The sequence below is a fragment of the Ornithodoros turicata genome, chromosome 1, assembly GCF_037126465.1.
Source record: "Ornithodoros turicata isolate Travis chromosome 1, ASM3712646v1, whole genome shotgun sequence".
NCBI lineage: Eukaryota > Metazoa > Arthropoda > Arachnida > Ixodida > Argasidae > Ornithodoros > Ornithodoros turicata.
The window spans coordinates 193065952-193138040 of NC_088201.1; the positions used below are offsets into that span (position 1 = coordinate 193065952).

General features: G+C 45.9%; 1 protein-coding gene across 1 annotated transcript; it reads left to right on the forward strand.

Annotated features, from left to right (window-relative positions):
* The first annotated feature begins 35230 nt into the window (after nucleotides 1–35230).
* On the forward strand, nucleotides 35231–50158 carry LOC135392742 (peptide methionine sulfoxide reductase-like). The gene is given in 3 exon segments (XM_064623467.1): nucleotides 35231–35388; nucleotides 44917–45168; nucleotides 49667–50158. Coding segments are annotated over 3 exon segments (621 nt in total). The 3' UTR covers nucleotides 49878–50158.
* Nucleotides 50159–72089: the final 21931 nt, after the last annotated feature.

Here is a 72089-nt window from a genome sequence, read left to right on the forward strand (position 1 = left end):
TCGTGCACATAATGAGGTAACATACGTTAAAAGAGTTGCAGTGCAATCCCTGTCGGATTTCGAAAATAAAAGAGTTTGAGGTGCTCGAGATAAATGTACATGGGCTAATGAAATGACATGTTTGGCAGCGTTTGTTACCACAAGGGGAACACCCAGGATTTGGTCGGGATAGACGGGATGAAACTAGTAAGTTACGAATGTTACGTGATCGACGGAATGTGATATTGGGGGGAGCAGGAAAAATTATTTTAAGTTTTTCGTCGCTGTGAAGTATGTTGAGATGGCGGGTGAAGATGGACCCTGCGCCACTCAGTGCTTTGTTATAGGCGGTAACGAAGGATAAGGGGTTTTGTTGCTGCCGCGGTTCATGTGAAAGTAATTTTTCCCGATCTAGAGATTTGCACGCGGAGAGAGCATTGTTTATAAGGTTGGGAGGGTAGTTTCGTTTTCTAAAATCGTTGGACATTTCTTCGGCGCATGCCTCAAAATCTTCTGGGTTAGAGCATATGCGTTTTAGACGTGTAAATTGACCAAAGGGGATGTTCCTCTTCTGAGTATTAGGATGGTAGCTGTTAAAATGAAGGTACTGGCGTTTGTCAGTGGGTTTCTTGTATAGATTCGTGACCAGCTTACCAGACTGTATGGAGACAGTCACGTCTAGTTTAACTCCGTACATCAGGCCATCAAGTTCACGTGTAATCTTTCCCACGCATCAGTGAATTTTCTAGACGTGACTGTCTCTATACAGTCTGGTAAGCTGGTCACGAATCTATACAAGAAACCCACTGACAAACGCCAGTACCTTCATTTTAACAGCTACCATCCTAATACTCAGAAGAGGAACATCCCCTTTGGTCAATTTACACGTCTAAAACGCATATGCTCTAACCCAGAAGATTTTGAGGCATGCGCCGAAGAAATGTCCAACGATTTTAGAAAACGAAACTACCCTCCCAACCTTATAAACAATGCTCTCTCCGCGTGCAAATCTCTAGATCGGGAAAAATTACTTTCACATGAACCGCGGCAGCAACAAAACCCCTTATCCTTCGTTACCGCCTATAACAAAGCACTGAGTGGCGCAGGGTCCATCTTCACCCGCCATCTCAACATACTTCACAGCGACGAAAAACTTAAAATAATTTTTCCTGCTCCCCCCAATATCACATTCCGTCGATCACGTAACATTCGTAACTTACTAGTTTCATCCCGTCTATCCCGACCAAATCCTGGGTGTTCCCCTTGTGGTAACAAACGCTGCCAAACATGTCATTTCATTAGCCCATGTACATTTATCTCGAGCACCTCAAACTCTTTTATTTTCGAAATCCGACAGGGATTGCACTGCAACTCTTTTAACGTATGTTACCTCATTATGTGCACGAAATGTTGTATTCAGTACATTGGAGAAACCTCGAACACCATGAGGGAAAGGTTTTACGGCCATAAATCCGATATTGTTAATAACCATCCTACACCCGTTTCTACACATTTTAACCTTCCTGGACACGATTTAGGTACAGACCTCAAAATCGTTATCCTTGAATCGGGTTATAACAGTGACATGAAGCGCAAAAATCGCGAATCCTTTTTAATTGCAAAATTCCAGTCTCTGAAGCCTCATGGTTTGAACATCCACGCAGGCCCACTACAATTATTGAACCCGTAAATATAATTTTTCAAATAAAAGAAGATAATGATAAACACACACACACTACTCTCCAACTTCCACATTTTTCTTCGTTTGTCTCTATCCTGAGACCACCTCCGTCTTCACTTTCTCACGGTCCACTGGTCACCTTTGTACTCCGCACCCGTGTCCTCATTCCGTCGCCATAACCCCCCCTTTTTATCCTTAATTCCTCGAACGTCACCAACAAGTGTTCTCGTTTCCTGTGTATAAGCCCTTGGGCTCGCGTTGTTTCGCTTCTGATACCCCTGCTTTTGTATTTATGTTCTTGTGATTTTTATCTGTTGTTTGCATCCTTTCCATCAACCTGTTACCCTCTCATGCCAGAACTCCCCCTTCAACTGTATATATGTGCCTGTACCATGCTTACATTTTTGTAACCTGAAGAAGTGCAGTCTCGTGCACGAAAGTCTTGTTTACCATGTGTAAATAAATAAGTTGTTCCTACCGTTTAATATCACTCTTAAATTTGTTTGCGCAGTTATAATACAGTGCAGAGTGAAAATATTTTACGTGGTAGCTCCTGATGGACAGCTTCGGAGAGTTTCTGGCAGGGTTGCAAGCCATGCTAAATGTCACCGCATTGCTTCTTTAAAGAACTGCCAGGTGGGCAAGACAAATCCACGATCCGCTCATGATCACAGCAAAGGTACTAATTATTATTAGTTATTTCTTTGTAGCAAAGTATCCCGCAGCTTTCGTGGCTACGGCAGGTCTCTGAACTGTACGGGAGGTTCGCACAGCTCCCCATACTTAGCTTTTTGTGGATTCTTGCGTTTGCCGTTTTCTGCACAGCTTATCTCTAGTGTGATATTACATTAATAACCGCCACTGTCTCGTGGGCGCGACTAAACTTACAACACCAAGCCACAAGAACTTTCGGGGACACACTCATAATAGGACGTTTATCACATTAACTTCTCACCTGTTTTCTCTGGCCAGGTCTTCTTCTCAAAAGGATCAAGTCCTCTCGAAAGTGTGCTCTACGTTCAGACACAACGGCGTTTATGTAACCGGCCGCATGTTGTGCACGACGCGACTGATTGAAAAAAAAAAAAAGAAAAGAAAAAAAAACCCGGAAGAATAGGCAGCAAGATATCGTATTCCCCCCCGGTGGAAAGTTCGTCGCCGTCAAGGTATTGTTTCGTGTTTAAATGTTATCTCAGCAAATGAAGCACAAAATGTGGTAAACACATTCAAATAAATTGCAACGAACGTAATTACGTGCTCAAGACAATGGAAGAAATCCCAGAATATGCTACTATGAAAGACCATGCAAGACTTTCTGGTAACGCTCACTAATTGATTATTGGGCGTTGGAGGCTTACGTGTTCGCCATTAAATGTGGCTTCGGCTAATTCCCGTTGCTCACTCATTCCTGCTTCCGCATGCAGAGCTGCAAACTAATGAGTGACCTGCTGGAGAGATATGGTTCAATTACTAAATTACTTTTTCCATTAATCATAATTGGAGTCGATTTACACGTAAGCTGACTAGGCTGCCTACACAAAATAGCTTTCAATATGCGCAACTGCAAGTGTGAGCCCGTAGCGCTGATGGTGCTGACGATTGAAGTTTTTATGGAACACGAGCAACTGAGGCTATAATGCGCCAGGGATATGGCTAGTTAAGTGTAAATGACTTAACCCTTGCTTTCAATCCGTTACATGTGTGATACATACCGTTTCCACTCTTATATCTCCATATGTAAGTGGCAGGACCCAATTTCACGAACTCTGGCATTTCTAATAGCGTCAAACAACACTGTGCAATAACGCAGCCATCTGTTGTGCTATTTGTGAAGGCAGGAACCCGAAGAAGATGAAGTAGTACTACTACGTGAGCCGTAAAAATGGACCATTTCTGGGTGCGCGCAGGCGCATGCCCAGCCTCCTCTGGCGGCGGCCGCCATGTTTGTTGGCATGAAAGCATCATGGCTGCTTGTGTACAGTGCAGGCTGTGACGCGACTTAGCGAAGCTATTTCTCACAGTGTCTGTAATGTGCTGGTGTCGTCGACTGCCGAAACATAGGCAATGTCGTTGAACAATTCTTCCGCTACCCACCGGAAAAGCACGACCAAAAGAAGTACGCCAAGGGGATGTGGTACGAGCGTCACCATGTTAGTTAGCATGAAAACATGGCGTACTATGAATATGTCGTAACAAGTTTTCGTGTTTCTTTTCTATTTATTTTTTTGATGGGGGGGGGGCTGCATCACGTGTTGTGCGCTGCCACAGGAGCGGAGTATATCATCCAGACCAAATGTTATGTTGTCATATCTTCAAAAAATGCCAACTACGCCCACGTGGTGCTAATTTGTCATCATTGCTTCGTCGTCTTCTCATCATGTCGTCTCTCACCGCCAGGAGCAACGCGTACATGGAATGGTTCATTGATTCATTGACTTTGGAAACAAATTTTTTTCGCAGTATTTGTATGTCGAATGGTCATACAGGGTGTCCCAGAAAAAAAAAAAAGAAATTTTTCAGCGCAGTCTTTGTCAGTCCGACGAAAGGAGGAGAAGGATTAGCCATTGTGTAGAGTACATCACTAGAGGGCGCTACCAGCGACGCTTCACCAGTAGGGGCCGCTGCTGTCGCATTCCGCGGATGACGTCATTGCTCCTTCGAGGAGCATGGTGAAAGATAGCAGGACGCATCGGATGGCGATGCCAAATAGTGCCCCTTGTGGAGTGGCGCTGCGAGCGATAGGACGTCCGCCCTCGGTGGCGGCTCCCACGGCGTTGTTATGGCCTCGTGACCGCGATACGCGGCGTCGGCGGCAAAGGGTTTTGGGTCCAGCGTTGTGTACCAGCTGTACAGTCCTTGAGCCTGTTTTATTGATCTCACTCTCTTTATTGTTCAACTGATGGTTGTTGTTTGAGAGCTCAATTGCTATGCTGCGAGATTGTGGTGTACGGCACGCATACGGCATACGACAATATACATAGATTAATATAAACAAAAGGACGTGCACGATAAATTACGCCACATTATTATTCCCGTGTTGCTACACTTTGTATTATAAAGGTGCTGTCGCGAACCAGTCCGTTCACAAACAGCCGTGTGCATCCCGTCGTGTATATTTTATACTTGGATACTTTCCTTTTAATTGCCTAATAATGCCTAATTGCCTAATATTTTAATTGCTTTTTTTTGCGACTCGAGCGCGTATATTAGCAGGCTCCAGAAATGCGCAATATTATTTTGGTGATGGTGCATATGTTCAGACACGAGCGGAGGAAAGTTGTTCGGCACTTCACCACTGGGGGCCGCTGCTGTCGCATTCCGCGGATGACGTCATTGCTCCTTCGGGGAGCATGGTGAGAGATAGCGGGAGGCATGATATGGCGATGCGAAATAGAGCGCCCTTGTGCAAGGCTGTGGGGGCGCTGCGAGCGATAAGACAGCCACTCTCGGTGGCGGCTCTCCACAGCGTTGTTATGGCCTCGTGACCGCGATACGCGGCGTCGGCGGCAAAGGGTTTTGGGTCCAGCGTTGTGTACCAGTCTTTGAGTGAATTTATATTAATCTCACTCCGTTTATTGTTCAACTGATGGTTATTGTTTGAGAGCTCAATCGCTATGCTGTGAGATTGATGTGTACGGCAAGCATACGACATTCGACAATATAAATAAATTAATATAAACAAAAGGACGTGCACAATAAATTACGCCACATTATTCTTCCCGTGTTGCTACACTTTATATTATAAACGCACTTTCGCGAACCAGTCCGTTCACAAACAGCCGTGTGCATCCCGTCGCGTATATCTTAGACTTAGATACTTTACTTTTAATTGTCTAATAATGCTTTTGCGACTCGAGCGCGTATATTGGAAGGCTCCAGACTTGCGCAATATTATTTTGGTGATGGTGCATATGTTCAGACAGGAGTGGAGGAAAGTTGTTCCTATTTACTTTATATATTTATTCACTTCATTATATCATTCTCACATACTAGTTTAAATTTAATTAGCGGTTAGTAATAGTGCAGTATAAGCAGTTTAGGACACTACAGTGCTGTAAGATATATTGTAAGCACTTTATGGCTGCATAATCACTGGGTGGATATCAGTAAAATTTTAGTGCCTTCCTTTCACTGTCACTAATAGGGATTCAGTTAAGTGTTGTGGCAATTCCAGTGTAGACAGTCATCTGCTATATTAGAAAGTGAGTGATTATAGTAAAAAAAGTCTCAATAAACATGATACTTTTTACAATGTGATTCCTAAATGTCAGTATGACAAGGTATGAAGAAATATAAACACAGTGCATGTTATCCAAAGCAAGTTCTTCCACATCCCCCCCATGTACACACACTCAGAAAGAAAAAAAAAAGAACGGGTCTTGGGTTTGCCTCTGGTAACATAATTTAACTACACAAATGCAGATATGTGCAATCAAACGCATTTGCAAGGAAAGCATGACGATTATTGCAGTTGCAACAGTCATGTCAGTAGTTCATGCACACCTTGGTTTTTTCGAAATTTCTCAAACATAAGGTAGATGACATGTCAACAGGTTACAAATCTCTGTTGCATCTTGCACATTTGTAATGCTCATATAGGTATTTTTGAAATTTCTTAAACATCTCCACATCTTCTATATTCAACGTTACTAGTGTGCAACACCGGATATCGAGTCTAAATCTAAGCCAGTATGGGGTCATGGACACACCGGTGTAACGTGAGCAACAATAAGGCAGATGACATGTCGACAAGTTGCAAACCGCTGTTCCATCTTGCACATTTGTCATGCTCATCCAGGTATTTTTGAAATTTCCTAAACATCTCCACATCTTTTATATTCAGCGTGCTCGACATGTTAGTGTGCAACACCAGATATCAAGTCTAAATCTGAGCCATTATGGGGTCATGAACACACCGGTGTAACATGAGCAACAATAAGGAAGACGGAATGTCAACAAGTTGCAAACTGCTGTTCTTTCTTGCACGTTTGTCATATGCTCAAATAGGTATTTTTGAAATTTCTTAAACAACCCCACATATTTTATATTCAACGTGCTGGACATCTAGTGTGCAACACCTGATATCCAATCAAAATCTGAGCCGGTATGGCCATCAGAGAAGCTATACATGCACAGAGGCAAACCAAAGACTTTTTTCTGTGTGTGTGTGGGGGGGGGGGGGGGATGTGAAAGAACTTGCTTCGGATAGCATGCACTATGTTAATATTTATTCATCCCATTCATATTCTAAATTTAAAAAAAAATATCTAGATGAGCATGACAAATTTCCAAGATAGAACAGCAGTTTGCAACTTGGTGACATTCCGTCTTCCTTATTGTTGCTCATGTTACACCGGTCTGTTCATGACCCCATAATCGCTCAGATTTTGGCTCGATATCACGTGTTGCACACCAGATGTCCAGCACGTTGCATATAAAAGAAAAGAAAAAATGGAAAGGAAGAAAAAAAGAGAAAAAAGAAAGAAAAGAAGGCACTAAAATTTTACTGATATCCACCCAGTGATTCTGCAGCCATAAGGTGCTTACAATATATCTTACAGCACTGTAGTGTGCTAAATTGCTTATACTGCAGTATTACTAGTCGCTAATTCAATTTAAACTATCTGAGAATGATATATTGAAGTGAAATACATAAAACAAATAGGAACAACTTTCCTCCGCTCTTGTCTGAGCATATGCACCATCACCAAAATAATATTGCGCATGTCTGGAGCCTGCTAATATACGCGCTCGAGTCGCAAAAAAGGCAATTAAAATATTCGGCAATTAGGCATTATTAGGCAATTAAAAGGAAAGTATCCAAGTATAATATATACACGACGGGATGCACACGGCTGTTTGTGAACGGACTGGTTTGCGACAGCACCTTTATAATGCAAAGTGTAGCAACACGGCAATAATAATGTGGCGTGATTTATCGTGCACGTCCTTTTGTTTATATTAATTTATGTATATTGTCGTATGCGTGCCGTACACCCCAATCTCGCAGCATAGCAATTGAGCTCTCAAACAACAACCATCAGTTGAACAATAAAGGGAGTGAGATTAATAAAACACGCTCAATGAATGTACAGCTGGTATACAACGCTGGACCCAAAACCCTTTGCCGCCGACGCCGCGTATCGCGGTCACGAGGCCATAACAACGCCGTGGGAGCCGCCACCGAGGGCGGCCGTCCTATCGCTCGCAGTGCCACTCCACAAGGGCGCACTATGTCGCATCGCCATCCGATGCGTCCTGCTATCTTTCACCATGCTCCTCGAAGGAGCAATGACGTCATCCGCTGAATGCGACAGCAGCGGCCCCTAGTGGTGAAGCGTCGCTGGTAGCCCCCTCTAGTGGTGTACCCTACACAATGACTAATCCTTCTATTCATCGGAAATAATCCGTCTATTGGGGGCTGGATTGGAAACAATACCCCGATTGCTCATCAATATTCGTGTCAATTACAATTAATTTGAGCAAATCTGGCGCGCTCTTCACATTGGTGGGGTAAAAAAGTGACCTTTTGCTTAGCAAATTTCCGACTTCAGTTCGCAATAATTTATTAATTAAACTTAGGTTACATGACATGCACATCTTGAGGTGGCAAAAACCTAGTAAGAACAAATGCCCGTTGACCGCATGATTCTATGTGGCGTAGTTTTTTAAATTAAAATTCAATGACACGTTTTCTGGGACACCCTATATACTTTTCTGTGTTGTTCCACATGTCATTTGGAGTGTATCAAATGATTTAGCTTCGCATTGCTTCTTCTGTTATTATCGGTCATTATTTTAGGTATGTATCACGGATGTATCTACGGTAGTGGTTGTTCGATGGAATTTCCCAAAGTCATTCAAAGTATTTTTATCGTTTATGCTTGTATCGTTTCTGTAGTATTATTTTTCATGCGGGTTAGCAGTGAAGCCGAACTGGTATTGTCCCAGATCACCAACAATAGCTGCACGTTCTCTCTTTTTTTTTTTTTGTACTAGCGATTCCACGGACAACGACACAGAGTAGAAGCAGATATAAGTGCACGACATGTTACTGTGTGCATTGCAGTTTTTGTAATATTTTCTTTTCATATCAGAAGTTTATGGGCAGACCCTGAAATGAGAAATGCGAGTCTTACAGTGCATTCTTGTTTCGGACGTGCCTCAGCCATGACCAAACATCTTTAATGCACCAGAAAAACAAATTGTTATTCAATTTTTCACTTGCTCTGATTTTCATTGCAAGTGGTATTGTTTCTACATACCTAGATGTATAAAGCATGTATAAAGATGTATGTAGCATTGAGCAAACGCAGCGCATGTTTGTTTAAGACTTAGATCCTGATATGATATAGGCATTTTTATATTAATTTGCAAATCATTCGGAAGAAGAAGTACAGTCTTTGTTCGAAATATCAACGGCTCTCCTCTTGAGGCAACTCCCTTCATATACCTCCTTACCGGTCCGGTGTATCCGTCCGTCTATATTTAAATGTCCTGTGTCTCTAAAAAGCTAGAAAGCTTCGCGGGAAAGGTTGTAGGGCCTTATAACCCAGGAATTGGAGTGAGCGGAGCGGTAAACGATGCATATTGGTAAAGCTCCCGAACGTGACGATGACGATGGGAGCCGTTCGATGGGCATGCGAATGGAATATACAGGGCGATTTCTATTTTTATTATATATGCCTGTATTATATATACCTACGTTATACCTGTGTGCCATGTTGACGCAGTTCCTTGATAAGGGCATGGTCGAGAGTAACTGGCGGCACTCAGAACGTGGAATTGGGCCTGTTGGTACTGCATTCTCAATTAAAAGCGCTAAAATCAGACGAGGACAACACACACTGAAGGCGCACTAACAACAATTTATTTGACAAGAGACGAACGTACTAAAAACGTGCTCAGAAACTCCCTCTCCTTTTCTGTTAAACCAATGGACGGACATCTGACACATCTGGCTCCCCCCCCTCTGCGATCAAAAAAGCTTCCCAAATTTCCTTCTCCCTACTACCACGGAACCTTGCCTTTATCTCCGTTCCCGTAAACACAGGATGACAACCACATTGCTGCACTTGGGCAAACAGGGTACCAGAACGCCCGGAAAGGTTGTACCTATGTTCCCGTAAACGGATGTTGACACATCTAGCTGTTTGACCCAGATACGAAGCACCACACGATAAATTCATAAATTACCTCATTGCAACACCCGACAAACTTATTCCTATGTTTAGGGAGGACAAGAACCCAGTCCAGTTCTTGGCAATGGCTCACAAGGTGGGTGATCGTCTTCCAGAGGATGAGCAATCTCAGTTTGTCTCAAGGGCTGTTGATGTTCTTAAAGGTTCACAGGCCCGCTCGGCGCCGGGAAAAGTCAAGGATGTGGTCCGGGATGTCCGCTCGGAGCGGGGGAATGTCAAGGCTGCGATCCAGGGTGTGAAGCTTCTGCAGTCTGACAAAACTGGGTCTTTCGTACTGCTTGACTTGGTGAGCTATGTGGAAAGGGAGAGGGATGCCGTCAAGAAGAACTCCGTGCTAGTCGAAGATCCTCGTCTGGGGGGGCAATAAGAAGGAATTTTCGAAGAACTGCGCTGATTGGGGCTTGACGGGGCTGTGTAAAACCATTGGGGATTCACTGGATGAGTCGCTCGAAATTTTCTTCACGGTGAAAACGCACAAGGAGGGGTTTCCGTTCAAGGTAATTGTTTCTGAGGCGTCCTCTTGGCAGGGAGCTGTTAGCCGTTTCCTTTGTAACTACCTTAACAAGCTAGCGCTGGTGGATCCCTACATGGTTCGGAATTCTATTGAAGTTGTTGATTGGCAGAAAGCGGGGGGGGGGGGGGTTAGAAGCAAAGCTCTGGTGTTGTCTTTCGACATTGCCGATCTGTTCTATTCTCTTCCGACTATGGGAATTTTGGAAGCTGTTGAGAGAGCCATTGATAAAGCGAGATTAGTGGGTTTTCAGAACACAGTGGATTGTACTGTTGATCAGTTTTTGTGGTTGTTAAAAGAGTACCTGGGGTCTGCCATGGTCCAGGTTAATGGCCAGGCGTGGACTCAGAGTACAGGTGTGTGTTGGGTCGATAATTGCGCCCGTGCTCAGTAATCTGTTCCTGGCTGATGTGGATGATAAGATCTGCCGTCTTTTAGGGGGGAAAGGGCTACCGGTAAAGCGGATTTTTAGATACGATGACGATTACTTGGTTGCAGCGGAAGCTGATAGCGGTATTGTTGGCTCAGTCCTTATAGTGTCTTTGAGTGTGCTGCTCCTGACCTTCGTTTTACGATTGAGCGGATGGCGGATGACACCTTGCAATACATGGACCTAATGTTGATCCTAAAAAGAGAACATTTAGGCTGGCGCTACAAACAGAGATGTGTCAAGCCTGTCCTGCCTTTCTCCACAAATCAGTAAACGTTGGTTAAGAGGGGCGTGGATCAGATGCGTGTGAAGTCTTCTCTCAGCAGGTCTTGCTTTCACGAAATGCAGATTAATTTTGATGCTCAGTTGCGTAGGTCGAGAGACGCCGAGTTTCCGGAGGACTTGCTGGTGGATGTGTGTACTAACGTTTTGAAGGGGTTTGGTTCGGATATCCCTCGTTTGAGGGAAGGTTTGTCTCATGTGACTGTTATCCCCTATGTTCATAGGATTTCGCACAGTTTGAAGAAATTGTCGGAGAAGCAAGGCGTTAGGGTGGTTTTTGGGAGTGGTAGAAAATTATCCTCTCTTCTAGCCATTGTCAATGCTCAACAGGAGAGTGACCGGGTGGGTTGTACTATAAAACATAACGATAAGTTTGACGGGTGTTGCAATGAAGTAATTTATGAGATTCCCTTAACGTGTGGTGCTTCGTATCTGGGTCAAACAGGTAGATGTGTCAACACCCGTTTAAGGGAACATAGGTATAACCTTTCTGCGCGTTCTGGTACCCTGTCTGCCCATGCGCAGCAATATGGTTGTCATTCTGTGTTTACGGGAACGGAGATAAAGGCAAGGTTCCGTGGTAGTAGGGAGAGGGAAATTTGGGAAGCTTTTCTGATCGCAGAGGGGGGAGCCAGATGTGTCAGCTGTCCGTCCATTGGTTTAACGGAAAAGGAGAGGGAGTTTCTAAGCTCGTTTTTAGTACGTTCGTCTCACGTCAAATAAATTGTTTCTAGCGCTTTTAATTCAGTAACTGGCGGCAGGCGAAAGTTATTCCCATTTAGCCAGCATATGCTGTAAGATCCTTATTTGAATTTATTTGGCTCTTTCTAGTCATTGAGGAAGTGATAACTTCTTCCGATATCAGCTCGGCTTTCGCAAAGGGCTCTCCTGCGAAACTCGATTAGCACACATCTCGTATGGACGATTCTTTTCGAACTGGGGCGATTTTTCTGGTCTTTTGTCGGTGCGACTCTGTGACTTTGAACTCTGGGACTCGGTTTCTCATGCTGGCCTTCTTCATAAACTCTCTCTGCTCAATCTTGACCATTGTGTCCTCCGTTAGACGTACAGTTATCTTCCTTATCAAACGAAGACCGCACTCATTAACGAAGTTATTTCTCCCGTCTTCCCCGTTCCTTCCAGTGTTCCTCAATGTTCCTCTGCTTTTCCTTCTCTTCATTAATGATCTCCATAGTTCTTTAACGTCTTCTACCAGGCTCTGTGCACTCGTTTTGTTTTATTCCGCTGCTACAACAGACTGGCATCGCGAAGCAAGGTGGCGGATGTTTGCACTAGCTGTACCGGCGTAGTTACAGTGCATGTTACAGTGGGATTTCCAGTACTTCACTGCTTCGAACAATGTGTGTCATCTGTTGTTGGATGTAGCAGCGTACTTTCTAGACGTGCGATCTTGCCGTGTTGCTTCGGCACTTGGTACATGTACCGAATACACGGGAAGCGAATACGGGGGAGGGGGGGGGGCGTAATGGGCACCATATTGCCAACACATTTTTTTTTCATATTGGCAAAACGGGTCCCATATTGGACCCGTACCACCAATGCTCAGCGAATATGGGTACAATGTTGTGTGCTGCGTGAGTTTCGACGACGCTTCAGGCGATATCAAGTGCTAGGCTTTCACCTGTTCTGGCGAGAAGTGAGCATCCCCAATAAGAACCGCTGTGAACAAACACAGTCGAACCCGGATAATATGACACTCGTTAATGCGACATCCCGTCGTGGCTGGCAGACCGCCATCTCTTTTTTTTTTCTGTCTGTCGATAAACGAAACCCCCCCCCCCCCCCCCCTGTTTATGATATTTTTCTGGGGAAAGGTTTCCGACCAATCGCCTCCTTGTTGTAACTCCTCTCTCCTATTGTAACTTCTCTGAACACCTTCCTATGCGCCTTCAGACACAACAAAATGTCATCATATGCGCAGACATTGAAGAGGTCAGCATGATGTAAGCATATATGCTGCAACGCGTCGACACGCGCCTGCGAACAGTCACCTGCAAGTCTACCACGACCCATTTGGAGGATTGGATATCATCATACTGTGTGGCGACCTCAGGCAACTGCCTCCGCTCTGTGCTACTAATGTATTTAAGCGAACTACAACACCAACAAATACATAGATGATGAATGGGAAACTTTGCCATCTGGGTTGTTGCCCACCTCCCCAATGCCGAACTAAACCTGATAGCATCTTACAGGGCATACAGAGGTAGCGTGACATCACCCCTCCTACTTTCCACCAATGCAACTTGTGTGCCAGAAAGAGGACCAATTTTCCACCATACGCACCAAGGTTGGTGACGATGCTGAATTGGAACTGATGACCCTGGTCCGCTAGAGAGTCCGTTTCCTCTCGACACCATCATCGAGTATCGCAACGACCAAGACAGGCAAAGAGCGGGGCAGCTCATTCGCAACATGTCAAATACACAGTGATGGCCGCTAACTACTTCTACAGTAGTTTAACTATAACTACTAACTACTTCGTGATGGAGTAGTTTAACTAGTAGTTCAACTACTTTTCAGGGGAGTAGTTAAAACTACTTCTTTAACTACTTCAATGTAGTTTAACTACACCTATAACTACTTAACGTTGTCCATCAACAACAATCCCTTGTAGTGTTCTTGGGGACTCCTAAATATAAATCACAAGCAATGATAAACTTTGGCTCAAGCCACTGCTACGACCGTGAAATACAAAGCTTGCGGCGGGATATTCTTTCTGTGCTTCCGCGATAAACTGAGTTGCATAATTATTTCACAGCAAATGGGGCTTCACTGGACAACGGTGTTGCGGATTTAAATCCGGGGATTTGATTTAAATCCATCAAAGGGCTCGTGGATTTGATTTGGGATTTGGTTTACGGGGAAAATATGACGACGATTTGGATTTGGATTGAATCACATTTTTGACAGATGATTTGGATTTGGATTGAATCACAATTTTGGCAGATGATTTGGATTTGGATTGAATCACGTTTTTTTGTTTTTTTTCGACGGAATTGGATGTGTATTTGGTCAAGCTTCTGAAGGGAAATGGTTGGATTTTGACTGCTACGAAATTTGACGTTGACGGGCGGGCAGATTCTTTGTCAGTCGTATCTGAGGCCGTCTCTGTAATTACGTTTTTACAAGAGATTTGACTGAATTGCATTTCACATATGTTTACACATGATGCAATGCAACTCTTAATGAGGAGAAGGTCTAAAAAGTGTTTGGATTTGAGATGGCTTGCCTTGCATCCCGCCATCTGGGTTCCCAATGTCCCGCTAAAAGTTGTGTTTCGTTTAAAAAGAAATGCCACGATTTTTTGATTGCGTGAAGCAGTCTACGGATACTGTTTGTAGACTGCTTCAAGTTTAAGAGGTGGTTTGTCTGTCAGACAGACCACCTCTGAGGCATATAGCCATCTTCCCTTCCGAGCACTAAAGGTACGTCATGCAATACTCTCACATATAATCACATGGGCAGTTCGATGTCTAATTCACAACGGTATCACAGCTTTCTATAATTTCTCAGAAATGGAACGCATTGGAGAAAGCGCATCACTGGTCCACTGAGCTCAAACAATGTACGTTCGAGAAAAGGACTACCATAGACGTATTTTGCCTGTTTTATTGGCTCTAAACTGCGACTGATGTCGCGTTCTGGTGTCCCAGATATTGCTAAAATAAGTCCCGAAATGTCCACATGAGAACCAGTCGTATGAGGTCATTGTGTCCAGGAATGTGAATGTTGGTCGCCCTTTTTCATAGAGGCTTGCTTATGGTCAACTCGGTGCCACCGCAGAACTCTTACCGCAAAAACGAACGACGAAATCCTCTATTTAAGCGAGTGTGCAGTAAAGGATGATGTTGTTTCCCCTCTCTGCTATTGGATGTCCGCAGTGGCCCGCTACCCGCTGCTTTCGGAAGTAGCGAAACATGTATTTGCAGTACCTGCAAGTTCTGGAGCAGTCGTACGAGTGCTCTCTGCAGCCAGCCTGATCAAGACCGCGAAAAGAAACAGGCTGCACCAAGCTACATTGGAGCAGCTGGTCTTTCTAAACAGGAACTTGAGAGGATAAGACTGCTTACGCGTGTTGGGCGGATGCACTACTGAGTTTGTTATAACACAACTGCGGTGTGCAGCACGCAGCCGTCACATTTAACACAACATAATTCCCGGCAGTTGGCTTTATCTTATGTGCCGAGTAAGCGTATTTGACAAATATGTTACTCCGATATCCACGTGAAAATAAATAAAATGTCAGTGTCAACCTTCGCATCGCTATGTTGGCTGTTCATGCTCTTCGCTGCAGGTGAGATTTATATGTGTGTATACCATGTCACGGGTATTATCCAGCGAATGCATGCAGTAACTGTACCTTGTAGACATGGTCAGCTGCATGCTACAGTTATTTCGGGAACTTTAGCCCCCGGATTCGTTGACGGATTTGGTGAATCCTGATTTAAAACCGGATTTGATTTAGCACACCAAAAACAAATCCGAATTTAAAATGATATTTGTCGCCTCAAGTTTAGATCCAGGCTTGATTTGGATTTGATTTGCGGTGTTCCGAAAAACATGGATTTGATTTAAATCCGATTTGACTCGTTAAATCCGCAACACTGCTGGACAAGCATTAAAAGTGAAGATTTAGTACACATGCACGACACCGTTCTCATCAAACAAGTAGCTCAAGGTAAAAGTCAGAAGCACAATCGTGCCGTAAAGCTTGCGGCCAAATCGGAAGTAGTTCGCGCCTTCAGTAACCTAACTACTGTAGTTAACTACTTAAAATAGTAGTTTAACTAGTAGTTGCCACTACATTTCTGCAAGTAGTTGATATCTACTTTTTAACTACAGTCTGGTAGTTTAACTAGTAGTTTAACTACATGTAGTTAACTACTGGCCATCACTGCAAATACATGTGTTTATCAGTCCCAAATATCGCCTCAACGAGCACTGGACAGCTGTTTCGTCCTTATTGGGCCATTCGGCCACCTGCGCTCACAAGACAGCCCTCGCAGTCCCACATTAACTTTGTGTGTTTGGTATATATAATAAAGTATTTTGATTGATCGATTAATTGATTACGTACTGCAGACCATGGCCCCATAAGGCCGAAAGTGTACACCACAGAAGTGTATGAAAGGCGCCACAGTGCACATGTGACGACGTTTGGGACTACACATGTGCTACGTGCAGCCAAAGGGCTTCGGCTATTTTTCTTCCCTAATACTTCACTGGCTTTGCACTGGGCTTTCAGAGGTGAAATTCTCATCCTGAGGGACAACCTCACCTTCTACGGGACCTTCGACGCTACTCATTCAGACGTCTCCCACCTGCGCACCTCTGACGATGGCCCAATAAGGCCGAAACAGCTGTCCAGTGCTGGTGTTGCGACGTTCAGGACTTATAAACACTTGTGCTACGTGCTGCTGCCAAAGGGCTTGGGCAATTTTTCCTCCCTAATACTTCACTGGCTTTGCACTGAGCTTTCAGAGGTGAAACCCTCATCCTCAGGAGACAACCTCACGCTCCACGGGACCTTCGACGCCACTCATTCAGACGTCTCCCACCTGCTCACTGCTGATGATGGCCCAATAAGGCCGAAACAGCTGTCCAGTGCACGTGTGGCGACGTTTGGGACTTATAAACACATGTGCTACGTGCTGCCAAAGGGCTTCGGCTATTTTTTTCCCTAATACGTCACTGGCTTTGCACTGCACTTTCAGAGGTAAGACTCTCATCCTGAGGGGACAACCTCACGTCCCATTGGACCTTCCTACGCCACGCATTGAGACGTCTCCCACCTACGCACTGCTGACGATGGCTCAATAAGGCCGAAACAGCTGTCCAGTGCACGTGTGTCGACGTTTGGGACTTATAAACAAATGTGATATCTGCTGCCAAAAGGCTTCGGCTATTTTTCTTCCCTAATACTTCACTGGCTTTGCACTGGGCTGTCAGAGGTGGATCTCTAATCCTGAGGAGACAACCTCACGTTCCACGGGACCTTCGACGCCACTCATTCAGACGTCTCCCACCTGCGCACTGCTGATGATGGCCCAATAAGGCCGAAACCGCTGTCCAGTGCACGTGTGGCGACGTTTGGGACTTATAAACACATGTGCTACGTGCAGCAAAAGGGCTTCAGCTACTTTTCTTCCATAATACTTCACTGCCTTTGCACTGGGCTATCAGGGGCGAAACTCTCATCCTGAGGGGACAACCTCACGTTCCACGAGACCTTCACGCCACTCATTCAGACGTCTCCCAGCTGCGCCCTGCTGACGATTGCCGAATAAGGCGAAACAGCTGTCCAGTGCACGTGTGGCGACGTTGGGGACTTATAAACACATGCGCTACGTGCAACCAAAGGGCTTCGGCTATTTTTCTTCACTTATACTTCACTGGCTTTGCACAGGGTTTTCAGAGGTGAGACTCTCATCCTGAGGGGACAACCTCACGTTCCACGGGACCTTCCGACGCCACTCATTCAGACGTCTCCCGCCTGCGCACTGCTGACGACGGCCCAATAAGGCCGAAACAGCTGTCCAGTGCTGGTGTGGCGATGTTCGGGACATATAAACATATGTGCTACGTGCAGCCAAAGACTTCGGCTATTTTTCTCCACTAATACTTCACTGGCTTTGCACTGGCTTTGCACTGGCTTTTCAGAGGTGAGACTCTGACCCTGAGGGGGCAACCTAACGTTCCACGGGACCTTCCGACGCCACTCACTCAGACGTCTCCCACCAGCGCACATCTGACGATGGCCCAATAACGCTGAAACGGCTGACCAGTGCTGGTGTGGCGACGGACGCGTATTGCACTGCCGAGAGGCTATCGGCGGTCCATATTTCGAAACCTTATGACTTCCCTGACTACCCGCCAACGGACCGCCGACATACTACCCTCGCCATGCTGAGCGAAGTTCAGCCAGCGCTCGCTTTGCGCATGCCAGCACATATCTCTCGTCAAGACGCAGAGTTAGTTCATCGAATCAATGAAACTCCCTACCCATTATCCAGAAATAAAGTTGTTGTTTCACATAATGTTCCACGTGTAATGGTGTAGGGTACCGCACCAGCGCGCTGAAACACCCCATTTCATCGTCATCATTTATTGTTGTTGTTGTTCGATGTAACTACGCATTCAGTAACGTATTTCAATATTAGAATTTCTTCTTATATGAAAAGCGCATTAAAGCTATGCAAAGTGCCCATGTCTGTGTCGTTTCCTGTTTGGTCTAACCATAGAGAGAGGCCCACCCGATCCCGTGGATGATTAACCCCTTTTAAGGCGAAAGTGCCACTTACACGTCCTGATTCATCAACGTGAGATGCAGTAGCAAAATTGACGTCTGGCGTCTGCTTGACAGCACGGTGAATATACACTCGCCGACGTAGTTCGTCTCAGGTACAGCCTTCGGCAAAGAAAAAGTCGGAATTTCGTTCAAAATATGGGTAAAGTAAATATCCCCCAACTCTCTTTTAGCAATCCTAGATGTGACTTATCTGTGTGCTGACATTCCCTGCGCAGGTGGAATAGCAGCAGCAGCTGGGTCTGAGTTTTAGAAACAACCGGATTAAGGGTATGATACGTCCTTCCGCACGGAACTCCTGATTATGATTCTAACATGCAATAGCTTCGAATTCGTCTATAAACTCTACACACAGGTGTATGGTACAGCAGGGTTGGTGTTGGACAGCAGGTGTACAGTAATGCGGTGGGAACAAAAATTGCCCCGAACATTTGCAAATAGCTTCATGGCATCCTCGAAAGCCTACCGACTCCCAAAAGTATCTACCGTTCTACCCGAGACACAGGAAGCTAGCTATCCGTTATACTCAAGCGCAGCGTTACCGGAGAATATCTTCTAAAGGTGATGAACTAGACAATGATCCTCAAAGCTTCGAAAAAACATTCGTAGATAGAAAATACCCCAATCAAGTTGTTAAAGACGCCGTAGCCAGAGCTAGATCGACCGATCGAGAGAAACTACTTCAAAGACAGCGCTGAGCCGATAAAAGTTCTTCAATAGACCTCACTATTAGCTTCAACGATTATGTTCCGGACGGAAACCGTGTACCTACGCGGCACTATGCAATCCTCTCCCAGTCTGATCGTATGAGACAGATATATATCCCGAACCACCCCGCGTGACTTATCGCCGAGCAAGGAACATCTAAGTGAACATTCGTTAGTAGACGGGCACGTTGGTACATAACCCGTCGATGCAGTTGCTCTTAAGAACTTCCACGTTTATTGGTAATGTCATAAACCTGGTTGAAAGTGAAGCGTGTCTTTCAGGTTGTCCTTGTTCCTATTTCGCTGCATCGACAGACTAGTGACCGCCAAGTTAAACAAGCCGTCGAAATGTAAATTAATACAGCGCTGTAAATTAACACCATAACTAAAGCCGTAAATTAATGCAAACGTCTACGATAGTAGAAAGCACAAATTCTAACTGTCGCTCAAAAATAATGGTCCATTTAACTGCAACTCCTCCAATGTTTTTGATCTCGTTCAATGCAAAAACTGCGAGGCCCATATATCGGTCAGCTACAGCTACAATCAACAGCTACATCCTTCAGAATCTGATTCAATAACCGCACGTCCGACGTCTGAAAGAAACCTAATCTGCCAGTGTCTTCAAAATTTAGGTAGCCCGGCAACTCAATCAACGACATTGCCATTTCCGCCCTGCAATCGGGTTTTCCATCATAATACCTTAGGCAACAACGAGAATCATTCGTTATTTACAAAATTGAAAGCCAGATCAAAGAGGACCCAGGTGTCCTCTGAACTTTTCAAAACGCAAATTCCTAATTTTCTCAGAATACATACACCTGTTGTATCTCTTTCAGACTCCCCAGTTGGTGATCCTAGAAGATCCTTGCCTTCCGGGAAAGAACATGACCGCCTGTCAGTGTTCTGCAGTACTTGAAGTACCAAGTACTCAAGTAGTACTTTAAGTACATTTCTGTGTACTTGTACTTTACTTTAAGTACATTTCAAATCGTGTACTTTGTACTGTACTTAAAGTACTTTTTTCCGAGTACTTTCCCATCAAGTACTCAAGTACCCTAACTTGGACTCCAGACACAAAATTATAAAGGAGTATGAAAGATGCACCCTACTAAAAGCGCTAAAATGACAAGACTACGACGAAAACACATAGATATAATAAGGGCTATATATCTCTGAGTTTTTGTCGTTTTGCCGTCATTTTAGCGCTTCTAGTAGGGGGATGCAGTACCAAGATTCCCAGTATGACATTTTACCAAAATGATTTTTGTGCATTTAAAGAGCATATTTGTTGAAGCAAAATCTATTGTTGAGAGGCTTGAAATGTTGAAAAAGTATCAATGCTTCTATGGTTATGTCAAACGACTGGAATGCAAAGACACGCACACATTATGATACTGCAACCGGCAGCACAATGACTTGGTCGATTGTCATTTCAGTTCTCCCAATGCAGGATGCTGTTTTATATTGTTTCCGTCATTGCAATTAACAATCAATTTATATCACAATGTGTGATTGCATTACACGATGAATACTCGAAAGACACACATGCTTTCATTTTTACATTTTAAGTTTTTTTTCTTCGTCACATGGATTACATTGCTGCATATCACAGTCGTATAAAAATGAAAGCTTACATCGTGTTTCATCCTTTTTGAATTTTCTTCATATTCTTTTTTAAACTTGTTGTATTTCAAAAAGCAGCAAGGAATGCCCAGAAATGTATAATCTCTGTTGGCTTGTACTCCCCCCTGAAATTATCTAGCCTCTTATACCCGAAGATTAGTACAGGAACACCAAACTAGGCGGGCGATCTTGGATCAGTCAGGCTATAATACTATTTTGCATAATCGCAGCACAGCTGACTGATTACCTCTCTACATGTAACTGCAAATTATAACATCTGATTAAGTTCATATACATGGGTTAGCACTTAACCCAGGACTTTATGGTTCTAGAGCATTTGTCAAGAATGCTCGTTAAATTTTTGCCAAAAAAGGAAGACACAGATACTAAACAGTGAAATGCAAAGTCGTACAAATTAAATTGGCGATGTACTTGATAAGTACTTGAAGTATTTTGCTTAGTACTTTGTACTTTGCTTGAAGTACATATGGAATTGGGTACTTTGTAGTGTACTTGAAGTACTAATGACACCAGGTACTGGTACTTTACTTTAAGTACAATTTTGAGGTACTTTGCCCATCACTGCCGCCTGTGACTCATTTCAGACCCATTTTCCTGAACTTGACCTTCGTTTGACAAAGCACGTGTGCTGCCCTCTCCCCTTGTACATATTCTCCTCTCATTCTTTGGGATTGTCGTGCGTCTAGAGTTGTCAGTCGGGATATCCCGAATCCCGGGATTCCGGCCAGTTTTTGACGCCCCGTGTGTGTCGCGATTTCTTCAGGAAAAATACCGGGATTTTCGTGAGAGCAAATATGAACGAAAAATCAAGCACCTAGAGGCCATCAGGCACAGACTCACCCCTTAGTAAAGAAATAGCACTTTTTATGACTGGAGGAGGCAGATGACTGCTGGATAGGCGTGGGTACAGATATTTGCTGACAGTCATTTCTTCTAGCGCAGAAGCTGACCTTCAGTTTGGCAGTCAGTATTTTCACAAAATTTCACTCTGAACTGGGAGACACCACCCTCGACGCTCTGTGCTTTCTCAGGTCGTGTGTCGATCGTTGTACAATGTTGCACACGTTGCACGCAGTGACGGTGTTGTAAACTGTTTAGTGTTTCGTTTCTTTCCATTCGTCTTTTTTGTTGTTGTTACACAGTGGAATGTTACACAGTTTGAAGAAATTATTAAGTAATATTTCCTGTGACTTCAAGTGCTGCGGAACTCGCCTTCTTCTCATCCGCAACAGTGAAATGCACATGAATAGAAAAGGAGTGGCATTGTCATAGCAGAAAATAAATAAATAAATAAAATGTAAGAGTTTCGTCGGCATCATTTTACCAATGGGGTTACACTGCGAATTTTCGAGTGTTTTCCTTCAGGAAAAGGTAGAATTGACAGAGCGCACATGAACTGTGCACAACACGCCGGTATAGTCACTTTAGGTAAATGGACTTGGTTACATAATGCCGGGTTAGATAATTCTGACCCGCGCAGTACTATACTGGAAGCACCATCTGAACTCGTCACAACCGCGAAATCCCGTCCCGGGTTCCCGGGATTCTCAGCGAAAAATCCCGAACTCCCGGGACTGCAAAAATTGCTCGGGATTGAAAACCCTTGGTGCGTCATCATAATACCCCATTCCTGTTGAAGACTGCGCTGTAACGGAAAAGTCGAATACTCCCTCTGTTTCCAATAAAGTCCCCTTTTATGTTTTTCCTGTAGCACTGTCTCCGCTTCTGATTCTTGTTGAATCTAAAGAGGGGAACAAAGCCATTAAAGAAATAAGTAAATGACGCTAGACGTGTTTGAAATTCAAACTTACATATTAAGATGGCTTCTATGCACGTAGGGGAACAGAGCTGCGCACCTACCCAGGGCTGACGAGCCGCAAACACGGCGAAACACGTGTCCTCTGGTGCTGTCGCATCGTTCAATGAGTACATATATATATATATATATATATATATATATATATAGGACAAATAGGTTAATATATCAGACGGCTACGAAGTGGAATAAAAGTGAAATATGTAGTCCACGTCTTATTATTTCACTTATATATATATACAGGGTGTCCCAGAAAACGTGTCATTGAATTATAATTAAAAAAACTACACTATCTAGAGTCATGCGGTCAATGGCATTTGTCCTTACTGGGTTTTTGCCACGTCCTCATGTGAATGTCGTGTAACGTAAGTTTAATTATGTAAATTTTTGCGAGCTTAAGTCGGAAATTTGCCTAGTAAGGGTAATTTTTTTTTACCCTACCCATGTGAAGAGCGTGTCTAATTTAGTCAAATTAATGATAATTGACAGGGATATTCAGGAGCACTAAGATGGCACCAAATTATGCGAACATTTTTATGGGAGGTATAGAGGAGGCATTTGTGTCCCAACATGGGAAAAAGCCGACGTTGTACAAGCACTTTGTGACGACGTCTTCATGGTTTTGCCATATTCGGACTCGGGACAGTGTCATTGGCAATGGGTGGGCTCAGTGCAGTATTTTCAAAAATGCATAAATTTATTGTATTTTCACTCCGCTTGAATATAACTGGGAGTGCGGCTGTCGTTGTAAGACAAAAACCCGTAGCGTCTTGCGTCTAGGAAGTTGTGTTGATGTGAACCAAGGTAACTGGTGGCCACCAAGCTCTTTTCCGCTTCCCTTCCACTTGATGCTAATTGCCGTGCTTGCAGTTCGACGGTTCGGTTCGACGTTATCGTTCCTTAGAGTAATCATTGATCTAGGGGAAGTAACTTAACTCTTGTGTAAAAAATCTCCACCTCCTCCTCCTCCTCCATGGCTTAACGCCTATCCAGATGAGGAACGCGATGATCAGTCCGACGACTAGAGCTGTAGCAACGCAACTCTGAAGGCGTTCCCTTAAGGTACGGGCTTTCCTTTGGGGTGCTTTGACTGGCTTCCGCTTCGGCACTCGCGGCGGCTCGTACTCTTGATCAGGTATTCTGTCTCGATGTAACGTGGCATCCTGTTGGAACCCTACGGCAGCTGTATGCTGTACGTTGATCCCCGCAGTCGGCCCCACCCCTTGCACATGCTGCTGATACTGGTCAATAGGATAACGAAGCGGATTTTGGTTGGGATCCTGTACAGACAGAGTCCTAGCAGGCACGCACGGCTGCATGTTAGTTCCCGTTACAGCAGGTTGCACCTCACAAGGAAATCCAGTGTTCTGAGCTCCGTACACGCCAAAAGGATGCTCGTAGCATGCTCCTGTATTATGCTGCTGTGGCATCCCTATAGGGCCCGTGGACTGTACGTAGGTCCCCGCAGTCACAGGCTGTACCTGGAAGATTCCGCCCTCCTCTTGCACACGCTGTTGATACTGGAAAGCAGGATAACCATGCGGCATTTGATTCGGATCCTGTGCAGGTACAGTCTCAGTGGGCACGTACGGCTGCATACTGGTGGAAATCTACTGTGCTCAGCTGCGTACACGGATGCCGATCCTGCTCGAGTCACAAGGTGTCCCATCTCGGTTCGCCGTACTTTGGGAATTTGAAGCTCTTCCGTCCCGATGTCGCAGGGAGTTCGCCCTGCATCTTCGCCCATGCCAGGCGTCTCTTCTTCTTCCTCCACCACCTCGGACGCTGGCCGTTATCCACCAAGGCAAGTTGGCAGGGGCAGAACTATTTGCTAAAAATGAGACTATCTTTTCCGGCTATGCTCGACGAGGATTATGATTGTGTGGGTGAAAATGGTGGACAAAAGAAGCCGCAGAGAGCAGTGCAGTGTGCGTGTGTGCCTTAAGGAAGCATGTGAAAAATGAGAAAGTACGTTACAACCAGGGATGGGCATAAATACAAATTTTGAGTATTTAAATATAAATGCAAAATACTTTGTTGAAAGGAGTACTTAAATAGTCTTCATAAATACTTTTGAACATGAGTATTTAAATACAAAATATAAATACAGTATTTAAATTCCGTAACAACTACCATAAATACTGCGAGGAAAATGTCATCTGGAAGTACAGAAATAACGATGAGCATCAGAACAAATCAGCATCGAGCCAATCGCATTTATTTGTCAGATTATCATGGTGATTTTAATACTAGAAGATTCTCGAAGACTACATCTTTAGGCATCTTCTGTTCGGCCGGATTCGTAAAGGAGAACAGCATCTCCACAGGTGCCGATGAACAAATACTTGTATCAAATTTGACGAAGATGCTTCGCGCAACAAGGTAATTGGGTAGTTGCGACCGTTGTCCGCAACAACAATGAAAAACTTGCCATCTAGAATGGTTTGTCGCATGCGCATGCTTGCGCAAACACGGCATAACTGCACCCCAAACTCGTCCTTCTTCCCGAAAGGTCAAATGCGAGGCGACTTTAAAATATGAGTCAGTATATACTATATGTTTAGGAGTATTTATACAAGAATAATACTAAAAAATGTGTATTGAAATATAATTATAAATATATTTTACAAGTCTGTTTTATATAGACAAACTATCTAGACTGTCAAATAGACAATATAAATACATCTATTTATAATTGTATTTTAATTACAATGTATTTAAATACTGCTCATCCCTGGTTACAACGACTACGTTATCAATGGGTTTCCGCATTTCCGGTATTTATTTCATTCGTCCTGTTAGAACGCCCCTGGTGCTCCAGGAATAAAAGGTGTTTAAGGGACCAGGTGTTTCTCCAGGTGTTTCAAGGGAAGATTTTTCATCGAATTAAAAGCTAGCGGCTCCGGAGGGCGCCATTCCCTGCATTACAGCCGTAAAAAGAGCTGAAGGAGAAACTAAAATATGATGTTCCTTAGGGGGAAAAAATTGTACTGGCATTTTGTGCGTATGTAGCACATGTGCAACGCGAAGTTTTTCGGAATGTGGCGAGTTTCTAAGAAAATATTAGGCTGGTGTTTTTCGGCAATTTTCGTCAAATGGTCGAAAACGGAGAATCCTAATTGTCAAATATAAACGTTGTTTGTTCTTATCGTGCACCTGATTGAATATCAGTCAAAATACGCCTCTAGTTTCGCGTGGCTTACTCGATACAGTGGACAGTGCGTCACGAGGAATATAAGTACACTAGAGCTTCGAAAATAGACTGGGATGGATCGCATCATCCCTTTCAGGGCCACGTTTATGATGGCGTCTGTGAATATCTCATTCGCATCATCAATGTTTAAGCGTTTGAACAATGACGTTAACAGCTTTACCTCCTTTCTGAAGAGAATCCATCGGCTCGTGGCAGCTTCCCTACAGAGGTGGAGTATCTAAATCTGCGCCAGGATAAGGAAATTGACGCTGCGTTGTGTATTCCAGATGTTCAACCTGGCAACACTTGTACATTATATCACTGCCTATTTCCCTTCGTTGTAGTGCATGTGAGTAGAAATAGCACAACTATCATCCAGTGAACTTTGCCACCAAGTCCGTCAGCAACAAAAGCAGATAAGCTTTGCGACAAACCAAGTGACCCCGGTGAAAAATTTTTAAAGGGAGACTTCGCAAGGATTTGAAGAAAAAAAAAAAAAAGGTGAGCATCACACCGAACACAGACCGCTCCCTTGATACCGAATGCAACATTCGCATTCATTTTGTGCGAGTAATTAATTCGCAAGTGATGACAATGCCAAACCGAAACCAAAATGCGAAGCGCACAGCTATTCATCCAGAGGAAGATACAGTGACGTCACCTAGCATTGTCGTCTGCTACGAACGCAATGATGCTTGCATTCTTCCATGCCGGATGACGTCAGCAGTGTTGCTTTCAGCGCCCTCTTGCTTCACAGAGGCGAAACGCTCACTTCGTAGTAATTCTTTTGAATAACATCTGCGCGCTTTGGAAACGCGATATTTCGAATGTATGCTCTTGATACCTCAAGGGTTACTGTTATGTCGCAATCTTTGTGGTGATTTTGTTGCGGAGTCCCACTTTAAGCTGTCGTCTGCCTTGTACGATGCAATTCGATGCAGAACACTGCATACAGATGTTCTCCTGATGCCACAAATGCACCGTTGAAGCTCAAAGAACCCTATCAAAATGGGGAAACCGAGTCTTGTTTTTCCATAGGGCGGTGTAAGATGCATATTAAAATCGACAAAAAAATACCAGTGCGAGCGGACAACTGAAAGGGCACAGTGCAGACAAACACGCCACTGTACTGCCAACCAAAGGCGTTGAAGGCGTTATGTTTGTCTGCCCTTTGTCTTTTTTGTTGTCTCCTGGCACTCTGGGCTTTTACAGCTTTTAATATGGATCACCAACCCGCACGGATTTTAACTTTATTTCATTAAGATACATATACACGGTGCTTCCTTTTATCTGCAACAAATTTTCATAAAAAGGGGAGTTGCCTTAGGATAATTTTTATTTTGTCATTTGATTATTTGACAGTGCTGCTACTAGGAAACCATCTTTTTTGCTCACTCAGGGGATTAATTAACAGATATACTTATTCAACTTTTTAATTATTGACTTTAAGGAGCATATTGCAATTGCAATATTAGAGCCTTGATCATCTGCTCGAACCACTGATGAAGCAGTAAAGTAATCTCAGCCCGTGCTAAAGACTTAACTATTTCACCTCGGCCGCCCGATGGAAACGGAAAGTCATCGGCAAAAGGGCGACGGTGACGTTGATATCTCCGCCCTCAGTAAACGTCACATAAAGACGTTATGTGCGATGTGTGCGAACCCTTGCCACGGTATGTTTCACGATCTTTGTGTTGTTTTTCTTTTTGCTTCCTTTCGTTCCATCACGTGTTCGCAGTGACTTGCCGTATCAGTCATTTCATCCTGCAAGGATGAAATGGCTGATAATATGACAGGGACCGATGATATGACTAATATGAGAAGGTTCTCTTGGCCTTCCCCGGTACGATAACCGCTTATATGTAGTGGTGATGCGCAAAGCTCTTTGCGAGCAAAAAGGAAGGACAAAAGAAAACAAAGATCGTGAAAAACATTACGTTTTTCTGTGACGCAAAGTGGGGGCGGAGATATCGACGTCACCGTCGCTCTTTTGCCGATCAGATGACAACAGACGGCAGAGCTGGCTCGCGCTGCGATTACTTTCGTACTTCCTCAGTGGTTCGAGCGCACCATGTGGAGATCAGGCTTTATTATTAGAATTGCAATGTGCTCCCTGAACTCAATAACGAAAAAAGTTGGTTAACACATCTCTGTTAATTATTCCCCTACTTGAGAATAAATACGGTTTCCTAGTATTAGCCCCGTCGAGCAATCCCACTGCGAAACTAAAATCGTCCTAAGGCAACTCCCCTTTTTATGAAAATTTGTTGCAGCTAAAAAGAAACACCATGTATATTACACCGTGGTTCACAGAAACAAATATCAAAAACACGTCACTCTACGTAAATATAGATATGCTTAGTATGCAAAACTGGGAATCCTTAAGACCCAATATTTTTGGATTACAGGAGACGACGGAACAAAGAGCCTTTGCACAAAAGGAGCAATACAGAAAAGAACAGTCTCTGTTCGAAATATCTGCGGCTCTCGTCTTCAGGCACTCTCTTCATACTTTCCATACTTTCATACCTGTTCGCTGGATTACTACCCGTCTACAGCGTATAAACGTTGCTTTAACAGTATAATGAACTAAAATTCGATGAAAGTCAGATCAGTTGTGAAAGTTATTATGAAAGCCTGTTATGAAAGTCAGTTATGTTGCTCACTTATAGGCCTCTTGGTTTGAATAAGCATCATTCGTGCTACCACCAACCAGGAACTAAGCCTGCCAAAACCATCCAACAATATATCTTCCACTATCACGCACAAATGTAATGTACTTGATCTCTCGAGCTATGGCATTTTCAACATCTGTTGTGCAAGCTCTCACCCGTGGCATGTAGCGGAAATCGACGTTGCTTCATACAGCTGACAAGGGTCTTGCAGAATGGTGAAGCTGTTTATTCAGAATTTCCAGGGAACACATAAAAAAAAGAAAACAAGAACAATTCAGTCTATAAATTATATTCAAACAAACGCAAATACAGTATTTATTTTAACAATGTACAGGCATGTTTAGCACGCTACAGGTGACGCAACAGATGCAACGAGCACCCTGGGTGAGAACACAAGTACGCAGGATAGCTATGGGTGTAAGATTTTTCATGTAGCCAGCCACTGTCCTGAACTTCTTATTTAAATTTGCCAGAAACCAATGGCCATACAGAGCATTTAAATCATACAGTGCTCCTTCCATGATTCCTTTTCTTGACACCACATTGTTTGCCATCCGGTTCACGAAAGTGACCTCTATCGTGTTTTCTTTGAGGAACATATTATTTTATGTACACTCCTGAAGGCACAGTCAGGCATTGTGCAGTTTACGGATGACACAATCTTTGCGACGATAAGCTATTGGAGACACAAACTTTTCTTCAGCGTCACTGATACCTATGGGGCTTGTTAATGGCCCCGGTATTCCAGAAATGTGCGATATGGAAGTTGGCACATGGTTACTGCTGCTCAAGAGACATACATTCATTTGTCATATAGACGAAAGATCCTTAGCGCCTGTAGTAGGCATTCAACAATTTCGGCAGTAAAATGGCACTATGGGCACTAAAATTAACTCACTTTCTAGCATTAGCAGCTCTAAGAGTACAAAAACAAGTTGATTTCGCAACAAGTTGGGCTGCAACATGCATTCCTTGTGATACATGGAGTGGGACTCTCTGTAATTATTATTATTATTTTTTACTAATGTTCATCCAAAGTCGGTGGGATACCTAGCACAGACACGATGCTTCTCTGCAGGAGCTGCAGAATCACGTTATCTCGTCATCGGTCGTGTTGGGGATTTTTTTTTAAGCGCGTATTTGTTATTGTTTGCTTCATTGTTCAAATTAGTGACGGTGGACATCGACACTAATTGATGAACTTCTTTCTTTGGCAAGTGACAAGGCTGGCAAAAGCGAACTGCGGCAATGAGGTGTGCCCGCGAGCTCTGTAGAGCCCAGTATACACTCTAAAAGCAGTGCTTTAGCGCCTAGCACTCTCCTAGCCAACCATCGTCTCGATGTGATGTTATGTGAATAAAGAAAAAAATGGGCATGTGGGTTCCAACGAAGTCAAACTGGCTACCCCAGTACACTTAATACAGAAAGTCCAAACAGATGATGAGATGATGAAAACACAAAGGGGAACAGATGATATCGTCTCGAGGGACATCTTCTTTCCCCTCATTTGCCACTATTCACCAATTTTGTCGCATTATGCAGCTCATAAATGCCACAAAAATGGCGTACACCCCCGTTTGCATCAAATCAAGGGAGATAATGTTGCCATTTGGGAAGATAGTTGGCTAGGAGCGTACTATGCGGTGTTGTTTATTTTGAAGAATTTTGCCCTGCAATGGCTGAGTCATACGGCCGATAGGAGATGGGCATTCACATGTGCAATATCGTTGTGCTCTGCTGTCAGTAAAGAATGGAGGAAGTGGAAAATTAACAAAGAATGGCACGCATAAACTTCGTGCGAGCAATACGAACGCAGTGGGGATGGGCCAACCTAATCCGCGAATCCTCAACTCCTACGCAGGCACTCGATATTCGCAAATCCGAATCACGGTGCCCAGGGCAGCGAATCGAATCTTTCGAATCCTCCAACCTAGGTTTGCCTTTATTTTTTATTTTTTTAATTGGCGCCTCCGGAGACCACCGAAATCTTGCTTGGCTGTCGGCCCCAGAGCCGCGCCAAAACCACAGTATAAAGTTCCTACATTAAACGTTTAAAAGTAACGCGATTTTGCTTTTGATCGTTTCTTAATTTTACGAAAAGAATTCAGGCTCGAGAGTTTATGTATTTGCTGTAGTCGATGAACAACATGTAGGAAGAAGTACAAAAGTACGTCGTCTCCTGGAAGTCAAATATTTAATTTAATATCATAATAATACTTAATAATTTAATATTTAATAATTTGTTTTTTCCATTTCTGTTTCATTAAGCAAATACATTAAGTTCTGCTTCAAAACACTTTTCAGGAGAAGTGCTTATTCCATGCTTCTTCAAGCTGCTTTTCTAGAAAGAATTCGAAAGGTTAGATATTCGTAAGAATCATAGATTCGCAGGACCTCCCTTGGATATCAGTTCGGATTCGGTTGCGGGAAATTCAGGATCACGACCTACTCTACACTAGAGACCTAGACAAGCGGCAATCGCCTATGGGAGAGCCAGGTCATCGTATAGTTACGCTAGGTGGCCGCTGCATGCGCCACATAGCATGATTGGGGAGAGGAAATAACATGTGCACTGGTGTCATCGTTGCCACCGTCGTTCGTCTGCTACACAGGGCTAATAGCGTTGAAGGATGAAAATCACATCTGTCCCTTCTATGTTGTTCCAGCCTCAGAACATCAGTTTCTCTCTTGTCTAATAGCGTTGCTAAGCACGTGCTACAGTCTTCGGTACCTCTTGGTCGTTGTCAAAACAGCCCACCATATATTGCTGCGGTTTCGGCAAATCACGTGGTAATGAATAGTGCCAGCTAGTGCCAAATTCCACAGAGAAGCGGCGATTGCAAGAACTACTACCCCGGTGCCGGGTGCCTTACGGAGTCCAGATCTCTAGTGTAGCAGTAGGTCGTGTTCTAGACTAGTCCCATCTCCTCTACACAGTAACCGGTACGCCAGTGGCATGGCCGAGCAAGTTAAGGCGTCCCACCCCTTAGAGGTAGTCAAAGTCTGGGAGGTGGTGGGTCCGACTCCTACTACCGGCTGTGCTGTCTGGGTTTTTCGAAGACTTCCCAGGCGAATGTATGCACAGTTCCCCTGAAGTCGGCCTAGGACGCACACTAATGTTCGTGTCCTGCACTCCTTCCAGCTGTCCTCACTCAATTTGTCCATCTCTGTAATCTGCTCATAGCCACAGTTGCTTCGCGGCGCTACCACCAAACTAAAAAAAGTAACCGATATAACCGAGTAAGCCTCCGCGCGATAAGCAACTACGGCATGAACGGGGATCAAACGCATTGGGTTCAATGGCTTGGCAATCGGGGCAAACCGGCGGAACTGCCATTTAAAGCTACGTTCCCGCTGCGTTGTGCGTAGAAATCATAAGTAGAAAGGCTAGAAGAAAAGCTGTGAGAGAAAGTGATGGGAGAGAGATGGAGGAGAGAGAAGTTGTACAGAGGTAAGACCCTCCCCGAGTGTCCAAGTCAGGGAGGCGCCATGATTGATATTGTGGATTGGGTTGGATTCGGCCACAGCCTTTCCACGTGCGGAGACCTGGCGCGTTCTGCGCAATGGTATCCAATCCAATGCAAGTCGCTTCCTCTCTGCTCCGCGTGCCATGCCGTGTGCGAAATGTGTTTGTTTTGTCTGCCACCACCTGTGCGCCTGTGAGTATCGGACGGTTTAAACCTTGTGCTACAACATGAAATAACAGCGCACGGAACTCGTAGGAGTCACCGTTCGTAACACGCTATGCCTACCGTATCGACCACAACGGCTCACATGTTGAGACGTCCCCGTTGACCGACTTGGTTTCTAGTTATTATGAGAGTTCCATGGCCGTGTGTGAGCTCTCGGGGCGGGGAGCGGCGAAGGGCGAGAGTGTCTATACACCGACGGTCGCCGTACTCTCGAGATAAACCGCTGAGGGCGAGGAAATCGAGACTTCTACGAGCGCTCCGGTCGTTTATTTTCATGCGCCAGGGATCCCCCTCGTCTTGTTCTTGGCTTTGATTGGTTGGTCGCTGCCGTTGGCCGTCGTCTGTCGCGTAAACAGCGACTGCTTGGATGACGGCAGTGAAGGGGCCTCCGGCGTCGTTCAAGCCATGTTTCTGTCCGTTGCGGACGCCGTTCCGGGCTCCGGGCAGTGGAGCCTCGCCTTACGTGTTATTCAGTGTTGTAGTATGTACGGAAAATTACCTTTCTACTTCATGTATTTTGGCTAAAAGGAAATTTTTAGGGGCACATTTTTAAACATGTTCAGCATTCTGTGTGACATGGTGCAAAATTACCTTTAGGTATCAGTGCAATGTTTGTGTCGTTTATACGTCTTACCCCTAACACTGTTCTTTTTTTTTTAATTTCTTTCACCAGCTCCACGGTACTAATGCGGTTAATTCTAGTCCCCGTGAGGGAATATGTGCGAAAATTTGCTGAGTGGTGTGGTGAGTCCAGCAAGGCACAATTCTCTGTCCTTGAGCAGCTGCAAAAGCAGCTGCTGCTCGTTGTTCCAAACCTGTATCAAAAACAAGCAATGACGCCACCGCCGGCACCCTCCATATTGTAGAAGAATTGCATACCCCAGTTACAACGGTAAACATGTAGAGCCTCTGGAACATGAATTAGGTCTTTTACTCTTTGGAACCCCAAGGAAGTTGAGTACCCTCATTGTCTACGTTGGGCTGAGGGCAGAACAACAAAGACACACACACGTGCTCAGCACCTTATGTCTGTGTGTTTGTCTCCTACTCCACGAAATTCGCAGCAATCGTTAACCAGAAATGTATTGCTAATTAAATGAAATCTCATCAATAAACCTCTAAGTAGTGAAATGCACAAGTTTAGAGTATCTCTCAGTGCTGTGACGTCGAATTCTGAGGACTGCCGAGGACTGCCGAATGATCAGTGATGACTACTTGATGCACTTCTAGCACTACCAGTGTTTGCAAACAGCGGGTGGTCTATTCTTACGGAGTTGCTGCCTAGCGCAGATTTCTGTGGAATGCAGACAGAAGACACCACCGCGCACAACCAAAATCCGAGCGGGTAAGCGTTGGCTAACCACTGCTTACAAGAATCCGTGTAGCAAACTCTATGCTTCCACGTAAACAAAATGTTCCGGAGCATACCGCTTTTGGACATATTTTCAAGTACTTAATGGGATTAGAATTTTAATGTCAGGTATATTTATTCAGTGACCAGGCAGCAAGGTTGAAGGTAGTGCGAAACGTAATTTCTACCGTCTGCAGAAAAAAGAAAAGAAAGAAAAACCATCAGTTTCTAGCAGCCTTACGCACTAGAACCCAACGATACCTTCCACTCAAGACTTATTTTACCAAATTGAACAATTACTTGTGGTTAAAAAAATGCATGCGGAATGCAAAGGTAGGAGGGTGTTGCGCCTGAGGAAAACCCAGAGAAAGAACCGAGATAGCACAGCCGGCTACTGACTGTGCAAGTTACCTGCCCGAACTATCTCTGTAGTGAATTAGACGCGTTCATGGCGGCCAAATGATGTATTTATTTTTGCGCGTTCCTTATCCTGTCAAGTGAACACGAGCGCCCAGGCACAGGCACTCTGGCTTTGCATGACAATCACGCGGCGCTGAACTGAAAATCATCAAGTTTGCTGTGCAAAATCATTCCCGCTGTGTCTTTTCGTTCAAACTGCTTCGTTTCTCTTTCTTCCTTTTTCTTTTGCTGCTTGAGTACTCACAGACAGCAATCGGACTTTTGTTCCTTCTCATAGTGGCTAGAAAACCACCGGTCTGCTATCCACCGACTTCAGCGTCAACTAACGAGGGAGAACGGAGATGGGACATCTCCGATCCGCGATACTTGCCTTTCGTCTCGGCAGATGGCGCATGGTGAAATGACTTTTGTTTTATGTCGTTCCATCGTTTCTCGTGCACACGGTCGTTTCACCAGTGCGGGACTATCGGCCGTCAAGGTAAGCGTGTTTTCCGATCTGTCCTGTCCACATCGGATAATGCGGTCAAGAACAAAACACGTCAACTCCGATAACGTCTTGCGATGCAACCGTATAAGTGTTCGGAGTGCGGCTTCCAGCAGCTGTTACCGCCTTGCGCTACTCTCTCATCCCTCTGTCGATACGTTCCTCACCTAGAACGCTTAAAACATGTGCGTTTCTTTGTAAGAAAAACTGTCGTCTTAGAAGAACAAACGTTTAGGTGAAGCAGCATTCAGCTAAAGCACCTGATCTCCATAATCACTGTCCTATGTTGTTGTTTTTGTTTTTTTCTATCGTAAGTAGGTTGTGTGTTCAGTAACGCCTTTTTGGATTGTTCGAAGGAAATATAGACTTCCGGCAGATAAGTCTCAACACACGCACGTCTGAGTTTGTAAGTTTACCGGACGTTAATATCCTTTTTCAACGCAATTCCCCGCTATTCCGTCGTCTGCGCGTCGCTATGGCAACGGATATGCTCTCCTGTGCTCGCTGGTTATGGGTTCGATTCCCAGCGGGGTAAGTTTTTTTTTTGCGTGTAATTATCTTATTGGTAGGTTTTTTTTATTCTGTTGAGTACTTTGCAGGCGTTTGGTTAACTTGATTGGCATGACGTAGCACAGCCCGTCGCTCTAACAAAACTACGATGCATGGGTGCTGATCTCCCGCTGTCCGGTCACGTTTCTTGTATGTTTTCTCGCATGACAGCACCAGGTTTACGCTGAATAATGCGCTCATTAGGGTGGACAGACATTTGTGTACATGAGTTGTGACTGATAAGTTTACTTTTTCTTCCCAAACATTTAGACCCGAGCTGCCATGCCGTTGTACGAGCCAACAACGCCAACAGAGACGGCAACCTTTGCGATGGCATGATTCTGGTGCCCCGATGCGCTGTTCGGCAGCGCTCGGGGTGTTGTCCGCACCAAGGTTGGCTACACAGGGGGTACAACAAAGAATCCAACCTACGTGTCTATGTGAGTGCTTCTTTCTGTCTTCATTTTCTTGCACTGAACCGAAAGACAAGTACAGGGTGTTAACGTTTATGTTGCTTTATGACCACCTTGATATTTGTGCTTGCCTTTTGACTTGACACACACATACGTTTTCTGCTTCAAGCGATGTAAACCTGAAGGGATTTCGTCGTCTGATAAGGGCACTAGGACTAGATTAATCATCGGGCCGTGCGCATTTCTGTGGGCAAAACCACTCTAATATTGTGCACCATGGCGTTACCAGACACACCTTCAGGAGCTGCAACAAAAGTTGTGACCAGTTCCATGCAGACTGCAAATCTCAGGAGTGATAAATCTGATGAGGGTTGACCTCGCAAAGAAGCTTCGTATAACTCTGTGGCCATTATACATAGCAGTGTCTTATGTAACTGAGAGATTTAACTTGTAGTATTTGCATTATCCAGTGATGAGATTTTCCCAGCTGACATTAAGGCAAAACACGAGACCTTCTCCCGGGGTTTGACCGTCGAGAGGAAAGTAGGCTTCGCAGGAGGCAAGAGAACAAATCCATGCCTTATCTCTGCACTCTTTGTATATTTTGTCGCATAGAGGGACTAATTGGAGGAGGTTAAATGGATAAAATGTGACATTTTGATAAAATCGTAACAAAGTGAAATAAATCAAAATTAAGAAATAAGTATTAATAAACCGTTTCAGTACAGCCAGTGCTGTGCAAAGCGCTCAAAGTAGGAAAAAGAAAATGCAGTATGCCGCATTAGGACACACATTAAACACTTTACAAAATCCAGGCCTTCTGTCGGATGCAATATTTAGAGAACGAAGTAAACAGGTTGCTGAATCGAATACGTAAAGATTCGTAAAAGAAATGAGGGTTGGTCTAGGGTGTGGCCCAGAACAAGTATGCGGGTCTATTTCGCAGAAATTAAATATTACCTCCAAACACGGATGTAGGCTACCATGCTACGAGCTGCTTCTTCAAAAGAGTGGAAGTTGACTTGGTTCGACGCAACCCACGTTATCAGCGGTTTGCTAAAACGTTCTTTTGTTTGTTTGTTTTTTAAATCTGAGCGAAAACACATTCGATGTGTCTTCTAATGTTACTACTTGATTGGATATATGCAACGTAATCAATGAAATATATTAGTCAAAAATCGCGCCTCCTCAGAAAATGCTTTATGATATCTTTATAAAAATATTTATAACATTATTCCTGGAAACCACCACGTCTGATTTCACAGAATATTCTTTAATTTACTGCATCGCATCTCAGTTTCGGTTAGGCTACGCTACCAAAATACAGAGTAAAAAAGCTACCGTAAACATGCGCGAAGGAGCGAGATGAACCTGCACGAGGTGGAAAATAATTGTACTGTTGGGGACACGGTTGTCTAAAATCTCCAGCCCGTGGCGGAGCAATCCCCTATCGGGGATGTCGCGCACGAAGGAACTATACCAACACCCTCCCCGAGGGGAGGCCGCACTGAACTGCTCTCCCTAGCAGACGACGCAGAGAATGCGATGCTACTCTCTCCCGACAGGTGGCGCAGCCTGGCCTTACCTCGGAGACCGTAATGGTATAGTTCCTTCGTCCGCGACGGCGCCGATAGGGGACTGCTCGGCCACGGGCTGGATATTTTAGACAACCGTGTCCCCAACAGTACCTTCTGAAACGGCTATTTTCTGCGTGAACACTGCAAAAATGCATGCGGTTCCCTGAAGCACTCGGCGGCATTGCATAACATGCGCTGCCCCGTGGATGATGTTGTATTCTGCCGGCTTTTGTGCGTGTTTTAACCGAAAACGCGCACGCCACTACTCTGCTCCACCTCCCATCCTGCGATGCGAGAGAGTTCCGGCAAGCGAAACAAGAGGTCTGTGCGTGAGGTTCCGGGGATTTTGTTCCTCACACGTATGGTATAAGATGCCAAGTAATTAGTCCAAAGTCTGCAGGGGTGTGAAAAGGTAGTAACTCCTATAGTTACCACCTAGGTCAACATAGCGTCTGATAAAGGGTGTAAAAGGGCGGTAAAAGAAACTACAATTTCCGCACCCATTTCCGCAAAGCAAACGTTAGGTTGCCTTGGGAAATTTCGGAGTTCAATTCAAGAAATTAAGTTTGCATCAATTGAAATGAAATAAAAATGTTACCAATATGTGGCAAAAGTTATTGGCAGAAAAAAATCACTTCACCGCATGTCTCTCCGGGACGTACGTTTTTTTTTTACTATGAATTTCTATCATGGTTGGTGGGACACCGTGTATACAAATTGCCGCAGAACGGCGCACGCCCTCTTCGCTCACCGAATCAGAAGCGGTAACGGTGAAATTTGAAATATTGGAAGGAGACAGGCTTTGCTGAACTGAAATGGAATTGGTCTGCCACATAAGCGATCTGAGATACATAAACTCTTCGTCCGACGGGAAAGTGAAGAAGTGCCATGAGCATTATTTTTGTGTTGCTGTCCACTAGAAATATGACATGAAAGAGTTAACACACTGGTAAACTGACGAGGATAAAGACACTATGTAAGCCACGAGAAGTTATACAGCCAAGAAAAAATGGTAACGACACACGACGTTGCTTATTCCCGACAGTGTAGTTGGACCTGTGAAAACTGCAATTTGTAATAATGCAAGGATATATGCAAAATAAGGAGAAAATGTACTGACGGAGACTTCCAGGTCTCATCGAATTCCATAAATCACTGTCGCACCTTGAGATGCAAAATTTTTAAAAATTGGGAACCCCACTCACACACATACGCACACACACATACCACCAAATGGTTGCTTTTATGATGTTGACAAACTTTCAACAGCTAAAAAGAGCGTAAATTCTCACTCTTGTACGACTTATGTCGGTTGTACGGTTTATGAGCGAAACAAAGGAGAAACAATCCCACCTACAAATCATGCTACGAGTCCTAAAAGTTGATTTACTTATTCGTTTATCACAGGAGGCCTTAAAGCACCACATTTGTGGCAAATTTTGGACGAAATAATAGACAAACAAATAAATAAAATAAAAAAGCATCATCTAATTTAAACTATAAATATAGATGTATATTTCGCGTGAGTTTTGCTTTCTTTTTTCGTTTTTCTCCCGAAGCCTCACATCTCTGGTCGCACAACGTTCGTTCTAAGTGAATACGCGTGGTGTCATCCTCTCCTCAATGATAGAAGCAAGGGCTTAAGGAGGCTCGTGTGTTTTCGGGTATTATGTTTTTTTAAATCTGAGGAAAAATGGGTTTTATTTCAAGACTGTAAAATAGCCTAACTTCAGGCAACATAGGAGAAGCAGATTTTTGCAGAGGGGAGTGGAGTAACTTGGGGGATCTTCATGTGGGAAAAGGCGAGTGTCTGTATTGCGAGTCGAATTTGCACTTCAGCTAATTCCTGTTCGGTACTTTCTGGTTTTACCTGTAGTGTCGCCGGTGGAAAGCTCTGGTATAACAGACGGTATTTCCGGGGTGTAACCCTGAAACGCAAGGCTCTAAGCATAAGCGAGTTCAGTCGGCATTTGACATTCGTTGTATGGCATACCCAAGCGGCATCTTATCGCGGGACACACTAAGCCGAAAAGCATGCTCTACGACTGTCTTCTGTTTGCTTCTGACCATAGGTCTCATGACTTAAGCATTGTTTACTGAGGTGAATATCAACCTTTCCTGTATTTATTCATGCTGTCACGTCCGATATGACCACGATTATTTGCTCTGCCATAATCTTTCCCCCATATGACGACCAGTTCAAAGTTCACCGTTCTGAATGCCGTGTCGAAGCCTTGACTGAACCTTACTGCTTCGAGACAGCTGAGGACTGGAATGGTACTGCTGGATGTATCCCTGCATACCTGTATTTTTGTTTTGTGATAATGTAACTGTGTTTTCGTATAATGTGTGTGTATCGTACTGTATTCAGAGTATTAAGCACGGGGGTCAATATAGAGCTACGTTGTAACAGCTTGATATATCACGGCTGACACGTGTCTATGCGTGAAATAGCAGGGGCCCCCTTTGAAAGACGCACAGGGAAGAAAGGCCCAGGCTAATAGTCACCGAATCGAATATTTATTCCCCCACATAGCACCCTTTGCTTTTCAAATTGTTTGGGCTCTGAACGGACAATTTGGGAGCACAAAGTCTCAGGACTGTGGTCAGGAGGTCAAGTCAGGGATGCGTTTCAAGAGTATTGTTTCCCTGTACCGCCGAAAGGCTTTTCTATCACAGAGCATTCGTGCTTTCGAGCACAGTTATCGCAAGTGCATTAACATGGGTACGGTTAAGTTGAGAAATAGGCGTATCTCGGGAACATGCCCCTGAGCTTAGGGAAGAGACAAAACGGACAGCACTTGTCTGGTGCTATCCGTTTTGTGTTCTGTCCCTTTCCTTTTGCCCAAGCTCAGGGGCATGCTAGTACACATCAGCACGCTTACGTATTACTTTTGTGTTCGGATGCATGTAATTTCACTCACATACAACATCCACTTTGTACAAATTCATTCATTTGGTGCCTTCGGTGGCTCAGTCGTTCCTTCTACTGATCCCAGGATCGCGGGTTCGAACCCGGCCGGAGACGGTGGCAACATGGTGGAAGGGTACAAGTATGCTCAGTCACGCCGTCTTCCGCGATAGACGTTAAATGCAATGTCGAGATTTCTGTGCATGTTAAAAAAAACAAGCAGCACAATGAGTCGAGTGCAATATAAGGGTGGTCGGGTAGGTGGAAGGTCTCGAACAGACGCGTGAAACGAAAAAACATTGATAAGACGCATACCGTCCACCCCAATTGCACTCGACTTTCAGTACATTGTGCTGCTTGGGACCCCAGGTAGGCAAAATTAATCCACAGACCCGACCACTGTGACGTCGCTCATTAGCGCAGTTCTCTCGCGGGGTAAAGCTCCGAATTGTTTTTGCTATTGTTATTATTATTATTATGACATTCATTTGCAGTTGTCATTCGAATCGGCCTAATATAATTGCTGGTTAATACATAAGTGCCATTCGCAAAGTTTAACAAGCCCCGCTGATCAGAAGACATCGTACTTTGATCCTGTGTGAGAGGCAGATTACAGTAACCACCGTCCCGCTAAATGAGCAATAACTTATGAAACGAATGTTGTGGAAATGGTGCTTTCATTACGCGCTGGCCACCATGGATCAGTTTTCCCGCCTACTTTTTACTTCTCATCCGGGCCTTCTTCGGGATGATGACGCCACGCTGCCTTTACAAGGCAATCTAATTTTGTATTGACAAAAGTGACAGTACCTGCTATACATTCATGGAAACTTCTAGGCCGCTTCAAAACGCCGCTTGTAGCATGGTCGTTTTAGTTTTTAACGAGTTAGCCAACCGTAGTTGCTTTTGCGCCATTAAAACTCAAGTCATCATCATCATCATCATCATAGTCATCGTTTGTGCGATCAACACGGAAGAGGATGATGGAAATGAGGTTTAGCTTATTCTGAACTTTTCGAACGATAAAGTCGAACGCTATTTGCAGGCGCAGGTCCTCCTCCACTTGTCGGGCCCGATCCGGTTCACCTTGAGCTCAATTTGACTATAATTGATAGTTACTTTATTTCTAAGTGACGTACATGCGTGTTACCAGCAGTCATCTCCCTTCGAGCCGTTTCTTTCAGGATTACACTGGGCACCGGTTAATATGACACTCGTTAGTATGACAACTCACTTTACGACCATTTTTGTGGGGCACCGCTTGTTCCCAGTGGAAGTCCTTTGTAAAACCCACTCGTTATTAGACAACTCGATAGTCAGACTATGAGCAACATTTCGGGTGACGAAGTGGGAAGGACACGTGGATTCTTCCCCTGTTATTGTGACCGTCCACCACAGACAGAGTCATCCTCCTCACCCAAAAGTCCAGTGGCCCCAGGAAAACGTACACGCGCAGTGAATTCCAAAGTTGGTACCAGGCTTCTATCGAGTCATCCTCCTGACCTACAAGTGTAGTGGTCCAGGGATGAAGTACGCGCAACATGCATTCGCCATCGCCCGTGCAATTGACTAAGCGGGAAAGGCACTGACAGTGCTTCTGAGCAGACGATTTTAACGGGTGTCTTTTCATGGATAAACTGTAAATAAATTGTACTGCTGTGAATAACAAGTTGTGTTGGTCAAATAGAGTAAATTGAATTGAAACACTGTGCCTGGAATAACTGCGTCTTCAACAAATGAGACAGCCAAACAGACTTCCTTTATGACGAGCTGACGTGGCGCATCTATTTTTCTTGTTAATACGACAATTTGCTTTATGAGCAAAATCCACGGGAACGGCCTTGGTCGTATTAACGGGGGTTGACTGTATTTGGTTTTATGCTGATTTCGTAATCTCTTAACCATACAGGGTGCTTATTAGCCTCTAGCTTTAGAATTTTAATAAATAAGCTATGAGAGTAGCATAGATGTCCTTCTTGAAGTTGAGTTCTACGGCCAGGAGGACATCCTCTGGAAGAGAGTATCTAACTACCAGATGGCAATTACTCGAAATTCAGTAATACTTAATTAGGGAATTTTCGACAAAAGCGAAATAGCAGAGCGATAGATAATCGAGATAATCCCCATTGAAATCCATCGTATCTTCCTCAAGGACGAGCGCGTGGGATTGAAATATCCATCGCATCGTTTCGGTATGCAAATGAGCCGAAATCGAAAAGGGGCACCTCATGAGCGCACTAAACCCGACGGGGGCTTATGGCGAATCCGGGCGGCCATTTCGACCTAGCGCTCAGACCTAGCGCAACACGACCTAGCGCTCAGAAATTGCTTGATCGGAGACAGCGCTGGATCACGTGACCGTCGCCATCCGAACAGTACTTTAGCGGTTTCACTCGCTTGGACCATACGCCAGGGTCGCTCGGTCGCTCGCTGGTCTTCGGGTTGCGTCGTCTGCTAACCCATCTGAGCTTTGAAGTGCGTGTTAATGGAGGCCCTCGCTACCCTCGCGCTCCGGACGTGACGACACCGGATATGGTTGGAGATCCGCTGCCCGGTCGTTTCGAGGTCCGACGGAAAAAGTGATAGCTGGCAAATTCCTGTCGGTAAGCCTCGCGAACACACGAGATTGTTACGTTAATACTAAGCGAACGCGAAGCGTTGGAATCTTGCAAGAAGCTCTGTTAGGAAATGACCACGCAAATTCTTCATTATTTGGCCCGCTGAGCGGCAACTACTACAGTTAACTCCATGGCTCACATCACGTGGCCTTCTGACGTGAAGCTGGTACTAATACTCCCTGCTCGCTGTACTTCCGCGTCCCCGGTTACCGCGGTTTCGGTTTGCAGCTCATTTGTATATCGAAATTCGAGAATATTTTAAGCACGTCCGTGTTTCAGGATTTCTAAAGCGTCGAATAGGTTACAGCTAGGATATATAGTGTGGATGCCACCGATGATGACGACGATGTGCCCCTGTTGCCACGCGCTACTGCGCTAGCTCATCAGTTCTGCCGGCACCGTACTAGGGTGAGGCCAGGCACATCTGCCCGCTGGGACGTTCCATCATCGCCGGTCAGGACTCATGTAGAGCGACACCACCTCCTCTACATTTGGTGACCCTAACGAAGAACACCATGTTCGGCGTAATTCGGCCTCTTACCATCCCAAATTTCGACAGTGACTACCACCATCAGGCTTGAATTTGGCCCGCCTCGTCACCGCCACCGAACCCAGTGCAGACAGCAGTCGAAGGTGCTACGGCAAAACTCGTGAGTCCCCGAGCACGTCGTTCTTCCGGGCGCCCGTAATAGGAGGCCACCATCTTCTCGCTCTGACCCGCACCCTTCGGCTTCGACGTCCCCTACCGGTAGCGGCACGGGGTGATCCTCACACTTCGCCAGGCCTCCACGAACGTCGTGATGGTATTAGCCGGATCTGCCTGCGGCACATGGTCGAGCAACTGCGCTCCCTTGCCGCATCGCCAAGCCGCTGGACACTCGCCCTGACTACGCGTCAGCTCGGCAACGCCTGAACACGCTCGTGACTACGGCTCACGTCCCCCCACCGCACGCGCCCTGCCGGCCTTGGCCAACCTCCTCGACGCTCCGGTACTCGTGGCCCACCAGTGACCGCCAAGTGACCGCACATTCCTGCGCCATGCCTCTTGTCGCAGTGTCTCTCCATCCGCTCCGCGTCTGAGGGGGGTGGGGAGTACCGTGGTGGCCACCGATGATGAGGACGATGTGCCCCTTCTGCCACGCGCTACTGCGCTGGCTCGTCAGTTCTACCGGCGCCGTCCTTGTGTCAGTCCACGCACATCTGCCCGCTGGGATATTCCATCGTCGCCGGTCAGGGCTCGTGAGGAAGGAACACCACGTCCTCTACAATAGTACAGTAATAATACAATACAATAGTACAATAGTAATCTTGCTTTCGAACGAAATCCCTGATTAAAAAGTTAATAATTAATGAATCTTGGGTAATTAGCCATATTGTAGTTGCACACTTTCTTCGAGAGGATATCCGCCTGGCCCGCCACCACCAACGTCACACGCATCTTTCCTTTAAACTCCCACCTAGAATTGAGCTCCAAAGCGCCCTCTTACTGTTGTTGTGAACAGACGGCTCGTTAGGTGGTATCCTCACTTTTCTCCTCCTCTCATGCGTAAAGAGAGACCACCTCGAATTGCATAGCGGGCTCGTTGTTGGCTAAGAGTAGCCCGTAGAACAGTGGTTCCCCGCCTTTTCCGCTCCCGGGACCTCTTTTCACACACGTCGCGATGTCACCGCCCCTCCCGGCGCTGTGAACAACACCGGAAGTGACTCACAGACACACGCAACGGTTGACCAATTCCTTAACTCAGATAAAAGCAAGCCATTCACTACTTCCAGCTTGTTTTCGAACCAGACAAAAACGACAAAGGACAAAAAGGCACTGGTATTCCAGCCGCCACCAGAGAAGCGTTCCTAATGTGGCCAGCGGCGAACCTGCATCATATACTCTACTTCTGCTCTCATACCTTCTCCCTCTTTAAAACCTTGCCACGCAGACTTCTTGATCGCACGATTACACTGTCACACGTATGCGACAACAGGTGTCACGTAGGTCACAACCCAGCTTTCGTGCTTGCCAACGCTTGAGAATGTGCACGTCCGACAATGACGTTAATGTATACTAACAGGTGGGTGTTCTGATGTCAGGCCCTCTCACCACGTCGCACGCGTGGGTGCAGCGTCCTGGGGGCTATGGTCATTCTAGCGTGCGCACTCGCTGCCTGGAAGGCTCCGAAGGGACTGCAACAATAAGTTCTGGGACCTCTGGTGCGACGCGAGCTGCGTGTCCCGAGGTGCGCGTCGATCATGTCGTCAATTGCACTCCTCTGGAACAAACTGCTATTTGTTATGTTATATGCGCTCGAAGGCGGATGAGAAATCTAAGCGGGACCAATTCCTCCCAGGAAGTCATCATATTCCTCCCCAGCTGGAGAAATTCTTTCCCGGTTGGGAACCATTGCTGTAAAAGCTTACACGAACGCTGACTACCATTTCATACTCGCTTGTTTTTCAGCGGAGACCACACGGAAACGGCGGAGATTCAGTATGATCCGAAGGTCACAGACTTCCCAACCCTACTGTCCATGTTCTGGAGGAACCACGACCCCACCGTGCAGCGCAAGCCACAGTACATGTCAGCGATTTTCTATCACGACAAAGGGCAGAAGGACTTGGCGGAGAAAACTCGAGCTGAACAAGGGAGGATACGGAAGACGAAAATATACACAAGAATAGCACCTGCTTCGACGTTCTACGATGCTGAAGAGTAAGTAGATAAGATGGTTATTATACGATACCTTAAATATTGGAGACGTATTGCTGACAGTTGCGACGCAGTACACAAAGGAAGAGACAGGCGATGTCGCATATCAGGCAGGTCATTGAAAGCCGGAACATAAAGAAAGAAAAATAAATGTGTGAGCTCGACTACTGCGATATCAACAACAAAAAACAAAAACAAAAAAATAAACAAGACATGATTAATAAAGGTTGAATGGGGGGGGGGGAGGCAACCTGGCGGTGTGTTGTCTCGGTCGGATATTTTGAGTGCGACATCGTGTCTGTCGTCCTTTGTGTACTGCGTCGCAGCTGCCAGCAATATATACCAGCCTGCCCGTCTTTGCTACAATTGGAGACTACAGAGCATATCACTACTCAGCATAGTACAGAGTACTGTACGGTACTCCTTGCTATAGCGCTAAGCGCTGGTGACACATATTCATCACCACTGCTATAGGACTACTAGCACCCTAAAAAGACGGTGATACGTTCATGCTAACAGGCCTGTTATAAGATATCTGCCCTAACCATGGGTGTTAGAAGGAAAGGAATTTTGCTCCTCAATTGCAATAAATGCGGATATATGCTATACGTCACGTGGGCCATATGATTGTCGCAACAACAACCTGCTGGGGGATTGTTTTCTTGAATTATCAGTAATAAACTCTTCAGTTGTGACAGATAGCATGTGCTCCTTTTCGTCTGTTGGTGTTGATGCCTTCGCCTGTTGAAGAAAATAAGTAGCAGAGAGCTGTAAAATCGCCCCGTAAACAACGCTGATTTGGAGGTCATTGTCTCAAACGCCATTTTTCCCTTGCCCCTTAAGTGCCAGTGACAGCAAGAGCTACTGCATTTTTAACCCTCCCATTTAACGTCCCATTTAACTCCCATCCCGGGAGGCATAGAAACACGTGATCATTCAAGTTTGGAATCGTCTGGTACGAGTTTTTTACTAGGATATCATCGCAGGGTCACCGGAACCGTCTGCTTGAAAGACATTTGTTGACTCTGCTTGGACGCGGACCGGGCAGATTGTGTTAAATAATTAGCAAAGACACGAGCCCTTCCAAGGGTGGGGGGCGAAAGGGGCAGCCGGGGGGGGGGGCGCTTCGCGTAATCGTACCTCAGCGAGGCGGGGGGAGCTCGCCTCGGGACGGCTCTACGGGGAGACCTGTTTTCGAAGGGGAGGCTTCGTTGCCTTGTGAGTTATTTCCCTGGAGATCGACATAGCACCACGGATATTCGTATGCTGCAGTGACAGTTATCAGCGGATCCGAAACTACGACGAGAGGTAGGAAGGAGCCTTCTCTGCGGTAAACGTAACACGAACTGTCATTTGTTCTAAAACCTACGCGATGCATGTTGAACGGTTAGTCGGATCGAGTTCTTGAGGCGCATGATATTTCGAGACAAAATAAATGAATAACAAAGGTCGTGTCGATATGGATTCAGTTGCTCGCAAAAGATGACCAGAGTACGGGACTTAAACCGCCTAGTGGCTACAGCCTAACCAAGGAGAGATCTTACAATAACGCGGTGTAGTGGTAACCTACATCTTTACGTCGTGACGACTGAGAGAAAGTCGACCATGAAGGGATTGAGGAATGAAGTCGGTGTATACGCTTGGGCATTAGATGTGCCCCCACGGTAAAAGCTGTCACGTTCTGGGTGCATAGCAGTTTCAGAAGTAGCGCCGAAGAAGTATTCGCGAAGTAGTCAACAAATAGCCAAGTCGCGATCTCCCACATTTTGGCGCCAAACAGTCCGAAAGTATCTGGCAACGCTCACAACGCAAGTCTGGCAACGCTGCTCGCAGAGGTTTCAAGGTAGATAAAGTTATTGAAGTAACAGTGCTACATCCATACATCAATGCCGTATGATGTTTCAGCGGACACAATTTTTCATCCCCAGTTGGAACAGATATAAAAGGGATATTTTCCTTTGTGTGATACGGTGCTTCTCCACGGAAGGGCCGTCCAACAACACTGGGCTTCACCTCACCGGTATTGTTCGCGTGCGGCTTTCTGTAGGATCTCTCCTACCATTGGCGAGCACTTTACAACGAAATTGGTGACGCGACATCCATGTCGCACGAAGAAGTTACGGAGTGCGTGCCCAAAACTAAGTAGAGAGCCGACGGCCCCCGCGAGGCTACCCCTTTGTAGGCCGTCCATTGCCGTCATGCAGGAGGACTGAGTGGGAGCCTTCAGGAGTATCGGTTTCGGTGTTAGCTGCCCAGCTCTTTTGGCAGCTAACGAGTCCCCGATAGCCAAACCAACTTTGTTTCCCATTTCTGAATAATGTACCGCATTAAATTCACACAGTCACTAAGTGTTTCGAATTGTCCCGGAGTCTCCCATTAGAAAACATTTAAGACAAACTAAGCAGCGCGTGCCGGCTGCGTGACGCGAACCAAGATTAGAGACGTGTGGGTTCGTGTATTTTGTCGCCGCATTCTTCTGGCAGTTTTCACACCTTGTAGATTTAATGGATTATAATGTCAGGAAAAATTAGAGAGCTCGAATCGGTGACATCTGAAACAGCTCATAGGTAAATCATGAAAAAACGGTACATCTGACGAAATCATTGTTTCGAGAGGAAACTAGCTGCGACAGTTTCGTCTCTGCACAGGAGAGAGAGTAAAGTTTGGGGAATAATGTTACCAAGAGTCTGTCAAATCCACGACAATCTAGATGATAATGGTCATGTCATAATCTGCAACCCCTATGACATGACCGCTAGGGGCGCTACTCATCGGCACGCGAGATGTATATCACGATTGGACAATGAAAATTTGAATTTTGAACGCGCGAAAATGGACATACGGCTACCGTAGCAGACGAAAGCAACAACTCGTATGAAAACGCGTAGAATGATGATGATAATCAACTTTAGAAAGAAGCATCTCTCGTGGGACATCCGTCGCATGCAAAAACATTCCAAAAGCCAGGAGAGCACATGACTAAGAACGATCTGAACGCTGAGCTGGTTGTGTTCGCCTCTCAATCTGTTTGTCACTGAGGATGTCTCCCGTATGGGAAACGAAACATTTTTAAACAAACAAAACAAACTAAAAATAATTGCGTATAATGCGTGTTTAGAGTCTTTCTCGTTCTTAGTCATCCACCGCTTGTACAGCTTGGGACAAAAGTTTATGGAACACCAGGGTTTCGCATTTCTCAAATGGAGCTACAAGATAGCAGCATACAGGAGCGGGCACACAAACTGACAGATGGATGGAATAACCGGCCACCGTTTCTTATTCGATCTCTTCCTGATAGCTAGCAGGGGGCTGCTCCGACGAAGAAATATGCAAATGCCGTGGTCCGTAAACGTTTGTCCCAAGCCGTACAAAAATAATAAGGTTAACTAGAGTACAATGTACTGAGAATTTGAGGAAGCAATAGCCGTGCGCCACCGCTAGCCTCCAAACGCGACGCTGGGAAGGGGTCCATAAGACATGGTCGCTACGATCTACTAGGTCGTGGTCCAATCACAAGGTAGGAAGGGGGGTACTCGCGGGCCAGCTTCGATCCACACACACACACAAACACGTGCGCCTGAACTTGAAATGTTGCCTTCTTTTTTGGGAGTAAGACCACTTATGTCCCTACACAGTTATCAGGTGGAAGAGGGAAACCTGGAAATTGTGCAAGCAGTCGGCCTACTTGGGTTGTGTACATTTACTACGGGCAGATATCATGCGCTACCGCACTCGAACAGCGATCGTTGCAGAGTTATACCGCGCACGAGAGATGAGTGGAGAATGCGCTCTGGCGTCCCTTGCTATCCTGGGAGAAAATGAGCGTACTTGATGTCACAACGCGATGTAGTGGCAGATGACGGGAACGCCAACCAGGTGACTCAAGCGGACCAGCGGGATGAAGACTAGGAGGTCGTGGGCTCGAATCCTACCACCGGTTATGTTGCATGAGGTTCCCCTCGGTTTTACAAAGGCTTAAAGACTAATGTCGGCACGGTTCCCCATGATGTCGGCACAGGACGCATACTAACCCCCTGTCCCCCAATTGTTTCTGCTGTCGTCTGTCCACCCGTTCACATCTGTACGCCCCTCAGAGCTCTGCGTCGCTCACAGTTGCTTCGTGGCGCTACCACGTCACTAAAAAAAGGGAAAATAGTGGGTTTGTTTTCAACGAGACAATCGGGAAGTGTGCACCGACAGGGGACCGTGAATACACATGCAGTCCGCAAGAGATTCGTCCATTCAGACGCACACCACGTCCATTCATGTCTGGAAGAAATACGTATGAAAAAGATGGATTCTTAATCGATATTTGCGTAAAAGTTATGGATAATTTTATTGACATACATTTGTTTCGATCCACACATTGGTACATTGGAACATCGGTAACACTCGTAATATCAGTGCAGATAGCTAGATCGTTCCATATCTGACGCCCGCGAAACTGTCATCGTCTCCTATTTGGTATCAGTTTTAATCTTTTATGCTCCCTCTTTTTCAGCTATCACCAGAAATTCAAACTTCAACAGAATATCGCACTCTGCAAGAGTCTGAAGGCATCGGGTTTGAAAGACTTTACAACTAGCCACGTTGCTGCCCGTCTCAATGGTTACGTTTCCGGTTGTGGAACCTTGGCGGATTTTTTGGCCGAAAGCAAGAAGTTGGGCCTCACTGCCGAACAAGTTGCCATGGTCAAATCCTGTCTCCGCTAGTGAGAATGGCAGGACAAAAATTTCCCTCCCGTGATTGCGTATGCCTAAAAATTTTGCATGCCGAGCGAGTAGGCATATAGCATGCTGACCGGTGCCAGACGAACCACTTGAAAGAGGTCTTGTTTAATCTTCCATATGATGCCGGGTGGGGAAAGGCAACCTGTGTTGAACCTCGCCAGGCTGAAGGGCTGCCGCGACGAAGATGAGGGTCTCTGCGCTGGTTCTTCTATACACAGTATGCTCGCTGCAAAGAGAGGAAATAAAAAAAAATGTTCCGGTCAGTCGTTCGGTTTCTGTGAATACCATGCACTGGTGTCTTTGGCCCTGCCACTGTCCAGAGCAAGTCTGGCAGGGACGCGTATTTTGGAACGTTTGCGCCCTCTGATGCCAAGGTTGTGCGTTGGAGCCTGTTGGAAGAGGCCTAGATATGTCGTTCTTTAAAAAGTACATACGTTAACAGCAGCGTGCGTTAAAACAACGCGTGCTAGAGAGATGTTGAGGGAGAGAACAACTTTACGCGCTTATTATCAAAGTTGCCAACTAGGAATTGTACACTGGTGGAAGGCTAGGGAATGCTATCTGCTGCACGCGCGCGAAGATTAGAATTTTGGTGATATCGTGAGATGCTTTGGTAGTTAAGTTTCGGAAAAAGCTAAATGCTGGTGACGTAGCGTTTGACGAAAGGAAAGCGTGGTTACGTCATTCGCGACGTGGCCGCAACCGGCTACCCCAGTACAAGGTGCGCGGTCAGGCCTTCACAGGTTCCATGGGCAAGCTACGTGGCAAGGAGGACTGTAGAAGTGGCAAGAAAACGTACCAGTTTGTTCGCCCGCTCCTCTCAACAGATGGTGCTGAAAAACATGCGATATCACAGGCTAGGTGGTGCAAGATACTGCTTGCCTCTATGTCGAGTCTTTAATACATTATCCAAGCCAATCCGTCTCCTCCTTTGCATTCGCCTCTCGCACCTCCTGCCATGGCGCGCGCCGCGATTTCATGATTTTGTCTTCCCTGCGCGCTGAAATTTAAGAAATATGAAATGCATTCGTAGATTGACAAACATATTACCAACGTATATATTAGATACAACAATAAAAACACAATCACGATTACTTGCACTAAAGGATTTTCTTACTGCAAAGAATATCACATATGTAAATTGCGAATCAAAAACAATCATAGTAGAAGAGAGTGTTGCGGAATCGAACAATGAAATTTATCCAAAATAGACAAGTGGCAAGCAGAAACAATTCTCTATCACTGGAAACACTGGAAAGTATAAAGTGTGCCGAGCAACAAGTTTACAGATTTGTAAAGACGAAAAACAATGGGTATGTGCAAATACTGGTTTCTCCTTAAGTAATGCATAACACTTTCATATTTATTTTGTGTTATCGTGATGTCGCATATCAAAGTTTGAGGATCTGGTATGAAGTTTGAACCTTTTGCATTATTCCTTCACATTTGGGTACCATCCTCCCTATCATAAGGTGGAAGCAGCACGTCATAATGTTGGCTGTGGTAGAAAACAGAGAAGCATCTAAGCGAAGCAAAACGTATTCAAGGAGCACACATTTAGTGCCACTGCTGCATGTGGTACATCTATGTATAGTTCCTGAGTCTTTCTTGCAGCAACTGTTCGCTTGCAAGTGCACCTTTACAAGTTCTCGGTTTTGGAGCTGTAGATGCCACAGTAAACGAAGACGGCAGATCATCAGCACAAACAGGTCTTTACATGTGTCACCACGAAATGGAGTGCCGAAGCTCTGATCGCACAAACGTGCAGCATGCAACCTCAGAACATCCTTTTCGTGTACCACTTCCTTCACAGATTGCAGAAGGAAAGAGTACATCCAGTCTTGAAAAACACTTGAGACAGTTTGCTGAAGGCAACGTGACGCCTGTAAATAGTTCCCCAGGTACATCATTAGCAACGAACAAGGCAAGAAACTGGTTGTGCAAACAACGTTGTGGTCTTCGGAAGCCGGTGCTTGTGAACAGGTGCACATGATAATTCTTTCAGGGAAAAGTGAACAAGATTGTCAGCCTTGTAGTAGTGAGTATTGTCCTGTATGCGTCTGTTCATATTCAGTGCTCACAACCGACGATACAGGGTAATGCAACAGCCTTTGAGGCTCGGCCACCAAGAAAAAATGCGCTTCAATGCAGTACACGACACAAGAGGAACCTAAACGGCAACCATAACAATTAACAATTAATAACATCTAATTAATAACAATTACTGTCCTTGCGCTGACTCATATAAGCAATGCATTACACAACATTTGCGTGGTAAAGAAAGCTATATGCACATTGTGGTATGTAACAAATTATGTGGGACAGAGGTTAATAAAAGGCGACCCTAGACAGCCGCCACAGAAGCAGATAGTAGGTCAGAGCACGGTTCTGGTGGATAGGGCTTGCTGCACAGTACACTGTTAAAAAATCGGAAGGCATATTTCATGTTTGTTCTGAGTGTAATGTCTACTCAAATTACCAGGAAACCATATTTGTAAGATGCGTTTTTGATTGCCACAAAGTAGCATTCAGCTGCTTGTACTACACCCAAGAGCTGCAAAATACAGTAAACGGAAGCTCACTAACAAAAAGAACAGCTGGCCGCACCAGTTAGATATATTTCCACGTTTTTTCCTCCTACATGGGTCTGTCTATCTGAAGCTCACCGAACTGTTCGTGGCTTGATCCAAAGTTGGTGTCTCACAATAGCCAGTTGAGTATCTGAATGATGAGTAAAACAGAGGGCAATAGCACATAGCATGAAATATAATTCAAAACATGTTACCTAGAGTCAAGACTTTGGCAACAGTTCGTGAGGTAAATGGGGCCGACACGGATGTCACGTGTTCGTCACTGAGTATGTCTATGAACCGATTTAGTCGCAATATTAAATGTAATGTGAGATAACCTACTGCATTGTACCCACTACGCACAATGAATAAACAACTTGGATGTGGACAATCTAGAATAAAACTGATAAACTTTGGCTCTATATAAGATGTCAGGCATGTGGTTTGCAGAAACAGGTGTACGGATGCCCATTTTCTCTCCCCTTCTCTCTCATAGCTTTCTTTGTCGGTGTTGTTATATGTTCGAGGAGGCCTCCAGCAGGTGTTTGGGTTTCTGAACGTCTTTGGCTTTCGGTTATTGTATGTTGTTGTTTAAGCCCAAACAGGTTCACTTCATTATATATCTCTGCGGGAGGAATCAGTGGCACAGAGAAGGCTTGGCGCGAAGGAGCTCTTGTAACGTATCGAAGAATTCTACCGAACGCAATACAAGTGGTTGCGTACATGGTCCGAAAATCGGCGACTGGCTATATTTCAGTTTAGGCACCAGTATGCGTGCCTTGCGAAATCAGCATACCTACCAAAGGACGGAGCAGAAGGTCTATCACTCGGACAGATGGCCGGGCGTTTCCGCGTAAGCGCTTTTCTGTTGCTCCGGTAAACTGGTCTTTGGAGAAGTGTATGCAGCATAGCCAACGGCCCTTCAGCCAGGTCTTCAGTCAGTGTTCGCATGCCTCACACAAGGTGGCCTACGTTTCTCCAGAAAACACATTGAATTCATATCACAGCCAATTTCAAAAGTGCATAGACACCGCCAAACAAATGCGCTTGACACTGTGAGAAACACACATGTTGAATTCCAATGGCACAGTCGGAGCAAGTGGCAGACTCGGCAATGGAGCGGCTTGATCTGGCCTAGAGCAAGTGATCCGAATCTGCGAATGGAACACCTGCGCCCAACTTGGAGTTTAGCCCTGGCTAACCTCCCTTGGTGCATGGCGGCCAGAGACGGAGGAACAAGAAGAAGGTGCTCATGTTCCATTATAACACCATGTTTCGCAACATCAAGGTCCTTCTAACCTCCTAACGTTGCCCTGGTAATGTCTGACTAATCGCTTCCTTCATGAAACAAAATCGCCAATGTACGACGCGAAAGACTAGTCACAGCGATGACGCGTTACGAAGCGGTCATGTTGGCGAAGCAGAGACAGGAAATAGGAAGCACGAGCGACAAGTGACACGCCACATAGAGTTCCGGATGAATCTGCCTATTTTGGCGGAGCAGTCTGTGTTGCTCCCTGAAGCGACCTTGGCTCGAATGCCGCTCCAAAGCTCCCATTGGAAGACTCCAGAACTGTTCCCAATCTGCCAGTCGAACAGACTTGCTCTCGGCGGAGCAACAGAACTTGCTCCGGAGGCGCTCCGAGTCTGCCATTGGAATTCAACAACAGACCTCTCGTCACGCAGAGCCAACGACGCTGCGGGACGTATCGCAACGTTGCTCAGTGGATGCGTTCGCCTTATAGGACCGAGTTCTCTGCGTGTGACAGAGGACGGTGCCACTTATTGTACTGAAGCGCTTCTTTTGTGCGAGCGACGTCTAGCCTCTCTCTTGCGCAATTCCCCGCGTCCGAGAGCCAACTGCGCCACTCGCTCGCGTACTTCAGCAGGCAACGAGTAATCCTATCCGTTACTAAAATTATAGTGCGATTCGTTAATCGGAGTGATAAACCAGTAGATGAGCAACCGGAATAAACTGCGGAAGAGTGAAGTAGATCCACAGGTATTATATTAACGAGAAACTGACAGTCGATAACAAAATACTATTGGGTGATTCCACGTGAGACCAGGCAGGTTGGTCCCGACGACGATTTTTTATACGCAATATATGTTGAAGCCTAGCTTATGAAAAGCATTCCAGGGCCAAAATAAATTGAAAATTATTTGGGAGTTTGCGTAGAAAATAATTGCGAGAAAGAGCAATTTCGAGCAGTGGTATTTTCATCTACTTTTGGACGTTGTATCTCTGGGGCCATGAGGCGCAGGGGGAAAATATTTTTGCCACATAATATATAGGTTGTCTTTTGTTGGCCGCGTACTTTCTACGGTTGCAGCTGTGACAAATAATTTCCTAAAACTTCTCAAAGTCACTGCATCCGCAGATTTTCCTGCTTTTGTTGTTAGTGCTCGTCTCTGTGTTATCGATATGTAGTGAATGTGGTATCATAACGTTCGTCATTACAACCGCTTTCTATAGTCGTATCAAGAATATAACAGGTTGTTCGACGACAAAGCTCTCAGGGGCGAATTGCATAACTATGGTTCAGCGAAACTGTCAACTTTGGACGTCCGTTTCAGGTATCCGGCCACTCAGTACGTTGTTCATACTGCTTATAGACATTGTTCCACGTGTCCCGAAAAAAAAGATCATTTTTTTGTGGATCGGAGAAGGTCAAAGTACAGCCAGCAACCTTAAAGTCACCCGTACCTCACCAGCTGTCCACAGGGACAGCGCGTGCAGATGCGGCTTATCGCTTTGTAGCATGGGGCAATCTTTCGAATTCACTGCACGGTCTCTCTGTGTGGCGGAGTGTAACATGATGTGGCTTGCACATGCTTATATAGTTGTTGCACAGGGGAAGGTAAACAGTTTCCAGAACAATTTCTTCAGCTTGAAACACACCTGGTAGGTGAACGAAAACGCAGACGATGCCCAACACTGACGTGCGTGGAAAAGTGCTTTTCATCACTTCTCAACACCAATAATATCATTGCAGTTTCGGGTGCAAACGATACTGTGCACTATGCGCATTACACCAGCGTGTTTTTCAGTCACAATTCTTTGTTATATTTAAACATTGTTGTAGATGAATATGTCGATGAACTATCTGCTTGGCAATATAAAAATAGATGAAGTTGAACGTGAAGTAAATTAAATATATGGTGTTTCCTGCAAAGAATAAGCCACTCGCTGACTATTCTTTGAATTTATAATAGTAATAAGAATAACTTTATTTTTGTTTGAGTGCCCAAAACAACCACTGGGGCCTTCTTATTGGTGCACCACAAAGTGTTATACATGTTAAAGTAGGTTCTAACTCATGAGAAGGAAAATGTCAATATCATGATGTTGTGAAGCGGAGATTAAGATTAATTGTATACGGTTGATCGGATCAAGCTATGCATTAGTCAGAATGGAACTGAAAGAGTACCACACATTTAGGTAGGTATTTGGTTCCAAGAGAATCTATTGCGGAATATTCATGCTGACAATGTCACATCAAAAATCGCCAGGAAAATATGAGCCATGTACCGTATCAGGGATTTGGTATTACCCATCTGGCTAAGATCACTGTATTTCGCACTGATTTACCCTACCCTGTATTATGGTCTGTTAGTATGGGTCTTAACTAGTTACACTAATTACATTAGAATTTATGCTCTGCAAAAACGAGCTTCATCGTGAACACTCCGGATGTTGTACCGGCAGCTTTTCAGCAATTAGCTATCTTGCCAATACAACAGTTACTTACATTAAAGCTGGGCGTACATGCATATACAGTGTTGTGCTCAGATACTGTATCAGTGCATCCTCTGAACAGCCGATATTTACTGCGGAATTCATACTTGCTTAGTCTTACGTTTCAGCCTAACGAATTATGGCTCACAGACTGCTGGGTACATTGTTTCAAACTTTCTAAATAACTGGAGGCACCTGTTTGTAGCCATTTTGAATCCACGTGCGTATATAAGAAAAAGTAAACGAATGAGCTGCTTATCAGCATCACTGATCGGTGATTGAGGGTGTAGATATTGCTCGGTAGTATTTTCATGTCAGTAATATAACTGGGATTACGATACGATCTGTACCACGATACATACTATTAAATTTGCTCTGTATGATGATCTAAATGGCGCCATGACTGCTCTCTACAGGGTCAAGTATTTTGTCAGGGTTTCTCCCTTTTTTATCTGATCCTCCATTCCAATGGAATTGAAATAAAGGTATACATACATGCATACATACATACATACCTTATGCCTTCCTTGACAGCTAGAGCACCTGTCCTCCGTTCTGCATTTGCAAGAGCTGCGACAGGGCATCAGGCGCCAGAAACATTGCCGTCTTAAACACATCCTTCTTCTGTGATAACTCTATGCCCGCGGTGCACCATTCGGTAGCGTGCGAAAGACAACCACAGTAGAAGCAAACTCTGTGTACCCTTATCGTTGAATGAAGCACCGAAGATGACGGTTGCTGGCGAACAGCCACATCGCTGTGGTAACGCTAACGTCGCTGGGTTTCCCCATCTGGCCTTAGAACAGAAGCCATCCTTAAGGACACAGTTAAATTAGCGATTGGAGCTCATTAGGACCCCTCCCCCCAAGTTTAATGCGCTACCTCCAGTGAGTCACCTCACTAATTGGGGAGCGTCTAACACGTGTCCGGACCACTTTGTGTGTTGTGGGCAATTATTGGTCATAAAAATTAAAAATTGAATGAAACAGAGCAGAGAGAAACAATTTATTCAAAAATCAACTGTGCCGCGTCGAAGAAATTACTCCGGAACGGCCGAGTGATCAACGACCGCCATGTTGCTTGTTGACGGCCGGCAGTTGTACAGATCGACGACAGGCGACTATCTAGTTGCAACGTATCACACCAGATAGCGCCATCGTCATGGCGCTATGTGCGAAAGGCAGAGAAAAAAAAATACTAGCGGCGGGTCAAAATTGCAACAAGAAAGACACTGATGAACAAGTCTAAACATGCGAGAGCACGTACAAAATATCAGGAGAAGGCCTAACCGCTACGGCAAATGCTAAACATGTGGCAGCACGGAAAAAAAAAACACTGAAGACGAGCACTCATCTCTGCGTGATCGCACATCGCTACGAAACTCGAGGGTTAACACAATATGAAGACAGAGCTAGGAAGGCACTGCTAAACAAGTGAACAAACTGCTAGACAAGAAGATAGCATGGAGAAAACACATAGGTCCATTGCAACAAAACATGACATCGTTGGTGCACAGCTGATCCCTGCTAACACTCACGCTATGAGGGTATGTGATAACCACAAATAAACAAGGAGTTTCACTTAATGTCCATTCCTCACGTAGACTTGAACCTGCGAGTAATGATTAGCCTTTTGTATGTCTTCAATGAGTGGCCATAATGGGTCCGTTGCAAAACACGTGACATCGTTGGTGCACAGCTCATTCGCTAACACTCACGCTATTATGGCCGGTCTTACCATGACGAAACCTTTTTTTCGCGGTGCCAGCAACACGGGATGCATATCACTGATCTGTTAACACGTGTTAATCTTGGTCTGCAGCTTCGAGATGTGAACGGCGCTTCCTGTTTAATCCAAAAAGTGTACGAGCCCCGCATTACAATGCACGGGGACACGGCACGGATACAAGAATCCCCACAGCACCTCAAGCTCCACTGTATTGCAGAATAATAATCTTACAATAATAACCAGCAATAATTGTCGACACAGAGAGCGTAAGACAGCTAGCTCGCTTTCGATGACAGCTGGATTATGGTGTTTATATTGTTAAAACCATAGATTGAGAAGTTACCCGTCAAAAAGAACTCGTTACAAGTTCAGTTACCGTGTGCAAAATGTAACTAAGTTAATAACGAAGTTCTTCAGCCTGAAATGTGACTCGCAGTTACTGAGTTACTTAAAAAAAGAACGAGTTACTTCCAAGTTACTTCGGCCACAAAACAGCATTATGCAGGTGTTGCGCGCGTGAGTAGTTGAGTTAGACCTTGAGTTGCCTGCGGAGGAGTGCAACACGCTTAGATGGTTTTCGTTTATGTCCAACAATAGACCTCTCCCTGTTTGTAAACAAATGACGTCATAGTGTTCGATAGCGCCAAATTTTGGTAGAATTGAACTACGCTCGAAACTAGAGGTGAACAAGGTCGCGCCCGAAAGGCACGGTCTTGAGGGCATTACGATATGGTCCCTTAAAGGGACGCGGCCTCCGGTCCTACTTTTCTTTCAATGGAAGGTAGCGAACAAGTGCCCGTTTGTGGAACCCAGCCCTCTCCTTCCGATCTGTTTCGGTTTCAGTCTGTGTACCAATGTCATGATGACGTTTCTCTGGTAGAGTTCTATTCGAACGCTTTGCATCTTACTCCCTGTGGGCGTACAATGGTTCAGCTTAATTACAATGGCAGCGGTTCTTACTTCCTCAATAAAATACTGTCATTGATTGATTATCGCGTTTTATGGCAAAAAAATGCCATGAACGAACCAGACAGAAAGCAAGAAAATATGTGGACGTGAGTGAAAAGCGAGTTAAAAGTAACTTAGAACTTAACTGACTTTGCCAAAGTTACCTGAAAAAGGAACGAGTTTCCTCTGAAAGTTACCACGCCGCAAAAGTACTGAGTTCAGTTACAAGTTACCAAAAAAAAGGAACCTAGTTACAGTAACGAGTTACTTGTAACGAGTTACCTCGAACTCTGGTTAAAACATTTGCATTTTTTCTACCCATTCACCCACATCTGCCCACCACCAAACGCGTCTTTCAACAAGAACGACCTGAAACCGGGAAGATCAGAATGTGAGACAAGCATCTGAACTGAAATTTCGGCGACATACGGAGCGTGTAATGTCCGAAAGTCAGCCTAGTGCGCTAACTGATAGTCTTGGCCCACAAGCCCACTTCAAAAAATGGTTACTAAATGACAATGAACCTTCGTTTTGCCGCTAACGAAACGTCCGAATCACGATGCACACATCACGGTTTTTCCGGTCCAGTATTGCTAATTTTGGTAAAATTGCCATATTCGGCTTAATATTTCACATGCTTTTCTCGCACTTAGCAAAATGCATTTTTTTGCACGTGTTTGCCATTCCCCGAACTACCACCTCGCCGAGTTTCATATTCCTATACCTTGACCTAGTGAGCAGCAAAAAAATGCTGAAGTTCTGGTAAAAATGTATACTTTTAGGCTCCCAGCTCTATACGAAACACGCTTACGTCTTGGATGTTTTTCATCAAAAATGAAAGAAACATGCTTCCTGTACTCGTTGACGGTGACCAGCCCTAATATCTTCAGCCGTTTTTCCTGGAGACTTACTCATATGCACCTCACTTTTAGGGCAGGAGTTGACTTTCAGGGCCGCCTCGCGCTTCAACCATACCGAATCCGGCAAAAATATTCTTTGGGTATCTCTGTCTCCATGATACCAATATGAGGAAAAAATAGTGTCAAAATTCGTGATGGTCGAGCCACGCGATTGGATCGCTTCTTGTGGAATGACCTCGCTACTAACACCTAGGATAGCTCGAGTCACGGAGATGACAGCGTTGCCGCGTCATATTTTTCCCCCCGCCTTCGCTACATGGCTAAATCTACCTTACAAGCTCCGTCAGTGGAGTGCAGCTGTCAGACAGACATACCTGGTGCATTGGAACGTGCACCAGTTAACATTGTGTTGTCGAAACGAAGGTAAGAAATAAATGGCAGAAATAAATGAAGACTGTAATTCTATTTCAACAACATGACTATCGTAAGCACACATCATTTAAATAAACTATATATCTATTCTCTGGAACAATCATGACATTATTATACAAGTCGTCCAGTCCTTCTTTACAAATGATAGCTGGTGACATGATAATGAAACAGTTACAAGCACTCCTCTTAGCAAAACAGAGATAATTAAGTGTTAAATCACAATCTCGGTTCAAATATTAATCGGCATTTGGAAACCTGGTCAATAAGAAGTATATTAAAAGGTTATGAACAGAGTTCATCTGAATGACACTGATGAAAATTATCGTATTTACTCCTCATATATACAGGACATGAGTATAATCTACAAATACAGATATGCCCCCAGGTTGCTTAACCCTCCAGGAACAAACTAATAATTACGATATACTGTGACTGCAAAGACCACCGCAATGATAAAAAACTTGCAGCAAGCAAGAAATGAAAATTTGCTGATATATCAATATATACTTTTCTACAAGTCTGCACACTGATGGGGAAAGCGTCCCTAATAGCATGCACGACTTAGGCAGGAAGAACACTTTCTATTGTACTTTCTCAGAGCACCTCATATCCTGCTTGTGAATAGCCGACAGGTGATATAATGAAATTTCCAGCGAAAATCAGGGTTTTCCGTCCAGTTTGTCGTTCAAGTAGCGCGTAAAGACAACACGGCGCTGCCGCGTATGTTGCCATGCTCTTCGGTTTCTCGGATGTATGTAAAATACACTTGCAGTACTTCGGTATCAAGGCACAGTATTTCGAAATATTCGGTAGTTGTGATGCAATTGTCTGTCTGCTTTTTACACGCATTCTCTGCCTCTCGGCAGCAAATACACTGGTTCGTCCCATCGGTTTGCATTTCGCACGTGAACACCTGCACGACGGAAAAACAGCGCTTATTTCGGCTTACACAAGTGCTTCTCCCTGATACATGTAAGTTTCACAAACCAGCCCGTGTTCACCACACGGTGAGCTACCGGTGAGGACGCATGTGACTCTGGTAAATCTGTCGACGAGGAATCTTCTGCTGCGAGGCATGCATGAATAGTAATTAGAGAGTTTTAGTATACCGGCCATAGGCTACCGGTGGGGCCGGTATTGACGTCATGCCTTCTCTGCGCAAGCGCGAGCAGAATACCGGCCTCCCGGTCCTACCGGCCGCCGGTCGGAGGGGCGAAATACCGCGCAGCCTACCGCCAGCGTACCGCTCGCTTCACCGGCGAGATCGACAGCAGCGCCGCCGCTCTCCTTCCCGTCTCCGTGCGTCGCTACCGGTGAAATGTCGCGGTAGAGTCGCGCTATACTAAACGAGCCTGTTATACCGTAGCCGGGGACTGCGGTAAGCAAGTCAACCGGTAGCCGCGGTAGCCTACCGGGCACCGGTAGCGGTATACTAAAACTCTCTATTGTAACGACAAACTAACTACTTTTTTGTACACTTTCTACCTGAGGAAGCGTGGACCTCCACGCGAAAGCTTGTACAAATTAAACTTAAACAAAAATCTTCAGTGTCGGTTTCTGTATTTTGTTTATGTGATCTACAGGACTTGACTCCCCTCTTCATATACGCTTCTGTTACTTTTTTGAAACAGTAATTAAACTACAGCTCCAACTACAAGGAAGTAGTTTCAATTACTTTTGCAACTACATTTTCGGTACAATTGGCACAAGGCACAAATGTTGGTGGGAGGTAGGTAAAATGTCGCACTGGTCATAACGCTTCAGCTAAGAACACCAATGCGGAGATAAACGTGCACTAGATTATGGCGCTAGCCAGTATGTAGAGAAAGTTAGACCGGAAAAGGACCACGAACTTTACACAAGGCCTCATGTGTCCAGGTGTATTAACACCTGTGACACACATACGTTGTGCAGAACACCATGGAATATGTACCTTGTATATTTAATTTGCTTACATCTGGCTTCAATGTTAAACGATTTTTTGACAACTTACTCTCAGGTACATTTTCACTGGAGACCCCACAACAGACTTCGCAGACAGACAAAGGCGCTACAAAAGGTAACAAAATTTAAACAAAACAATACCATGTGAAATGGTGCTGGCTTATCGGGAGTCTGGCGCTGCTATGGTGACGGAAGCACTACTTTACATTCACACTTTCTCCCTAAAACTTATGTGCCATCTTGGAATCGGTTCACTGTGTCATTAGTGTATTTTGACTAGGAACGTATGCTGGGTAGATATAAGGGTTACTCTGGACTCGAAACTGATGCGTTCTTGGCACAGAAATCAAAATTATTTGACAAGGACCCTTTAGCTTTTGACGTTCCCAGATAGGATGCGATGAGGGCAGAACCTGCAGGCTGCAGTGAGGGTTTTGCTCCCTGCTCTCACTTTGACATCCTTATACCAGTGTTCAATAACGAAAGTGTCCATCTTGACAGTAGTATGGGATCAGCTCAAGAAGCCGGCAAGTCACATCTTCGTCTGGACGCCATTAATTAGCAATTAGAGCTAATTGGGACCCCCCACATTAATCAGGACCCTCCAGAGAGTCATTACACTAATTGGGGACCATCTAAGACACGTCCAGACGAAGATGTGAGTTGCCGGCTACTTGAGCTGATCAAAATAAAAAAAGTAGGTAGAAAATAAAATGAAAAGATAGAAATAGAGTGGAGAGAAACAATTTATTCGAAAATCAACGATGCCGCGGCGAAGAAACGGCTCCGGGGTGACCAGTGCTTGTTGACGTCGGGTAGTTGCAGAGATCGACGACAGGTGGCCACTTAGTTGCAAGGCATCACACCAGATGGCGCCACCATCATAGCTCTAGAGGAGAGAGACAGAGAACAAGATACTAGCGGCAGGTAAAAATGACAGCACTGGTAAACAAGTCTAGGCATGCGAGAGAAAAGGTCTAACCGCTACTGCTAAACAGAAAACAGTACACATCGGGGGAAAAAGGCTTACGGGGGGACGATCGCTTAGGCCTAACCACAACACTACGCAGCTAACACAAGGCGGGAACCACACATCGCTAAACATGCGAGAAAAGGCTTAACACGAGCGCGGTCACCGCTAAACACGGCAAACATACGAGAAAAGGAGCGCGCTTGGGCATAACCTCAACACTACGCAGCTAACACAAGGCGGGAACCACACATGGCTAAACATTCGTCAACAGGCTTGGACACCGCAAAACAAGTCTAACATGCGAGAAAAGGCTTAGCACGAGCGCGGTCACCGCTAAACACGGCAAACATACGAGAAAAGGAGCGCGTCAAATCACTCACCTTTTCTCCCGCGGCAACTTCCAGGCAGAAACTGAGCGAGCGCGGAGAACACACGTCTGCTCTCTACGAGAGGCAGCCAGAAACTGAGCGAGCGCACGGAGCGCACGTCCGTCTTCCGCGACGGTCCGAGAGAAACTGAGAGAGGCGACGCGCAGCGGCAGCTATGGATGCGCGCGCGCCCTCTGCTCCATCCGTTCGCGCATGCGCGGGCGCTGCTAGCTCCCTCTGCGCCGGCCGCGGGTGTTTTCGGTTTTGGCTCTCTGCTGCGCGCGCGCGCGCTCCTAGCGGCGACGGGTGGCTTTTCAGTTTCGCTTCCATTCTCCGTTCTTTGCGCGCGCGCGTTTATCTCTATAAAGGCAGAGCGCAGTGCGTCATCATTCTGACCGATACGTGGAAAACGCCATGTGTGGTTTATTCTCCTGCGTTTCTCGTCGTCGCAAGGAAAAGACAAAAAACGAAGAACTTCGCGAATTTATACGCGGCATCGTGGAGGAAGCCTTTCAAGTCCACCGTCTGGAATGGTTGCAAGCACGTCAAGAAATGTGTCAGGACAAGATGAAGACGCTCGACCGCATCTTAGCGGCGGACAGACTGGCGAAAAAGAAGTCCAACTTTAGCCTGGACAATCTGTATTGGGAACGCAGTTCCGATGTAGAGGACGACGACGACGAGGATGTGTAAATAAAAGCGATGCATTTCTCTTCGAGTCTCAGTCTCTTCTTTTTCTTCGTGCAACGTGTACGCACGTAACATGTCTTCCCCCGAACCTTTTCGTTTCCGTCATCCCTTTCGCTGTATCTTAAGCGGCCCCTCCATGTGCGGCAAATCTACATTCGTTGCTAACGTGTTGAGGAACCTGAACGACGTTGTAGACAAGCCTCCGTCACAAATATTCTACGTGCAGAAATATGCTTCGCCGAGCATGCAGGACGAATTCGGGGACTCCGTAAAATTTACCAAGGAGCTACCGCGAGAGTGGGACACGTCGCGCGCTACGCTGATCGTCGTCGACGATCACATGACCGACGCCGGTTCCTTGAAGGAGGTGACCGATCTTTTCATTCGGGGTTCTCACCATGCCAACGCCTCGATCTTCTTACTCGTTCAAAACATCTTTTTCGACAGTAGCCATTTTAGAACAATATCCTACAACGCCAGTTACGTCGTCCTGTGGCGCACCGTGCGCAGCGTGCAGCAGATGGAACATTTCGGCCAACAGCTATTTGGCAGGAAAAGATTGGAGTATTTTCTGGACGCATATAAACAAGCGATGTCGTCGCCCCACGCATATTTACTCGTGGATCTTCACAACTGTACGCACGAGGATCACAGGTTGCGTAGCAATATCTTTCCGGGAGAACGTCAATATATCTACGCTCCGAAATGAATCTCCGCCCTCACCTCACTTTACTCAAAGTACTCTCCACTCTACCCACTCCACGCCGCCGCGACGTCTTGAGACGTTCGTCCTCGTCCGACATGAAACACCTCTCCGAAATTTGCCTCAATGTATTGAACGGAAAGGTGGCTCTAGCTCCAGATACGTTCGCGCGTTTGAAGAAGCACAAACGCTTTTTACGACGGCTCGCCTACAAAAAGATTCACAAGAATCCGCAACGTTTGAAGCGCTATCTGTCTCAGCAGCGAGGACAGGGCGTTCTTTCGTCGGTGGTTCCTCTCCTGCTTTCCGCCGTGTTGAACCTTTTCGCCAATGGCCAAGAGAATTGAAGTGACCACCTCCTCCTCCTCCATCGGAAACATTCTTTCCTCGAAGGAGAGTGACGACGTCAAAGTAAAACTCATACTGCAAGCACTGTATCGCATACTCAAGCAGTACGGATTTGACCCCTACGACAATAAAAACAAGGTGTCTGATGCTACAAATGACTTTGACTATTCGCTCCTCTCTCCCTGTTTGCTCGAAGCCTTCGTCGATGCCTCGGAGTTCCAAGAATGGCTGAAACACGACAAGTACTGGCTGAAGCTGGTGAGCTCCCGCTCGAAGTTCTCCGTGAACGGGAAACGGCTCGGCACTACCTCCGTTTGCGTGCTCACATTCCCCGCCACCCGCTACTCAGGAAAATTCGATACCGCCCTGGAAGCGACTTCTACCGAGTAGCGCAGAGGACACGCCAGACTCTCACTGGCTTCATAACTAAGGACACTATACCGCCGGAAGCCCCCTGGTCTCTCCCGGTACCGCCCACGTTTGTACGCCTCCCAAACCTTCTGCAAAGAAGAGATCAGGTCCCCCCTCAAGTCCTCCGAGCCCATTTTCATGCTCTGGTAGACGAGAAGTTTTCTACGTTTACGGCAGCATATACTGATGGCGCATCCCGAAACAACAAGTCCGCCTCAGCCTTCGTCATTCCATCCGAAGGCGTCGTGCACGGAAGACGCCTTTCACATCCAACCTCCTCCACAGCTGCGGAACTCTATGCCATCCTTTTCTTTCTACAACACATCGCTGATTTTCCACCCCGGGAATGGGCAGTCTTTACAGACTCCAAATCTGCACTTCAAGCAATTGAAACTTCCGGCATACGAGGCCCATCCGCACCCCTAGTCACCGACGTGTTAATGGCTTACCACACTATCTACGCCGCAGGCCACAGGCTCGTTCTCCAGTGGGTTCCAGCCCATTGTGGTGTCGTGGGGAACGAGCAGGCCGACAGCGCCGCAGAAGCAGCACTCTCGTCTCGGAACCGGACCCGTATTGTTCTGCTCAGAGGAGACCGCCGTTCAATTCTGCGACGTCTAGTGACACCCCTGGCTTCCCGCCAACGGACAACCGACATTCTTCCCCCCTCTATGTTGAACAGAGTTGATCCCATGCTCGCTTTCCGCATGCCACGAAACACATCTCGTCAGGATGCTGCATTAATCCACCGCATGCGCCTCGATGTGGCCTTTACAGCTCAGTGGCGTTACCGCTTGAGACAAATTGATTCTCCCACCTGTTGCCACTGTGGTGCTCTTGAGGATCTGGAGCACATTCTTCTTCATTGCCCTCACTACGAACCTTCCCGAATCACACTCTCCGAGTCTCTTCGTCAGCTGGACTCTGGCCCTTTCTCCCTACCGAAATTGCTTGGTCCCTGGCCCAATCCAGCCCAGCAACGCTCTGCGCTCAAAGCTCTTCTGACATTTCTGGACACCATCGGACTTCGATCGTTATTGTAAAGGGGCTCGTTATTTTATTCCCCCCATTCCACCAAGCACTGGGGTAGAGTATCGCCTGTTGCGATGAAACTCCCCACTCTCCAAGACCGAAAATAAAGTTGTTGTTGTTGTTCTCTCCAGAGGTGGACGAAGAGGAAGCGGAAAGGGTCGTCTCGGAATTAAAGAAGGTTCTTTGCTGGGATCGCGAGGGTTGTGTCTCCGTGTCGGGCAAGCCCATCAGACACTCCTCCGTTTACGAACTCGTCAATTATTTGTTGCAACGTAAGACGGGAAAGAAACCTTCCTGGTTCCCCAAAGTCTCGAAACTATTGCGTCTGATTTCTCTACCCAAATCTCGCGAGCCTCAACAGCAGCAGCAGCAGCAGCAGGCCTCCATTGCGTGGACGACTTATGGAGGGATATGAGAAACCAGAGGGTGGTTTGGGGGGTGTCGAACACTATAGAAAAGCGCATCACTTGAGCAAAAAGAAGGCTCTCGCCATTCTCAGAAAGCTGGATGCCTACACGCTCCACCATCCGGTCAGAAGAAAGTTTAATAGGAGACGCATCATCGCGCTCAAGATCAACGACGTGTGGCAAATGGATCTCGCCGATTTTTCAAAATACAAGAGATTCAACGGTGGCTACCGCTACATTCTCGTGGCAATCGATTCCCTCTCCCGCTTTCTGCGCACCCTCCCACTAAAGACGAAGCGCCCCGCCGAAATGAAAAGGGCCATGATAAGACTTTTTCGGGGAGGTAACGTACCTACACGCATCTTTTGCGACAGAGGCGGGGAATTCTACAACAAGACCGTCGAGGGGTATCTCTCACGAAAGAAGGTACACATGTATTCTACCTTCTCTCCAGTAATCAAAGCATCGCAGGCAGAGCGCGTCATACGCACTTTACGCGACAGAATATTCCGTTATTTTAGAGTAACGGGAAAATACCACTTCGTTTCCGCGCTTCCCAAGATCGTGCGCGACTACAACACCACCAAACACAGGACTTTGGGCATCAGCCCGTCCGAAGTCACGCCCGAAAACGAATTGGAGCTGTTCAATAAGATAAATGGGAAGCCCGTCGTACCCTCCGTGATAAAGAAGCTCAAACTGGGGGATAAAGTGAGGGTCCTACTACACAGAAAAGGTTTTCATAAGAGCTCGGAAGGGAGTTGGTCGTCTCAGATTTTCACCGTCTCCCGCCTGAGAGACACCTCTCCTCCCGTCGTGCACCTGGAAGATTACCGGGGTAAGGAAGTGGACGGATCTTTCTACCCGGAGGAGGTACTCGTCGTAACTCGAGACGCCAATCAGCCTTGGCCAAAAACGAAAGTGCTGAGAAAGAAGCAAGTGAACGGTCAGAGCTTCTCCTTGGTTCGCTGGTTCGGTTACGACAAAGAACACGACAGTTGGGTTCCGAGCAGCGACGTGGTCAAGATTGGGAAATGATGTCAGACATCTACGTCCACCTGCTCTCGAACGCCAGCATGGATAAGTTTCCCTCGAATAAACTCAACGCCTTCACGGTAGCTTTCGATAGTCCGCTTCAGCTCTCGAATCGGTATAAAGTCGGTCTGATGGATCTCAGCATAAGTAACGATTTTTTAAATATCGGCTACGAAAGGCAAGATGCGAAAATCGAGGTTTCTTTTGAGGACACGGTCGAAGCCGGCAGAACTTTTCATGTCACCTCGGATCTCGAGAGGGATTTGGTAAAAGCCCTTTCGGAATTCAACGTTTCTTTCGCGTACAATAAATCGCGATACGACTTCGTCTTACCCGTGGACGTGAAAGCCGTGGAATTGGACCCTCGGCTCGCGCAAGCGCTCGACGCCTCGCTAGCGTCGCGCGAAGCAGGTCGTGCGGTGAAACCTCCCAAATTGAGCGAACGCGAAGCCACCTCCATCTTATTGGAGCACGCCGCACCCGTCGCTTTCGGCGACGTCACTCTGAATTCGGAAACCACGTCCCTACGGAACACACTCAACAAGTATTTCCAGACGCACAAGCTGGACGCCTCGCTCGAATTCGCGGATAACGTCTACTCTCTGAAAACGCCGAAAGGGTTGCACGTACCGGAACCCTTTGTCAAGCTGCTACATCTCACACCCGTCGAGGGACACGAAGAAACGCTACGCGTCTCTCTCCCCGTAGCGCGCCAATTTTCTTTCACGATCAAGACGAAAATTCCTCGATCTTTCCAAGTACATGTGCCTCCCGGCTATTATGCGACGCCGCAAGCACTTCTAAATGCGATTAATCAGCGCGTAGGCGAACGCGCGCGCTTCAGCTTCGACGGAACCGAACAGAAATGTAAAATTCGGCTTTCCGAGGGCACCTCCACCCTAGGACTTTCCGAGTACCTGGCCGTGCTTTTGGGCTTCGAATCGCGTACCGTGTTCACGGGGGATGAGGATGCCACGAGCTCAGTCGAGGTACTCCTGGAACCCCCGTTTCACAACATAATCGTCTACACGGATATCGTGGAACCCACGTACGTGGGGAGCGGGAAAAAAACGATATTAAAAATACTACCCTTTTATTACGAGAAAGACAAGCACGTCGTCACCTACACGTTAGATAACATCCAGTATTTTAACCAGTCTCAATTCGAACTTCCCTCAGTGACGATCGTTCTCGCGGACGAAACGGGAAGACGTTTGCCGTTGCGGTCCAAAGGCAGAACCAATCTAACGTTGCATTTCAAATATGTACCGTAATTCACCCAAAATAATCCCCGTGTACACGGGACGCCTTTTCCAACGAGGGGGCGGTGCGTTGAGCAACATATCCAAGTTTATCGTTCTCATCTGGCAGCAAATAAAACCGATCGCCAAGAGAACGTTGAAGCGCTTGGCGCGAAATTTGGCCGATGGCGAAGGAATATCGCGCGCAGTAAAAAAGACGGCCATAGCAACAGGGAGAGACGTGCTGGATTCCATGGAGGGCTCTGGAAACAACAATGGGAAGAAACGCCGCAAACGACAACAAAAGGCGCCGACACACGACGCACCTGCAGATATCTTTGGTACGCCGTGAAGGTCACACATCCGCTGCGCGCGCTCCGTCATGACGTCAACGAAAGGAAAAATACAGACGCCGATCTGTCTAACGAGTGATGTGATGATATTCGAACCCCCTTCCATTCAATACGGCGTGGAAGATACTTCGTACCAACTTTTTTATCCGGTCAACGGAGTAAATAATTCTGTGATCGAGTTTTGTATTCAAAATTTGCAAAGGGCACACTTGGATCTCTACGGCAGTTTCGTGTCTTTGACCGTGCGCATTGTTCGCGACGACGGGGAAGAAATGGACGAGAAAGATGTCGTTTTCCCAATAAACCACCTGTTGAGCGGCATGTTTAAGACGGTCACCGTTTATGCGAACAACAAGCTCGTCAGTTCCAACGAGTTGTACGCCTACAGGAGTATTTTGGACGTCGTGCTTCATTCCACGCCCACGGCTCAAGAAACAGTGCACGCGGCTGGACTCTATGTCGAGGACGACGAACATTTAAAGGACGATTACGACGTCTCGTCTCGCGGTCCGAAACAACGTTACGAAGCGACGAAGGGTGGAAAATACTTTAACCTGGTCGGTCAGATCAATACCGACCTGTTTCAACAGCCGCGCCTGATGGTACCTGCCGTCGAAATTCGCGTCGTTTTCCTATTAAACAACGACGAATTTAAACTCGTATCGGTCCCCAAAGACAAGAAAACGTACAATTACGAGGTGGACATTAAAGAAATGACGTTACACTTGAAAAAGGTGACGCTGGCACCTTCCCTGTTTTTGGAATACGAGCGTCGGCTTCAGACCACGCCGGCCATCTACCTGTTACGCGGATTGGAAACCAAGGTGCGGAGCTTGAGTGCCGGGAGCTTGGACGCTCACTTTGAAAACGTTTACCCCGAAAGGGTACCTTCCAAATTATGCGTCGCCCTGCTCGCCACGTCCGACTTTCTCGGCGACATCCAATCGAACCCCTACAAATTCCGTCATTACGACCTGTCTCATTCGATGCTCTCCGTGGACGGTCAGCAAGTTCGAGCCGAGTACGACTTTCAGAACGACCTCGTCAAAATTCCCTACTTTAACTTCTTGCAAGAACTGGGAGAGAAACATTTCAAGTATAGCTACGAGCGATTTAAAACGAACGGGTTCCTCCTCTACTTGAACCTGGACGTGGACAAGTGTTCTTCTCCTTCGCATTTGAACGAGTGGCGAAAAGGAAACGTTCGCCTGCAATTACGCTTCGCTAAAGCCCTTCCACACGCGGTCACCGTCCTCTTGATTTCCGAGTGTCCCAAGCTCATGTACGTCGACAAGGACCGTACGGTCACCTTCCCATAAGAAAAGATGTACGAGAGCGACATCTTGGAACTCGTGTCCCTGAACCCCCTCGCTTCCTCCATGCTGAGAGGCATTTGCGCTTCCAACGAAGCCTTCGTTTTACGCAAGCCCGGTTATTTAATCATCAATACGGAAGAGCGAAGAAGACGCGGGCAGCACTGGGTGCTCTACCTGAAAAACTACGACGGGTCTACCGTGTTTTTCGACAGCTACGGACTTCCCCCCATCGAAGCAAACCTTCGAAGGACCTGTAGTGGACGAGTATAACGACAAGTGTATTCAATCACCCTTTTCGCCTTACTGCGGGCTTTTTTGTATCTACGTAGCCACGCGCATGTCGAAACGCTACAGCTGGAAAAGTTGTGTATCCATGTTTTCCTGTAACCTCGAAGAGAATGACGAAACAATAAAACGTCTCCTCGTGAGCGAACTCGTTTCGTAAAAATAGACTATTTATTTATTCACGACATACACAAGACCCTTGCGAGACGATCTTCCAACGTGCTGACCCGACGCTCACCGCCGTCGTCGCCGGTCTGCACCGTGACGTCGAGGGATGTGTGGAGAAGCCAGTAGCGACGGACGATAGGCCGGTTGAAACCCGCGTTGATGAGACACGGGTCGACTGTCTCTCCTCGTCTATACTTTTCCAACAGCTGGAGCTTGTAATCTACGAAACGCTTCATTTTCTTTGCAATCTTCCCGCTGACGGTGAACAGACGTAAGGGTATCGTCTTGAGAATCGAGCGAAAGTCTCCCTCGCAGCTATCGCCGTGAATATAATCGCGTAATCGCAGCAAGTCCCGATACATTCGCGTTTGCACAAAGGTGGCAAACCTCTGCTCGGGCGTCATCATGACTAAGACGGAATGAGAGTAGACAACCTTTTTTTTATTTCTCGTTACACATGAATTAGGCTCCAGCTTTGGTTTCGTAGCCGGGAAGGCAGCCCAAATACGGACGAAGGCTCGAGTCTAACCAATGGCTGGGGTTTCTCGACCAGAGTCCACCGCAGCGACAGGTAGTCAGTTGATCGCCGATTCGCAAAAAGAAGGTCTTTGGAGGAGGCTTGAAGGTTAGGACCAGGGGTAGA